Source organism: Triticum urartu, chromosome 3 (genome assembly GCF_003073215.2).
Source record: "Triticum urartu cultivar G1812 chromosome 3, Tu2.1, whole genome shotgun sequence".
Taxonomy (NCBI): domain Eukaryota; kingdom Viridiplantae; phylum Streptophyta; class Magnoliopsida; order Poales; family Poaceae; genus Triticum; species Triticum urartu.
In genome coordinates, this window is record NC_053024.1 from 717446533 (window position 1) to 717518621 (window position 72089).

General features: G+C 43.9%; 3 protein-coding genes across 4 annotated transcripts; 1 reads left to right on the forward strand and 2 right to left on the reverse strand.

Annotated features, from left to right (window-relative positions):
- Nucleotides 1-6546: 6546 nt before the first annotated feature.
- Nucleotides 6547-8107, reverse strand: LOC125547275 (protein DETOXIFICATION 40-like). The gene is made up of 5 exons (XM_048711217.1): nucleotides 8052-8107; nucleotides 7716-7951; nucleotides 7117-7238; nucleotides 6930-7014; nucleotides 6547-6632 (listed from the first exon to the last, which is right to left on the reverse strand). The coding sequence occupies exons 1-5, from the start codon at nucleotides 8105-8107 to the stop codon at nucleotides 6547-6549; spliced, it is 585 nt and encodes a 194-aa protein (XP_048567174.1).
- A 10747-nt stretch (nucleotides 8108-18854) lies between these two features.
- On the forward strand, nucleotides 18855-21645 carry LOC125546165 (eukaryotic translation initiation factor 3 subunit M-like). The gene is made up of 8 exons (XM_048710333.1): nucleotides 18855-19206; nucleotides 19287-19644; nucleotides 19766-19910; nucleotides 20435-20585; nucleotides 20662-20771; nucleotides 20848-20945; nucleotides 21034-21103; nucleotides 21290-21645. Exons 1-8 carry the CDS (start codon nucleotides 18978-18980, stop codon nucleotides 21377-21379), a joined length of 1251 nt encoding a protein of 416 aa, XP_048566290.1. The 5' UTR covers nucleotides 18855-18977; the 3' UTR covers nucleotides 21380-21645.
- A 16113-nt stretch (nucleotides 21646-37758) lies between these two features.
- On the reverse strand, nucleotides 37759-46799 carry LOC125546164 (protein DETOXIFICATION 40-like). 2 transcript variants are annotated; one of them, XM_048710332.1, is made up of 7 exons: nucleotides 46412-46799; nucleotides 39799-40430; nucleotides 39623-39679; nucleotides 39284-39522; nucleotides 38680-38798; nucleotides 38489-38575; nucleotides 37759-38190 (listed from the first exon to the last, which is right to left on the reverse strand). In XM_048710332.1, the coding sequence occupies exons 1-7, from the start codon at nucleotides 46673-46675 to the stop codon at nucleotides 38107-38109; spliced, it is 1482 nt and encodes a 493-aa protein (XP_048566289.1). In that variant the 5' UTR covers nucleotides 46676-46799; the 3' UTR covers nucleotides 37759-38106. The 2 variants fall into 2 exon arrangements, with proteins under 2 accessions (XP_048566289.1, XP_048566288.1); XM_048710331.1 differs by lacking the exon at nucleotides 46412-46799 and adding an exon at nucleotides 43238-43675.
- Nucleotides 46800-72089: the final 25290 nt, after the last annotated feature.

Genomic DNA, 72089 nt, shown 5'->3' on the forward strand with positions numbered 1-72089 from the left:
ACAAGTACTTAAGGCTCAAAAAGAATTGCTCAATGAAATGAATAGTAAGAAAAATGATTATGTTGTTAGAGTGGCTACTAGAACTGGTAGAATGACTCAGGAACCTTTGTATCCTGAAGGCCACCCTAAGAGAATCGAGCAAGATTCTCAGAGAAATAATATTGATGCACCTAGTTCTTCTAAAAAGAAGAAAAAGAAAAATGATAGAACTGTGCAAACTTCTAGTGAACCTATTGCTGAACCACCTGATAATCCAAATGATATTTCTATGTCTAATGCTGAAACACAATCTGGTAATGAACATGAACCTAGTAAAAATATTAATGATGATGTTCATGATGATGCTCAACCTAGTAATGATAATGATGTAGAAATTGAACCTGTTGTTGATCTTGATAACCCACAATCAAAGAATCAACGTTATGATAAAAGAGACTTTGTTGCTAGGAAACATGGGAAAGAAAGAGAACCTTGGGTTCAGAAACCCATGCCTTTTCCTCCGAAACCATCTAAGAAGAAGGATGATGAGGATTTTGAGCGCTTTGCTGAAATGATTAGGCCTATCTTTTTACGTATGCGATTGACTAATGTGCTCAAAACAAATCCTTATGCTAAATATATGAAGGATATCATTACTAATAAAAGAAAGATACCGGAAGCTGAAATTTCCACCATGCTTGCTAATTATACTTTTAAGGGTGGAATACCAAAGAAACTTGGAGATCCCGGAGTACCTACTATACCTTGCTCCATTAAAAGAAATTATATTAAAACTGCTTTATGTGATCTTGGAGCCGGTGTTAGTGTCATGCCTCTCTCTTTATATCATAGACTTGACTTGAATAAGCTGACACCTACTGAAATATCTTTGCAAATGGCTGATAAATCAACTGCTATACCTGTCGATATTTGTGAGGACGTGCCCGTTGTGGTTGAAAACGTTACCATTTTAACGGACTTCGTTATTCTTGATATTCCCGAGGATGATAATATGTCTATTATTCTTGGAAGACCTTTTCTTAATACTGCAGGGGCTGTTATTGATTGCAACAAAGGCAATGTCACTTTTCATGTTAATGGTAATGAGCATACGGTACACTTTCCGAGGAAACAACCTCAAGTTCATAGTATCAACTCTATTGGAAAAATTCCATCGATTATATTTGGAGGTTTTGAATTCCCTCTTCCTACTATCAAGAAGAAATATGATCTTCTTATTATTGGGGATGTGCATATCCCCGTTGAGGTAACTTAGTGTTATTCGAAATTTCTCCGGTTTCATGATTATCGGAATGAGTTTGTTAACAAGACTTGATCAACCTTGTTAGTGGATTCTTTTTTATAAGCATGAGATGGATGAAACTAGAAGCACAAACTTCTGTACCCTCTTTATATTTTCTGTAATTTAGTAGAAATAAAGTAAAAATAGTATTTTTCTGTCTGTTTCCTGACTTATCCGTGCAATATAAAAATATCCTGAAAATAAAGTCCTCAGAAAGCCATGCCAATTTAATATGATTTTTTCGGGAATATTTGAGGATTTACTGTGCAAAAATTACCACGGGAGGAGCTGCCACCTGGCCACGAGGGTGGTGGGCGCGCGCCCCTCCCTAGGGCGCGCCCCCTGCCTCGTGGGCCCACGGTGGCCCTCCTCCACTTATCCCAGCACCCATCTTCTTCCTCTGCCTCACACAAACCCGAAAAACCAACTCAAGCACGAGTTCCAGCCACTTTTGCTGTGATTTTCGATCTCCTTGCTCAAAGCACCTCTCGCAAAACTACTTGGGGAGATTGTTCCTTGGTATGTGACTCCTCCATTGGTCCAATTAATTTTTGTTCTAGTGCTCTATTCTTTGCAAATTTGTGCTGCATAGGTGACCATGTTCTTGAGCTTGCATGTCAAATTTATATGGTTCCAAGTAGTTCTAATGCTTGATATAGGCTCTAGGCACTTGTAGGAGTAGTTACTATCAATATTATTGAAGTTGGTTCACTTTTGTTTGAAGTTACTAAAAATTTCAGAATTTTTCAGAGAAAAACAATATGCTTAGGAAGATGTTCCAAGGTGGTTCCTCTAAGAAGCAAGGACCCAGGATTGCTATGCGCGATGCTGACGAGGATCCACCAAGAGACGCTCCAGTATGGCCTTGCGAATGGCCGTCGGAAAATTTTATGGACCGTGCGGGACTTAAAGAAGAATTCAAAGCATATTTGCGCAATGCCGGTCTTGAGGAATTTGAGGCCAACAAATGCCCCCAATATCATGATCTCACAAGTTCATTTGTGAGGAGGTTTGAGTATTCATCTTCGCGTAATTCTCCTTCAGTCATGTTTGATCTTTATGATAAATCTTATAGAATGGACTAAGAGGATTTCACTCTTGCGTGCAAACTTCCATCATGGGGCAGTATTAGGGATCCCCCTAAATCTGAATTTAGAAACTTTCTTGCTAGTATAACTGTGGGGGAATCTAGAGACATAACGCAGGCTACCATAGGGAGCATTCACCTTCCTGCTATACATTATTTTGCTCTCTTTATCGGTAGATGCATAAATGCTAAGGATGAAGCATGTCACATGTGTGTCCCTGTTCTTAGCATTCTTAGGAGTGCTGTGTTAGGAGACCAATCTTATCATATGGGAGCCATTGTAGCTCGTATGTTGCATCATAATAGACATAATGGAGATTTCTTTGGAGGAATTTACGCAACCCGCTTAGCTCATTTTCTTGAAATAGACATTCGTGAGGGTGATATGGAGTTACCTCTTGCATATTTAGATTATAACTCTATGGCTTCGCACCAGTTTGTCGAGAGGCCTGAATCACCTCTCTTATATCGCTTAATTTTTGATAAACGACGTGTTTTCCGTATTACTCTCCCTGCTCCTGCCTTCTTTGATTCACAGACAAAAGGAAGATATGTTATTACCAGAGAGGAGGCAGAAGAGTACGAGAGGAGAGCGGAAGCAGCTCGACTCCACGCTGCAGCTCAGCAGGCGATAACCGCTGCACAACAGTATGATCCCAACTATTCTTCCTCATCACAGTACGACCCCAACAACTATTATTATGGATATCCACGAGGCCAGCCGTGGCCATATACCAACTTAGGCCAAAAGCCTAAGCTTGGGGGAGTACGTATTTTTCACCGACATTACATTTATGTTCACACACACTCGTTGCTAGATGTCGGTGCTCATACTTTTTCACTGTAATATCCATGCTAGTTTATTTTCCTTTTCCTGCTTTCTTCTTGTGTGTTTGTTAAACCTTAAGGAAAAAAATTAGTAGTAATTTACTTTCCTGCTGTAGTAGTAATTAAAAAGAAAACCAAAAAATATATTTCCCGCTCTTCTTTTGCTTGTTGGGAGCTTTCCCGTGTAAATAGTTTTATTTTATTTTCTTTGGGGGTCAGTAGGAGAAGACCATAATTAAATTGTTGAAGTGGCTCTTATATGCATTATTGTTGATTTAACCAAGAGCCCATATTGCCTTGTCTCCCCCTGTTTATTGAATGCTCGCAGATTCCAGCTTAGTCCAATGCACGTGCACTCTTATTATTATTCACACCATTCGGTCGTGCAAGTGAAAGGAAATTATGATGATATATGATGGACTGACTGAGATGAGAAAAGCTAGTATGAAATCGACCTCTTTTGTTTTTGTAAATATGATGAGCCCGCCATTCTTGATTCAGCTTATTATGAATAAACATGTTTGCAATGACAATTAGAGATCATAGTTGCTTGTGCCATGCTTGATTAGCTATGAGTTATGATGATTTACCTCGTGTGCCAACATGCTATTGAGATGATTATGAGGTGGTATGATGGGGTGGTATCCTCCTTTGAATGATTTAAGTGACTTGACTTGGCACATGTTCACGCATGTAGTTGAAACAAAATCAACATAGCCTTCATGATATTTATGTTCATGGTGGATTATATCCTACTCATGCTTGCATCCAATGTTTATTAATTTTAATGCATGTACATGGCTGTTGTCGCTCTCTAGTTGGTCGCTTCCCAGCCTTTTGCTAGCCTTCACCTGTACTAAGCAGGAATACTGCTTGTGCATCCAATCCCTTAAACCCCAAAGTTATTCCAGATGAGTCCACTATCCCTTCCTATATGCGGTATTTCCCTGCCGTTCTATGTGCCAAACTCTAAACCTTCAAATAAACATTCTGTTTTGTATGCTCGAATAGCTCATGTATCAACAAAGGCTGTCCTTATCTTCCGTGTTAGGCGGGTTATTCTCAAGAGGAGTGGACTTCGCTCCTCACTCACGAGAAAATGGCTGGTCACCGGGATGCCCAGTCCCATGCTTTATGCAAACTAAATCAAAATTAATTGCAAACAAAACTCCCCCTGGGACCTAATGTATGTTGGAGGCACACGTTGTTTCAAGCAAGCCATGGATTGATGCTTGTTGGTGGAGGGGGGGTATAAACTTTACCATTCTGTTTGGGAACCGCCTATAATGTGTTTAGCATGGAAGATATCGCCATCTCTTAGTTGTTACGTTGACAATGAAAGTATACCGCTCAAAATGCAATTTATCTCTATTTCAAAACCGAGCTCTGGCACCTCTACAAATCCCTGCTTCCCTCTGCGAAGGGCCTATCCATTTACTTTTATGTTGAGTCATCACCCTCTTATTAAAGAGCACTATCTGGAGAGCACAGCTGTCATTTGCATTCATCACTATTAGTCTATGTTGGGTATGACTATGATTGGATCTCTTTTACCATGAATTACAATGTCTAGTCAGTCCTTGATCTTTAAAGGTGCTCTGCATTTATGTTTTGCGGTCTCAGAAAGGGCTAGCGAGATACCATCTTGTTATATCATATTATGATTGTTTTGAGAAAGTGTTGTCATCCGAGATTTATCATTATGACTTGCTAGTTGATTATGCTATTGATACGAGTAATTGTGAGACCTGAGAATTATTGCAATTGTGGTTAGTTATGATCTATGCTGAAAACTTGAATGTTGGCTTGACATAGTTACAACAACAAGAGCAAACAGAGTTTGTAAAAGTTTTTCTTTCTTTCTTTCAGTTTGTCAACTGAATTGCTTGAGGACAAGCAAGGGTTTAAGCTTGGGGGAGTTGATATGTCTCCGTTGTATCTACTTTTCCAAACACTTTTGCCCTTGTTTTGGACTCTAACTTGTATGATTTGAATGGAACTAACCTGGACTGACGCTGTTTTCAGCAGAATTACCTTGGTGTTGTTTTATGTGCAGAAAGCAAATATTCTCGGAAAGTCCTGAAACTCCACGGAATACCTTAGAAAAAATAATAAAAAATCCTCGCCAAATATGAAGACCAGGGGGCCCACACCCTTTCCACGAGGGTGGGGGGCGCCCCCCCCTAGGGCGCGCCCCCTACCTCGTGGGCCCCCTGTTAACACTCCGACGCCAACTCCAACTCTATATATTTGCTTTCGAAGAGAAAAAAATCAGAGAGAAGAAATCATCACGTTTTATGATACGGAGCCGCTGCCAAGCCCTAAAACCTCTCGGGAGGGCTGATCTGGAGTCCGTTCGGGGCTCCGGAGAGGGGGATTCGTCGCCGTCGTCATCATCAACCATCCTCCATCACCAATTTCATGATGCTCACCGCCGTGCGTGAGTAATTGCATCGTAGGCTTGCTGGACGGTGATGGGTTGGATGAGATTTATCATGTAATCGAGTTAGTTTTGTTAGGGTTTGATCCCTAGTATCCACTATGTTCTGAGATTGATGTTGCTATGACTTTTCTATGCTTAATGCTTGTCACTAGGGCCCGAGTGCCATGATTTCAGATCTGAACCTATTATGTTTTCATGAATATATGTGAGTTCTTGATCCTATCTTGCAAGTCTATAGTCACCTACTATGTGTTATGATCCGGCAACCCCGAAGTGACAATAATCGGGACCACTCCCGGTGATGACCATAGTTTGAGGAGTTCATGTATTCACTATGTGTTAATGCTTTGTTCCGGTTCTCTATTAATAGGAGGCCTTAATATCCCTTAGTTTCCAATAGGACCCCGCTGCCACGGGAGGGTAGGACAAAAGATGTCATGCAAGTTCTTTTCCATAAGCACGTATGACTATATACGGAATATATGCCTACATTACATTGACGAACTGGAGCTAGTTCTGTGTCACCCTATGTTATGACTGTTACATGATGAACCGCATCTGGCATAATTATCCATCACTGATCCGGTGCCTACGAGTTTTCCATATACTGGTTTACGCTTATTTACTTTCCCGCTTTTACTGTTACAATCACTACAAAATATCAAAAACATTACTTTTGCTGTCTTTACTTTTGTTCCCGCTACCACCACTATCATATTACCGTGCTACTAAACACTTTGCTGCAGATACTAAGTTTCCAGGTGTGGTTGAATTGACAACTCAGCTGCTAATACTTGAGAATATTCTTTGGCTCCCCTTGCGTCGAATAAATAAATTTGGGTTAAATACTCTACCCTTGAAAACTGTCGCGATCCCCTATACTTGTGGGTTATCAGACTGATCCACTTATTTGTCATTGTCCTTGAACCCTGCAAGGAGGGGCTCTTTCTTCTCGTTCCACTTATTCAACCTTTTCTGCGCCTCCTCTACCTAAAGAATGTAGAAAATACACAGTACCGTTAAGTAGTGCATCTTTTTCAACGCATATATTTGATCAGTTTGCATCAACCATATACTCTCAAGAAGGTTCTAAATCATGTGATGGAAGGAGGGATAATGAGCAAGCAACAGTCTGTATGCTACAATTAGACAACATATAAGGCGACAAGAAAGGTAGGCTGTATCCTCGGACATCAGGGAGTTAATTTGCTATTCATCATTTCAAATTTCTTTTAAAAGGACGGAAATGTAAATTCAACTTTTTGCTCTTGTAGTAATAAGGAATATCTCTTTGGTCCAGTCAGTTCTCATGGTGACCCACAGTAGAATGGTTATCTGCAAGGTCGTTCCCCCAATCAAGCCACCCCAAATGCCCTGCAAGTAGGCATGCGATTCCATCAACACAACTTAGAACACAAAACTTAAGACTGTGTGATCATTGAATATACATGAAAATTTCACAGACAAATCCATCACCTTTGCACCAAGATAGAAGAAAAACCCGAGAACAACACCAAGTGGAACGCCTACAATGTAGTAAGAGTCGACATTCACGTAAGCAACAAATTGTTGCCATCCACATCCAATGATGTTTCCACGCATGTTAGTAAATTTAAATCACCATGAATATGTTGTATCTCAAGAGAGAAAATATGCACCAGAAAACATGGTAGACTTGTTTCCCTCATTTGTACCTACACTTTTCTTCCCTAATGGCCTAAATCTTGTAGTAGCCTATTCTTTTCTTGTACTTGACTACAAAAACTAATCAAATCATGGTACGGAAACCTACTATATTCGTAAAATAACATGCTAGGCATAATAGTTTGTGCATGGCCGACAAGGTACGTTAGAGTTTAGTAACTATGAACAAAAAATATAGATTGAATTAAAAAACTAAAATTGCATAAGAAGTGTAATCTTAAACAAAACATAGATGGGCCAGGGATACACCTAGCTCCTGCTCTTTGAAAATTGCATCTGGCATGAACATTCTCTAGAAAGGTGTACTAATGGACCGGACAAGAATGAACATAGCACATTTCGTCATCCAAAAAGTTTATAAAAGTTACCAGTCAGTACGGATTGGATGCCGCCGAGAACGAGTGTGATGGCGAGCAACGGGTAGAGATCTTCCACCGCGTCCGAAATTGCTTCACCATCTGTGAACAAGTAGTTGATGTGGTTGTGGAGGCAGAGGATCACAACAGCAAGGATGGTAGAGATTGGTGCAGAGAGCCTGCTCATGACCCACATAGAGAAAAATGCAGACTTTGGGTTGCTGGTGCCAAGCTCATTGCTCACTCTTACACTAAAGTGAAAACGCATCAATTAGTTAGTTAGAGTACTTACCTAGTTGTCAGTAAGCAATGCTAATGTTTATCAAGGCCTTTGAGTATAGACTTGCGAACCTTGCAGCGGCATTGAACCCAACGGAGATCATGAACACCCAACCATAAATCGTCATGTTGCACACATGCATCACAAGTTAATTAGCACCCGCACATGCATTACAACTCAATTAGCACTAACTCTGCTGACATATTACTAGGAATAACAGAAAGGTTCAAAGTCCAATGATACTCTATATGGAGAAAAAAATTACTAGTAATTAAATAAAAAGTCAAAAAATTTGAATATATTTTTGAAATAAAGTTGACCTTCCATTGTATTTGTAAAAAAGTTCCACAAAAAGAAAACTCTTGTTGACATCTTGGAAAAAAGGGGCCAAAATAGTGTGAGTAGTGACTTGTAATAGTAATATTTTTGTTTTTTACCCTGAAGTCAACGGTTTGTTTTATACATGAAAATTATATACTAGTGCGAGAGAAAGTCAAGTTTATTCTAAAAATACTTCTAGACTTGTTTGACTTTTATTAAATCGCACTATATCAGGCATATATACACCCAGGAAGCAAAGGGCATTCCCTCCATTCTTCTCTCTATAAAGCTGAAAGAGGGGAGACAATAGTGATTAGGGCGTACAAAAGATAATGCAACATCCAACCCATGCATGTTTTCATGCTAATACATGATGACAAAAAGAGCAGAATGCAACATTTTACATGCCGATTGAATGAAGACTGGAAATGTTAACTAGTAAACAAGAGCTCAACAATGACGAATTTGGCTTCCATTAGTTTGTGTACATAAAGTATACTAGTTGTCACCTCTAGTAAATAAAACACATTCATGTTGAAGCCGATGCGACGGGGGCAGTTTCAGAAGCGAAGTCATACACTACTTTTGACCTTGGCACAAAGTTAATTGTTAGGGCATGTACTATGCGTAGCCTTAAACCTAGTGCCCCAGATGCCAGTTAGGTTCGGATGCCATGGTAGCTAAAAAAGTATAGCATGCATATGCCAAGTGAAACCTACAGAAGAGGTAGGTGAAGGAAATATGCCCTAGAGGCAATAATAAAGTTATCATTTATTTCCTTATATCATGATAAATGTTTATTATTCATGCTAGAATTGTATTAACCGGAAACTTAGTACATGCGTGAATACATAGACAAACTAAGTGTCACTAGTATGCCTCTACTTAACTAGCTCGTTAATCAAAGATGGTTAAGTTTTCTAGCCATGGACAAGAGTTGTCATTTGATGAACGGGATCACATCATTAGAGAATGATGTGATTGACTTGACCCATCCGTTAGCTTAGAACGATGATCGTTTAGTTTGTTGCTATTGCTTTCTTCATAACTTATACATGTTCCTATGACTATGAGATTATGCAACTCCCAGATACCGGAGGAACACTTTGCGTGCTACCAAACGTCACAATGTAACTGGGTAATTATAAAGGTGCTCTACAGGTGTCTCGGATGGTACTTGTTGAGTTGGAATAGATCGAGATTAGGATTTGTCACTCCGATTGTCGGAGAGATACCTCTGGGCCCTCTCGGTAATGCACATCACTATAAGCCTTGCAAGCAATGTGACTAATGAGTTAGTTGCAGGATGATGCATTACGGAACGAGTAAAGAGACTTGCCGGTAACGAGATTGAACTAGGTATTGAGATACCAACGATCGAATCTCGGGCAAGTAACATACCGATGACAAAGGGAACAACGTATGTTGTTATGCGGTTTGACCGATAAAGATCTTCGTAGAATATGTAGGAGCCAATATGAGCATCCAGGTTCCGCTATTGGTTATTGACCGGAAATGAGTCTCGGTCTTGTCTACATAGTTCTCGAACCCGTAGGGTCCGCACGCTTAACGTTCGGTGACGATCGGTATTATGAGTTTATGTGTTTTGATGTACCTAAGGTTGTTCGGAGTCCTGGATGAGATCAGGGACATGACGAGGAGTCTCGAAATGTTCGAGACGTAAAGATCGATATATTGGAAGGCTATATTCGGACATCGGAAAGGTTCTGAGTGGTTCGGGTATTTATCGGAGTACCGGAGAGTTACGGGAATTCGCCAGGGAGTATATGGGCCTTATTGGGCTTTAGGGGAAAGAGTGAGGGGAGGATGCGCGCCCCCCAAGGCCTAGTCCTAATTGGACTAGGGGGAGGGACGGCGCCCCCTCCTTCCTTCTCTTCTCTTTTCCCTTTCCTTCTCTCCTACTCCTACTACATGCATGGAAGGGGCCGGGGGGGAATCCTACTCCCGGTGGGAGTAGGACTCCCCAGGGCGTGCCATAGTAGAGGACCGGCCCTCCCCCTCCTCCACTCCTTTATATACGGGGGCACCCCATGGACACACAAGCTGATCAGTTGATCTTTTAGCCGTGTGCGGTGCCCCCCTCCATCATAATCCACCTCGGCCATATCGTAGCGGTGCTTAGGTGAAGCCCTGCGTCCGTAGCATCATCATCACCGTCATCACGCCGTCGTGCTGACGGAACTCTCCCTCGAAGCTCTGCTGGATCAGAGTTCGTGGGACGTCACCGAGCTGAACGTGTGCTGAACTCGGAGGTGTCGTACGTTCGGTATATGGATCGGTCGGATCGTGAAGACGTACGACTACATCAACCGTGTTCTCATAACGCTTCCGCTTACGGTCTACGAGGGTACATGGACGACACTCTCCCCTCTCGTTGCTATGCATCACCATGATCTTGCGTGTGCGTAGATTTTTTTTTTTGAAATTACTGCGTTCCCCAACAGTGGCATCAGTGCCAGGTCTATGCGTAGATGTTATATGCACGAGTAGAACACAAAGGAGTTGTGGGCGTGGGTATATACATATTGCTTGCCGTCACTAGTTGATTCTTGATTCGGTGGTATTGTTGGATGAAGCGGTTTAGACCGACATTACGCGTACGCTTACGCGAGACTGGTTCTACTGACGTGCTTCGCACACAGGTGGCTAGTGGGTGTCTGTTTCTCCAACTTTATTGAATCGAATTCAATGAACAGGGTTCTTTCTGAAGATCAAAAAGCAATCACTATACCGCGTTGTGGTTTTTGATACGTAGGTAAGAACGGTTCTTGCTCAGCCCGTAGCAGCCACGTAAAACTTGCAACAACAAAGTAGAGGACGTATAACTTGTTTTTGCAGGGCATGTTGTGATGTGATATGGTCAAGACATGATGAGATATAAATTGTTGTATGAGATGATCATGTTTTGTTAAAGTTATCGGCAACTGGCAGGAGCCTTATGGTTTTCTCTTCATTGCATAAGATGCAAGCGCTATATAATTGCTTTACTTTATCGCTATGCGATAGCAATAGTTGCAAAAGCAATAGTTGGTGAGACAACCATGTGACAACACGTTGACAGAGATCAAGATGCTGGAGATTATGGTGTCATGCCGGTGACGATAGAGATCATGACGATGTTTTGGAGATGGAGATCAAAGGCAAAGATGATGATGGCCATATCATGTCACATATTTTGATTGCATATGATGTTTATCCTTTATGTATCTTATTTTGCTTAGTTCGGTGGTAGCATTATAAGATGATCTCTCACTAAATTTCAAGGTATAAGTGTTCTCCCTGAGTATGCACCATTCCGACAGTTCGTCGTGCCGAGACACCACGTGATGATCGGGTGGGATAAGCTCTACATTCACATACAACAGGTGCAAGCCAGTTTTGCACACGCGGAATACTTGGGTTAAACTTGACGAGCCTAGCATATGCAGATATGGCCTCGAAACACTAGAGACCGAAAGGTCGAGCGTGAATCATATAGTAGATATGATCAACATAGTGATGTTCACCATTGAAAACTACTCCATCTCACGTGATGATCGAACATGGTTTAGTTGATTTGGATGACGTGATCATTTAGATGACTAGAGGGATGTCTATCTAAGTAGGAGTTCTTAAGTAATATGATTAATTGAACTTTAATTTATCATGAACGTAGTCCTAATAGTATTTGCATACTATGTTGTAGATCAATAGCTTGCGATGTAGCTCCCCGTTTATTTTTTTGATATGTTCCTAGAGAAAAATAAATTGAAAGATGATAGTAGCAATAATGCGGATTGGGTCCGTGATCTGAGGATTATCCTCATTGCTGCACAGAAAAATTATATCCTTGATGCACCGCTAGGTGACAGACCTATTGTAGGAGCAGATACACACGTTATGAACGTTTGACAAAGCTCGATATGATGACTACTTGATAGTTTAGTGCACCATGCTTTATGGCTTAGAACCGGGACTTCAAAAACGTTTTGAACGCCACGGAACATATAAGATGTTCCAAGAGCTAAAATTTGTATTTCAGACTCATGCCCGAGTCGAGAGGTATGAGACCTCTGACAAGTGTTTTGCCTACAAGATGGAGGAGAATAGCTCAACCAATGAGCATGTGCTCAGAATGTCTGAGTACTACAATCGCTTGAATCAAGTGGGAGTTAATCTTTCAGATAAGATAGTGATTGACAGAGTTCTCTAGTCACTATCGCCAAGTTACTGGAACTTCGTGATGAACTATAATATGTAAGGGATGACGAAAATGTTTCCCGAGCTCTTCACGAGATGCTGAAATCAGCGAAGGTAGAAATCAAGAAAAGCATCCAGTGTTGATGGTTGACAAGACCACTAGTTTCAAGTAAAAGGGCAAGGAAAAGAAAGGGAACTTCAAGAAGAATGGCAAGCAAGTTGCCACTCCCATGAAGAAGCCCAAAGCTAGACCCAAGCCTGAAACTGAGTACTTCTACTGCAAAGGAAATGGTCATTGGAAGTGGAACTGCCCTAGATACTTGGCGGATAAGAAGGATGACAAAGTGAACAAAGGTATATTTGATATACATGTTATTGATGTGTACTTTACTAGTGTTTATAGCAACCCCTCAGTATTTGATATTGGTTCAGTTGCTAAGAGTAGTAACTCGAAATGGGAGTTGCAAAATAAACAAAGACTAGTTGAGGACGAGGTGACGATGTGTGTTGGAAATGATTCCAAGGTTGATAAGATCACCATCGCACCACTCCCTTTACCTTCGGGATTAGTGTTGAACCTAAAATAAATATTATTTGGTGTTTGCGTTGAGCATAATATGATTGGATCATGTTTACTGCAATACGGTTATTCATTTAAGACAAAGAATAATTGTTATTCTGTTTACATGAATAAAACCTTCTGTGGTCATACACCCAAGGTGAATGGTTTATTGAATCTCGATCATAATGATACACATAATATTGAAGCTAAAAGATGCAAAGTTAATAATGATAGTGCAACCTATTTGTGGCACTGTCGTTAGGTCATATTGGTGTAAAGCCCATGAAGAAACTCCATGATGATGGACTTTTGGAATCACTTGATTATGAATCATTTGATGCTTGCGAACCATGCCTCGTCGGTAAGATGACTAAAACTCCGTTCTCCAGAACAATGGAGCAAGCAACTGCCTTATTGGAAATAATACATACTGATGTATGCAATCCGATGAGTGTTGAGGCTCGCGGCGGGTATCATTATTTTCTGACCTTCACAGATGATTTGAGCAGATATGGGTATATTTACTTGATGAAACATAAGTCTGAAACATTTGAAAAGTTCAAAGAATTCCAGAGTGAAGTAGAAACTCGTTGTAACAAGAAAATAAAAAAGTTTCTGCGATCTGATCATGGAGAAGAATATTTGAGTTACGAGTTTGGTCTTCATTTGAAACAATGCGGAATAATTTCGCAACTCACGCCACCTGGAACACCACGGCATAATGGTGTGTCCGAACGTCATAACCGTACTTTATTAGATATGGTGCGATCTATGATGTCTCTTACCGATTTATCACTATCGTTTTAGGGTTATGCATTAGAGACAGCCGCATTCACGTTAAATAGGGCACCATCTAAATCCGTTGAGATGACACCATATGAACTGTGGTTTAGCAAGAAACCTAAGCTGTCGTTTCTTAAAGTTTGGGGCTATGATGCTTATGTGAAAAAGTTTCAACCTGATAAGCTCAAACCCAAATCGGAGAAATGCGTCTTCATAGGATACCCAAAGGAAATAGTTGGGTACACTTTCTATCACAGATCCGAAGGCAAGATATTCATTGCTAAGAATGGATCCTTTCTAGAGAAGAAGTTTCTCTCGAAAGAAGTGAGTGGGAGGAATGTAGAACTTGATGAGGTAATTGTACCTTCTCTCGAATTGGAAAGTAGTTCATCACAGAAATCAGTTCCAGTGATTACTACACCAATTAGTGAGGAAGCTAATGATGATGATCACAAAACTTCAGATCAAGTTACTACCGAACCTCATAGGTCAATCAGAGTACGGTCCGCACCAGAGTTGTATGGTAATCCTGTTCTGGAAGTCATGTTACTAGACCATGATGAACCTACGAACTATGAGAAAGCGATGATGAGCCCAGATTCCGCAAAATGTCTTGAGGCCATGAAATCTGAGATGAGATCCATGTATTAGAACAAAGTATGGACTTTGATTGACTTGCCCGATGATCGGTGAGTCATTGAGAATAAATGGATCTTCAAGAGGAAGACAGACGCTGATAGTAGTGTTACTATCTACAAAGCTCGAATTGTCACAAAAATGTTTTCGACAAGATCAAGGTGTTGACTACGATGAGATTTTCTCACTCGTATCAATGCTTGAAAGTCTGTCCGAATCATGTTAGCAGTTGCCGCATTTTATGAAATCTGGCAAATGGATGTCAAAACTGCATTCCTTAATGGATTTCTTAAAGAAGAGTTGTATATGATGCAACCAGAAGGTTTTGTCAATCCTAAAGGTGCTAACAAAGTGAGCAAGCTCCAACGATCCATCTATGGACTGGTGCAAGCATCTCGAAGTTGGAATATATGCTTTGATAAAGTGATCAAAGCATATTGTTTTATACAGACTTGCAGTGAAGCCTATATTTACAAGAAAGTGAGTGGGAGCACTACAACATTTCTGATAAATATATGTGAATGACATATTGTTGATCGGAAATAATGTAGAATTTTCTGGAAAGCATAAAGGGATGTTTGAAAGGAATTTTTCAAAGAAAGACCTCGGTGAAGCTACTTACATATTGAGCATCAAGATCTATAGAGATAGATCAAGACGCTTGATATATTTTCAATGAGTACATACCTTGACAAGATTTTGAAGTAGTTCAAAATGGAACAGTCAAAGAAGGAGTTCTTGCCTGTGTTGCAAGGTGTGAAGTTGAGTAAAGACTCAAAACCCGACCACAACAGAAAATAGAAAGAGAATGAAAAGTCATTCCCTATGCCTCAGTCATAGGTTCTATAAAGTATGCTATGCTGTGTACCAGTCCTATTGTATACCTTAGCATGATTCTGACAAGGGAGTACAATAGTGATCTAGGAGTAGATCACTGGACAGCGGTCAAAATTATCCTTAGAGTACTAAGGAAATATTTCTCGGTTATGGAGGTGATAATAGAGTTCGTCGTAAAGAGTTACATCAATGCAAGCTTTTGACACCGATCTAGATGACTCTAAGTCTCGATCTAGATACATATTGAAAGTGGGAGCAATTAGTTAGAGTAGCTCTAAGCAAAGCATTGTAGACATAGAAAAATTGCAAAATACATACGGCTCTGAATGTGGCAGACCCTTTGACTAAATTTCTCTCACAAGTAAAACATGATCACTCTTTGAGTGTTAATCACATAGCGATGTGAACTAGATTATTGACTCTACTAACCCTTTGGGTGTTAGTCACATGGAGATATGAAGTAATCACATAAAGATGTGAACTATTGATATTAAATCACATGATGATGTGAACTAGATTATTGACTCTAGTGCAAGTGGGAGACTGAAGGAAATATGCCCTAGAGGCAATAATAAAGTTATTATTTATTTCCTTATATCATGATAAATGTTTATTATTCATGCTAGAATTGTATTAACATGAAACTTAGGCCCCGTTCGGCAGTCCTCCGTGGAGGGGAGCGCGCGGAGCGGGCCTTAACCAACTCTGCAAATTGTGGCCTTAATCTCCGGCACGGAGCCGCGGAGCGGAGGGAATCCGAACGGGGCCTTAGTACATGTGTGAATACATAGACAAACTAAGTGTCACTAGTATGCCTCTACTTGACTAGCTCGTTAATCAAAGATGGTTAAGTTTCCTAGCCATGGACAAGAGTTGTCATTTGATGAACGGGATCACATCATTAGAGAATGATATGATTGACTTGACCCAGCCGTTAGCTTAGCACGATGATCGTTTAGTTTGTTGCTATTGCTTTCTTCATAGCTTATACATGTTCCTATGACTATGATATTATGCAACTCCCGTTTGCCGGAGGAACACTTTGTGTGCTACCAAACGTCACAACGTAAATGGGTGATTATAAAGGAGCTCTACAGGTGTCTCCAAAGGTAAATGTTGGGTTGGCGTATTTCGACATTAGGATTTGTCACTCCGATTGTCGGAGAGGTATCTCTGGGCCCTCTCGGTAATGCACATCACTATAAGCCTTGCAAGCAATGTGACTAATGAGTTAGTTGCGGGATGATGCATTACGGAACAAGTAAAGAGACTTGCCGGTAACGAGATTGAACTAGGTATTGAGATACCGACGATCGAATCTCGGGCAAGTAACATACCGATGACAAAGGGAACAACGTATGTTGTTATGCGGTTTGACCGATAAAGATCTTCGTAGAATATGTAGGAGCCAATATGAGCATCCAGGTTCCGCTATTGGTTATTGACCGGAAATGAGTCTCGGTCTTGTCTACATAGTTCTCGAACCCGTAGGGTCCGCACGCTTAACGTTCGGTGACGATCGGTATTATGAGTTTATGTGTTTTGATGTACCTAAGGTTGTTCGGAGTCCTGGATGAGATCAGGGACATGACGAGGAGTCTCGAAATGTTCGAGACGTAAAGATCGATATATTGGAAGGCTATATTCGAACATCGGAAAGGTTCTGAGTGGTTCGGGTATTTATCGGAGTATCGGAGAGTTACAGGAATTCACCACGGAGTATATGGGCCTTATTGGGATTTAGGGAAAAAGAGAGAGAGGAGGCTGCGCACCCCCAAGGCCTAGTCCGAATTGGGCTAGGGAGAGGGGCGGTGCCCCTCCTTCCTTCTCTTCTCTTTTCCCTTTTCCTTCTCTCCTACTCCTACTACTTGGAAGGGGGGAGGCATCCTACTCCTGGTGGGAGTAGGACTCCCCAGGGCGCGCCATAGTAGAGGGCCGGCCCTCCCCCTCCTCCACTCCTTTATATACGGAGGAGGGGGCACCCCATGGACACACAAGTTGACCCGTTGATCTTTTTACCCGTGTGCGGTGCCCCCCTCGACCATAATCCACCTCGGTCATATCGTAGCGGTGCTTAGGCGAAGCCCTGCGTCGGTAGCATCATCATCACCGTCATCACACCGTCGTGCTGACGGAACTCTCCCTCGAAGCTCTGCTGGATCGGAATTCGTGGGACGTCACCGAGCTGAACGTGTGCTGAACTCAGAGGTGCTGTACGTTCGGTACTTGGATCGGTTGGATCATGAAGACGTGCGACTACATCAACCGCGTTCCCATAACGCTTCCGTTTACAGTCTACGAGGGTATGTGGATGACACTCTCCCCTCTCGTTGCTATGCATCACCATGATCTTGCGTGTGCGTGTGATTTTTTTTAAAATTACTGCGTTCCCCAACAGTAGACGCCTCATGGAAAAAGTAGAAAAAAAGCTAAGCCGAGTGATGAAATGTGAGGAGAGAGAGAATCTGTGTAGAGTCCATCCAATGGTAGCCTCATATCCCTCCATTAGGGAGAGAAAATTCAAACTAGTACCTCAGCCTTTTCTACTAGGTGGATGGCATGGCTGCTCCCATAAATCATGCCCTTATTATCCATAAAATAGTCCTCACAATCGATAAAGGACACCGAGCCATGCCATTGATGGTTTTGAGGGGAGAAGTGCTCGCGCTTCTATGTTGAATTATGTTATTATAACTCGGAAGATACATGTAAAGACGCTCGCTAAGTTGTTTGACATTCATATGAATTGTCTTACAAATTATTCCAAAACCTCAAAAAAAATAGTCACAGATCCAAAAAATGTCCGCTTTTCCAAATTTTGTTCCTAGTTTCGGAAATTATTTCCATTTTTCAAAAAATGTTTGCATTTTCTATTTTCGTTCAGAATTCTATGAAAATTTCTTGTTTTTCAAAAATCATTCGCAAATTTAAAAATGTTCGTGTTTCCAAAAATTGTTCAAAATGACGAAGAATTTTGCTGTTTTTCAAAAATCTGTTCACAGGTGAAAACAATGTTCAACTCTATAAATAACTATTCGCAAATTTGAATATATGCCCGTGTTTAGAAAAATATACAGGTTTTCAAAACAAATTGTGTTTGAACTTTCAAAAATGTTTAGACCTGTCGTGGCTTATAGGCCCTGTTTGGTTCAGCTGTGGATTTTTAAAAGCAGCTGTTAAAAATCTGATGTGAAAAGATGTAGGTCATTTGGCAAACCAGCTGATATAACTTTTTCAGATTTTGGCCCGTAACAAAATCAGATTTTTGGAAGCACGTCCTAGGTTGCTTCTGCTTTTGATTCAGATTTTGACAATGGATTTCTAAAATCGAATTCTGCTGAGTTTACCCTTTGGTTCAGATTCTACTACGCAGCAGGGGAATCCGTCAGATAAGAGCTGAACCGAACAGGGCATAGTACTTTCCTCGTTAGCTGCGTCATTTTACCGGAGAAGCTTTCGTGGTGCAATGGCTACAGAACTCGCTTTTTTTTGTAGAGCACGTTACAGAACTGTCGCTGCTAATGGGCCGGCCCACTAGATCGCCCCTGTGGGAATTTCTCTTTCCCAATCCCCATCCCCTCCCCGTCTTCCCTCTCCCACACCGGCGGCGGCGGCGGCGTACCCTAGCGAGGAGGAAGAGAGAAGAACCCGACCGACCATGGCGACGATAGTGAACACCACGGAGGAGGAGCCGATGCTGGCGGTGGTGCGCTCCACCGCGCAGCTCGCCTGGGCCGACGCGGGCCCGGAGGTCGCCGACCCTGAGGTGGCCCGCCTCTGCGCCGAGGCGCAGCAGCACCTCCTCGCCGCCCGCTGGCTCGACATGGCCACCCTCATGCTCGCCTCCGCCGACCTCCTCCTCCTCTCCCCCAGCGCCCCCGACAAAGGTACCTCTCTCCGTCTCCATCCCCACCGGCTTCTTGTCCAATCGCGCCTTGCTTATCCATCCTACACTCGCTGCTGTCAGATCTCGAGTGCACCCTGACCGTCACCTGCAACCTCGTCACCAAGGCCGGATCCGAGGACGAGGCCCTGGAGATCGCCAAGCTCATCTGCGCCAAGCTCACCCACCAGCCGGCCGACAAGACCACGCTGCGCATCAAAGTCCTCTTCAGCCTGTACAACCTGCTTCCGAGCCTCTCCGGCAAGGCCTTGGTCTACAGGAAGGCGCTCGAGCTCGCCGCCACCGCCGGGAAGGCCGCCGCCGACTGCGTCGTCCCCACTTTCAAGAACATCGATGCCTTTGTCGCCTACTGGGGCATCGGCAAGCCGGAGCAGAGGGAGCTGTTCCTTGCTGTCACCAGGATTCTTAAAGACCACAAGGGGTGCGGCCCTTTGCTTCCAAGTTCCTTGCATTTATTTTTTAGCCAGTGTGTAAGTAACATGGCGGCAAGATTGTTGTATACTGACACGATCCGTTCTTGTTATGATGATGATGATTGTCAGCATGACCAAGGACTACTTCAAGTTTCTGAACAAGTACCTGGCCACGTTCGATGGATCGGGTGATGATGCTGATGCAATCGGTGCGGCAAAGGAAGAAGCTGCTGCAGCAATTGTTGAGTTTGTCAAGTCATCTGACCTCTATCAGGTACTTTTATTACATCTCCGTCTTAGGGCTTGTGTTCGTGTCATAATGCATCGCTTTCTCCATACCAGAAACATGCCATTCTCCAATCATGTCACCAAATGTGAATTTGGTTATGACAGTCAAATATCACTATATTAGATGTAAGAAGACTAAAGTTATCTGCTCGCACTAGCCTGCAAATGTTAATCTTGTCAACCTTAAATATTTCTGGTTACTACCAGACCGAGCCAAGCCAAAATTGTGACAAGATGTCCCTTACAAGCTTTCTTCTTTTGGTTTGATGGATTATTGCTTCCACAAACTTGTGCCGCTATGCATTGCATTGCCCAATTCCTCTGCTACTGCTTTGTATGTCGTTGTGCCTTGTATGCCAACAGTAGGTTCTGAAATTCTTGAGGGATTTATTTAGCAAGTTTTAACCCTGGCAAACTATACATGTGGTTTAATGCCAGTTAAAAATCTAGCACTGGCTGCATACCTTACCTTATATGCTGTATGTATTGATGGAAATATGCTTATTGCAGTGTGACCTGCTCGATATGCCAGCTGTTGCACAGCTCGAGAAAGATGACAAGTATCAGCCAGTTTACGAGTTACTGAAGATATTCCTTACTCAGAGGCTCGAATCCTATTTAGCGTTTCAGACTGCTAACTCTACCTTGCTGCAAGGATATGGTATGTTCTGGTGAGCCAATGCTAGCAATACTACATTGCTTCAAGTTTTGGATATCTAATAGTGGACCATTTACAGGACTGGTTCATGAGGAGTGCATAACCAAAATGCGTCTCATGTCCCTGCTTGATCTGAGTGGCCATTGTTCTGGGGAAATTCCTTACTCTGCAATTACAAAAGCCCTTGAGGTAATCGGCTTACCTTGCCTTCCTATTGTTGTTCACTTGATTTAATGTTACATTGACTTTTTTAATTCTTTGTTAGATCAATGATGATGAGGTGGAATATTGGATTGTGAAAGCAATTTCATCAAAGATTTTGGACTGCAAAGTTGACCAGCTTAATCAATTGGTCATTGTCAGGTATTCATGTCCACTAGACTTTCTTGGTCCATATTACAGTGTTATCCTTTCCTTTTTCGTTAATACTTGTTCTGACATGTAATTTCAGCCGGCATACTGTGAGGGTCTTTGGGATGCCACAATGGCAGAGTCTACGTTCAAAGCTTGGAGTGTGGAGGGTAAGCCTCTCACAATTACCTCCTCTCAAATTTGCAGTAGAAAATTTCAGCTGCAAACTAGTTCAAACATGCATAGCTTTCCGATTTCCCGATGAATGTCAGATGTGTAACTCGTACAGTGACCTAGAGAACTTTTAGGTGCTTACCGAGCAACTAATACAGTTTCCTCTTAAAATTCTGCTACAGGGAAACATTGCAAATGCTATCAACACAATCCAAGCTAACAAGGTGACTGAAGATGGCGGGCAGGGGATGCAAGGATTGATGATCCGCTGATCGGAGGGGACTCCCCAAATTGAGACTATAGTCTATGAGATTAGATGAGCAATCTTATTGTATTAGACATCTTGTAATCCGAAATACTTCTACCACATGATCATGCTGGCTTTATCCTGGTTTGCAGCGGCGTGCTAAGCAATCTCATGTTGCATGAATTTTGTAGTCAAAAGCCATGCTTGAAGTCAGCTGTTACTCGTTTACACACATATTCCTGATTGTTCGTACTGGATGCCTGTTTATCATGATAATTGTTTCTTCTCCAAGTTTTGGCTTTGGAATTATGGAGAATTTGTATCTTGTTTTTTTATCAAGTAGCTGGTGTTTTATCTGGATGTGCTTTGCCATCCTAGAAAGCAAGCATGCAACCTGTCGGTGACGACGGACCTTGAGACAAGTGCAACTTTTGAATAGAAAATTCACACAAAAATAAATATGAACGACACCCAAAGAGGGTCGCTTAATATCGATACACAATTGTTGTCTAAACTCTAGAAAATAGCTTAGAGGTTGTTTGGATACGATTTAGTCTTATGACTAAAAGTAGTGGGACTAAAACTTGCTAGCATCATGCATGCTTGGATTCAAATACTAAAAAGACTAAAATCAAGTAAAAGAAAGGAGTTAAATGAGGAGAGAGTATTAATCCACATTTTAGTAGAGGTACCCCTAACAAAAAAATTTAGTCTCAAAACTAGTTTTAGCCCCTCTTTAGTCAGGGGTGCTTGGAACTTTAGCCTCTTAAAAAAACTATTTTTAATCAGACTAAAATAAGTACATTGTATCCAAGCACCCTCTTAATTCTTTTACATGGCCGGCCTGGCCTTTTATTGTGCACGCAGGCACAAGCAACGTGAGTTGAGATCCTAACCTGGAGATAACTACAGATTTATTACCTTAAACTAATTTTAATCGTGCCCATGAAGGGCTAACGAGGCGGCGTGTGGAGGTTGGGAGCGGCTATAGGTCAGTTGACTGACTTTTTTTTGTCAGTCAACTGACCCAAACTCGTTTCAGTCGAATGGCTACAGTTCAACATGCTCCTGTGATTGACTGACCCAAACTCGTTTCAGTCTACTGACTTTTTTGATTGACGTATTTACTGAATCCCAAGCCCAACATGCTCCTGCGCCAGTGGACTCCCTGACCCGTCTATTACCCTTGAGGAAGAAAGAATATTAAAAAAAACCTGAACATTGATAGTACCCTTTAAGAAGAAAGGCAATAAAAACCACGCAATGGTAAAATCTGCACGCAATTTACACAGAAATTGTTTTTTGTTATAATATGCAAAAATAAAGGTATTACCATTAAAGAAATAAAATAAAATAAAATTAAAATGAAAATGAAAAAATAATGATTTTTTCTAGGGAAGAATAAAACTCTTTAAGAAGAAAGATAATAAAAATCAAAAACAAAATAATGAAATTTTCTACGAAAGATTGAAACCCTTTAAGAAGAAAGAAAATAAAAAAACAAAAACAAAATAATGAAGTTTTCTAGGGAAGAATGAAACCCTTTAAGAAGAAAGAAGAAAAATGAAAACAAGTACAAAATAATGAAGTTTTCTATGAAAGAATGAAACCCTTAAAAAACAAATACAAAAACTAAACTAAAACAAAACAATAAAGTTTTCAATGTAATAATAAAACCCTTTAAGAAAACGAAAATATAAAAACAAAAACCAAAACAAGCTAATGAAGTTTTGGGAAATTAAACCCTTAGAAGAAACAATTTTTTAAAAAAAAAACTTGCACACAAGTATGCCCTCAAATTGCACTTTTCTAATATGCCAAAAATAAGCACATATAGTGCAATTTTTGCTTCTACTATAATTTACGCACATGGTGTATCATACCTACGAGTATACTTACTTACAAACACACCCAAAAATTATAAGAATAAATGAAGTTGTGGGGACCCCGACTCATAAGTCGTGATCACCGAATGCACGTGTACAGTGATCCCAGAGATCAATGCTCACTGAACACACAGAAGCTGAATAACAAGAGTCTTACATCCATACATACCGTATTACACAAGTAGGACCATTATGGTCAAGTCTTGAGTATCACATCGCAACGGAAATCTTCGTCGATAACTTGGACCCATGCCACCTGCCTTAACCCTACAGGCATTCTGACTAGGAAGCGTCCTAGCTCGCATGTTCGTCACCGAGGTACTCTTCTTCATATCATGTTCTTTCATGCCTGGCCAATAAAATAACCAGTGGCAAGCCAATGAGTACTTTGAATGTACTCGCAAGCAACCCATGTTTTGGTTCAAGGTACTACAATGCATGATATAGGTATTTTTTTGTTGTTGCGGAAAGCTAGTTTTTGAGTGCAATGACATGTTCAACAACTCGTAAGACATGCATCAGGAGAATTCAAGTAACCAAGAGGACAGGTTACAGATATCAACACAAAGGGAGTGGGCTCCAACCCAACTCATCCATGTCAAGTCCTTTGACTTGACCCAAGTAGTTCTTCCCACACACACTGGTTTGTAAACAAGTGGACGTAGCTCAAGAGCGGTTACCCAACTGTCCTTGACCGTGGACACGGCTATTCGAATAGTTTTACACTCTGCAGAGGTTGCACACTTTACCCACAAGATCCGGGGAACTTCCGTGTCATCCACGACCCGCGGTACCTCAAGTACCCGGGGTAAGCACCCGATCACTATCTTTCCCTAGACGACACTAACATGGAGTCCACTCGATTGGTAGTAACCCCCGTGCCCAACATTTCACAACTTAAAATTGTGGAGCCTCGCTCCCATATTCATCACATACCACTGGCACGGGGCACCAACGGTGTGTCCGGTGCCCCATAAAAATGTTCTTAGCCGCCCTACCTGGCACGACCCCGTCCCGAGAGAGAGCACCAACTCTCCCCCGTCACTAGTAATGCGGGCTCCAAGCTAGTATCGGCCTAGGTAATCAATAATGCCCTTTCCCATACAAGGGTAGAGTGGTTGCGCATGTAAGGTTGGAATAACGGTCGCAACTTAAACCAATCCGTTTTGAAAAACAACACACACACTTGCCTCAGTACACCACTTCGTCATCAAGTGGTTACCCAACTCATCATCTCCCCCGGGCATAAGTGGCACCCAATGGGGGTTTTCGAAAAGTCTTTTGAAAATACTTTGTCTCCATCACCATGCATATACCCGTCACTTTTGCGTAGCACTACTTAGCATCCTATCTACTCCCACCGGCATAACCCTCATAAGGAGGTAGGGTCATGCACAATGCAAGTATCAACGTGTTGGAAATATGCCCTAGAGGCAATAATAAAAGCATTATTATTATATTTCCTTGTTCATGATAATTGTCTTTATTCATGCTATAATTGTGTTATCCGGAAATCGTAATACATGTGTGAATAATAGACACCAACATGTCCCTAGTAAGCCTCTAGTTGACTAGCTCGTTGATCAACAGATAGTCATGGTTTCCTGACTATGAACATTGGATGTCATTGATAACGAGATCACATCATTAGGAGAATGATGTGATGGACAAGACCCAATCCTAAACATAGCATAAGATCGTATAGTTCGTTTGCTAGAGTTTCCAATGTCAAGTATCCTTTCCTTAGACCATGAGATCGTGTAACTCCCGGATACCGTAGGAGGCCTTTGGGTATACCAAACGTCACAACGTAACTGGGTGACTATAAAGGTATACTACGGGTATCTCCGAAAGTGTCTGTTGGGTTGACATGGATCAAGACTGGGATTTGTCACTCCGTATGACGGAGAGGTATCACTGGGCCCACTCGGTAATGCATCATCATAATGAGCTCAAAGTGACCAAGTGTCTGGTCACGGGATCATGCATTATGGTACGAGTAAAGTGACTTGCCGGTAACGAGATTGAACGAGGTATTGGGATACCGATGATCGAATCTCGGGCAAGTAACATACCGATTGACAAAGGGAATTGTATACGGGGTTGCTTGAATCCTCGACATCGTGGTTCATCCGATGAGATCATCGAGAAACATGTGGGAACCAACATGGGTATCCAGATCCCGCTGTTGGTTATTGACCGGAGATTCGTCTCGGTCATGTCTACATGTCTCCCGAACCCATAGGGTCTACACACTTAAGGTTCGGTGACGCTAGGGTTGTAGGGATATGTATATGCAGTAACCCGAATGTTGTTCGGAGTCCCGGATGAGATCCCGGACATCACGAGGAGTTCCGGAATGGTCCGGAGGTAAAGAATTATATATAGGAAGTACTATTTCGGGCATCGGGACAAGTTTCGGGGTCACCGGTATTGTACCGGGACCACCGGAAGGGTCCTGGGGGTCCACCGGGTGGGCACATGGGCTGTAGGGGGTGCGCCTTGGCCTACATGGGCCAAGGGCACCAGCCCCAAGAGGCCCATGCGCCTAGGGTTTCAAGGAGGGAAGAGTCCTAGGAGGGGAAGGCACCTCCTAGGTGCCTTGGGGAGGAGGGATTCCTCCCCTTGGCCGCACCCCCTAGGAGATTAGATCTCCTAGGGCCGGCGCCCCCCCCTTGGCCCTCCTATATATAGTGGGGAGATGGAGGACTTCTTACCTCTTGCCTTTGGTGCCTCCCTCTCCCTCTCCAACACCTCCTCCTCCTCCATAGTGCTTGGCGAAGCCCTGCCGGAGTACTGCAGCTCCATCAACACCACGCCGTCGTGCTGCTGCTGGAGCCATCTTCCTCAACCTCTCCTTCCCCCTTGCTGGATGAAGAAGAAGGAGACGTTACGCTGACCGTACGTGTGTTGAACGCGGAGGTGCCGTCCGTTCGGCACTAGGATCTCTGGTGATTTGGATCACGTCGAGTATGCCTTCCTCATCTCCGTTCTTTTAAACGCTTCCGCGTGTGATCTACAAAGGTATGTAGATGCAATCCAATCACTCGTTGCTAGATGAACTCCTAGATGGATCTTGGTGAAACCGTAGGAAATTTTTTGTTTTCTGCAACGTTCCCCAACAGTGGCATCATGAGCTAGGTCTATGCGTAGTTCTCTTGCACGAGTAGAACACAATTGGTTGTGGGCGTTGATGTTGTCAACTTTCTTGCCGCTACTAGTCTTATCTTGCTTCAATGGTATTGTGGGATGAAGCGGCCTGGACCAACCTTACACGTACGCTTACGTGAGACCGGTTCCACCGACTAACATGCACTAGTTGCATAAGGTGGCTGGCGGGTGTCTGTCTCTCCCACTTTAGTTGGAGCGGATTCGATGAAAAGGGTCCTTATGAAGGGTAAATAGAAGTTGACGAATCACGTTGTGGCTTTCACGTAGGTAAGAAAACGTTCTTGCTAGAACCCTACTTCAGCCACGTAAAACTTGCAACAACAATTAGAGGACGTCTAACTTGTTTTTGCAGCAAGTGCTTTGTGATATGATATGGCCAAAGTTGTGATGAATGATGAATGATCTATATGTGATGTATGAGATGTTCATGCTATTGTAATAGGAATCACGACTTGCATGTCGATGAGTATGACAACCGGCAGGAGCCATAGGAGTTGTCTTTATTTTTTGTATGACCTGCGTGTCATTGAGAAACGCCATGTAAATTACTTTACTTTATTGCTAAACGCGTTAGCCATAGTAGTAGAAGTAATAGTTGGCGAGCAACTTCATGGAGACACAATGATGGAGATCATGATGATGGAGATCATGGTGTCATGCCGGTGACAAGATGATCATGGAGCCCCAAGATGGAGATCAAAGGAGCTATGTGATATTGGCCATATCATGTCACTATTATTATTTGATTGCATGTGATGTTTATCATGTTTTTGCATCTTGTTTACTTAGAACGACGGTAGTAAATAAGATGATCCCTCATAATAATTTCAAGAAAGTGTTCCCCCTAACTGTGCACCGTTGCGACAGTTCGTTGTTTCGAAGCACCACGTGATGATCGGGTGTGATAGATTCTAACGTTCACATACAACGGGTGTAAGACAGATTTACACATGCAAACACTTAGGTTGACTTGACGAGCCTAGCATGTACAGACATGGCCTCGGAACACAGAAGACCGAAAGGTCGAGCATGAGTCGTATAGAAGATACGATCAACATGAAGATGTTCACCGACGTTGGCTAGTCCGTCTCACGTGATGATCGGACACGGCCTAGTTAACTCGGATCATGTTATACTTAGATTACAGGAGGGATGTTTATCTAAGTGGGAGTTCATTGAATAATTTGATTAGATGAACTTAATTATCATGAACTTAGTCTAAAATTTTACAATATGTCTTGTAGATCAAATGGCCAACGTAGTCGTCAACTTCAACGCGTTTCTAGAGAAAACCAAGCTGAAAGACGATGGCAGCAACTACACGGACTAGGTCCGGAACCTGAGGATCATCCTCATAGCTGCCAAGAAAGATTATGTCCTACAAGCACCGCTAGGTGACGCACTTGTTCTCCCTGCAGAACAAGCCGTTATGAACGCTTGGCAGGCACGTACCGATGACTACTCCCTCGTTCAGTGCGGCATGCTTTACAGCTTAGAGCCGGGGCTCCAAAAACGTTTTGAGAGACACGGAGCATATGAGATGTTCGAAGAGCTGAAAATGGTTTTCCAAGCTCATGCCCGGGTCGAGAGATATCAAGTCTCCGACAAGTTCTTCAGCTGTAAGATGGAGGAAAACAGTTCTGTCAGTGAGCACATACTCACTATGTATGGGTTGCATAACCGCTTGACTCAGCTGGGAGATAATCTCCCGGATGACGCGGTCATTGACAGAATCCTTCAGTCGCTTCCACCGAGCTACAAGAGCTTTGTGATGAACTTCAATATGCAGGGGATGGAAAAGACCATTCCTGAAGTATTTGCAATGCTGAAATCAGCAGAGGTAGAAGTCAAAAAGGAACATCAAGTGTTGATGGTGAATAAAACCACTAAGTTCAAGAAGGGCAAGAGTAAGAAAACCTTCAAGAAGGACGGCAAGGGAGTTGTCGCGCCCGGCAAGCAAGCTGCCGGGAAGAAGCCAAAGAATGGACCCAAGCCCGAGACTGAGTGCTTTTATTGCAAGGAAAGTGGTCACTGGAAGCGGAACTGCTCCAAATACTTAGCAGACAAGAAGGCCAGCAAAACGAAAGGTATATGTGATATACATGTAATTGATGTGTACCTTACCAGTACTCGTAGTAGCTCCTGGGTATTTGATACCGGTGCGGTTGCTCACATTTGTAACTCAAAACAGGAGCTGCGGAATAAGCGGAGACTGGCGAAGGACGAGGTGACGATGCGCGTCGGGAATGGTTCCAAGGTCGATGTGATCGCCGTCGGCACGCTGCCTCTTCATTTACCTACGGGATTAGTTTTAAACCTCAATAATTGTTATTTAGTGCCAAGTTTGAGCATGAACATTGTATCAGGATCTCGTTTAATTCGAGATGGCTACTCATTTAAATCCGAGAATAATGGTTGTTCTATTTATATGAGAGATATGTTTTATGGTCATGCTCCGATGGTGAATGATTTATTCTTAATGAATCTCGAGCGTAATGCTACACATATTCATAGTGTGAATACCAAAAGATGTAAGATTGATAATGATAGTCCCACATACTTGTGGCACTGCCGCCTTGGTCACATAGGTGTCAAACGCATGAAGAAGCTTCATACTGATGGACTTTTAGAGTCTCTTGATTATGAATCATTTGACACATGCGAACCATGCCTCATGGGTAAAATGACCAAGACTTCGTTCTCAGGAACAATGAGGCGAGCAACCAACTTGTTGGAAATCATACATACTGATGTGTGCGGTCCAATGAGTGTTGAGGCTCGCGGTGGCTATCGTTATGTTCTCACCCTCACTGATGACTTGAGTAGATATGGGTTTATCTATTTAATGAAACACAAGTCTGAGACCTTTGAAAAGTTCAAGAAATTTCAGAGTGAGGTTGAGAATCAACGTGACAGGAAAATCAAGTTCCTGCGATCAGATCGTGGAGGAGAATACTTGAGTCATGAGTTTGGCACACACTTAAGAAAATGTGGAATAGTTTCACAGCTCACGCCGCCTGGAACACCTCAGCGTAATGGTGTGTCCGAACGTCGTAATCGCACTCTATTAGATATGGTGCGATCTATGATGTCTCTTGCCGATTTACCGCTATCTTTTTGGGGGTATGCTTTAGAGACTGCCGCATTCACTTTAAATAGGGCTCCGTCGAAATCCGTTGAGACGACACCGTATGAATTATGGTTTGGGAAGAAACCTAAGCTGTCGTTTCTAAAAGTTTGGGGATGCGATGCTTATGTCAAGAAACTTCAACCTGAAAAGCTCGAACCCAAATCGGAAAAATGCGTCTTCATAGGATACCCTAAAGAAACTATTGGGTATACCTTCTACCTCAGATCCGAAGGCAAGATCTTTGTTGCCAAGAATGGATCCTTTCTAGAGAAGGAGTTTCTCTCGAAAGAAGTAAGTGGGAGGAAAGTAGAACTTGATGAAGTATTACCTCTTGAACCGGAAAATGGCACAACTCAAGAAAATGTTCCTGAGGTGCCTGCACCGACTAGAGAGGAAGTTAATGATGATGATCAAGATACTTCTGATCAAGCTCCTACTGAAATTCGAAGGTCCACAAGGACACGTTCCGCACCAGAGTGGTACGGCAACCCTGTCTTGGAAATCATGTTGTTAGACAACGGTGAACCTTCGAACTATGAAGAAGCGATGGCGGGCCCAGATTCCGACAAATGGCTAGAAGCCATGAAATCCAAGATAGGATCCATGTATGAAAACGAAGTATGGACTTTGACTGACTTGCCCGTAGAGCGGCGAGCCATAGAAAATAAATGGATCTTTAAGAAGAAGACAGACGCGGATGGTAATGTGACCATCTATAAAGCTCGGCTTGTCGCTAAGGGTTATCGACAAGTTCAAGGGGTTGACTACGATGAGACTTTCTCACTGGTAGCGGAGCTAAAGTCCGTCCGAATCATGTTAGCTATTGCCGCATTCTACGATTATGAGATATGGCAAATGGAAGTCAAAATAGCATTCCTTAATGGTTTCCTTAAGGAAGAATTGTATATGATGCAGCCGGAAGGTTTTGTCGATCCTAAGAATGCTGACAAGGTGTGCAAGCTCCAACGCTCGATTTATGGGCTGGTGCAAGCATCTCGGAGTTGGAACATTCGCTTTGATGAGATGATCAAAGCGTTTGGGTTTACACAGACTTATGGATAAGCCTGTGTTTACAAGAAAGTGAGTGGGAGCTCTGTAGCATTTCTCATATTATATGTAGATGACATACTTTTGATGGGAAATGATATAGAACTCTTGGACAGCATAAAGGCCTACTTGAATAAGGGTTTTTCAATGAAGGACCTTGGAGAAGCTGCTTATATATTAGGCATCAAGATCTATAGAGATAGATCAAGAAGCCTCATAGGTCTTTCACAAAGCACATACCTTGATAAGATATTGAAGAAGTTCAATATGGATCAGTCTAAGAAGGGGTTCTTGCTTGTGTTGCAAGGTGTGAAATTGAGCTCAGCTCAATGTCCGACCACGGCAGAAGATATAGAAGAGATGAGTGTCATCCCCTATGCCTCAGCCATAGGTTCTATTATGTATGCCATGCTGTGTACCAGACCTGATGTAAACCTTGCCGTAAGTTTGGTAGGAAGGTACCAAAGTAATCCCGGCAAGGAACACTGGACAACGGTCAAGAATATCCTGAAGTACCTGAAAAGGACCAAGGAAATGTTTCTCGTTTATGGAGGTGACGAAGAGCTCGTCGTAAAGGGTTACGTCGACACTAGCTTCGACACAGATCTGGATGACTCTAAGTCACAAACCGGATACGTGTATATTTTGAATGGTGGGGCAGTAAGCTGGTGCAGTTGCAAGCAGAGCATCGTGGCGGGATCTACATGTGAAGCGGAGTACATGGCAGCCTCGGAGGCAGCGCATGAAGCAATTTGGGTGAAGGAGTTCATCACTGACCTAGGAGTCATACCCAATGCGTCGGGGCCGATCAAGCTCTTCTGTGACAACACTGGAGCTATTGCTCTTGCCAAGGAGCCCAGGTTTCACAAGAAGACAAGGCACATCAAGCGTCGCTTCAACTCCATTCGTGAAAATGTTCAAGATGGAGACATAGATATTTGTAAAGTGCACATGGACCTGAATGTAGCAGATCCGTTGACTAAACCTCTCCCTAGAGCAAAACATGGGTGTTCGATTCATCACAATGTAACTAGATTATTGACTCTAGTGCAAGTGGTAGACTGTTGGAAATATGCCCTAGAGGCAATAATAAAAGCATTATTATTATATTTCCTTGTTCATGATAATTGTCTTTATTCATGCTATAATTGTGTTATCCGGAAATCGTAATACATGTGTGAATAATAGACACCAACATGTCCCTAGTAAGCCTCTAGTTGACTAGCTCGTTGATCAACAGATAGTCATGGTTTCCTGACTATGAACATTGGATGTCATTGATGACGAGATCACATCATTAGGAGAATGATGTGATGGACAATACCCAATCCTAAACATAGCATAAGATCGTATAGTTCGTTTGCTAGAGTTTTCCAATGTCAAGTATCCTTTCCTTAGACCATGAGATCGTGTAACTCCCGGATACCGTAGGAGGCCTTTGGGTATACCAAACGTCATAACGTAACTGGGTGACTATAAAGGTATACTACGGGTATCTCCGAAAGTGTCTGTTGGGTTGACATGGATCAAGACTGGGATTTGTCACTCCGTATGACGGAGAGGTATCACTGGGCCCACTCGGTAATGCATCATCATAATGAGCTCAAAGTGACCAAGTGTCTGGTCACGGGATCATGCATTATGGTACGAGTAAAGTGACTTGCCGGTAACGAGATTGAACGAGGTATTGGGATACCGACGATCGAATCTCGGGCAAGTAACATACCGATTGACAAAGGGAATTGTATACGGGGTTGCTTGAATCCTCGACATCGTGGTTCATCCGATGAGATCATCGAGAAACATGTGGGAACCAACATGGGTATCCAGATCCCGCTGTTGGTTATTGACCGGAGATTCTTCTCGGTCATGTCTACATGTCTCCCGAACCCATAGGGTCTACACACTTAAGGTTCGGTGACGCTAGGGTTGTAGGGATATGTATATGCAGTAACCCGAATGTTGTTCGGAGTCCCGGATGAGATCCCGGACGTCACGAGGAGTTCCGGAATGGTCCGGAGATAAAGAATTATATATAGGAAGTACTATTTCGGGCATCGGGACAAGTTTCGGGGTCACCGGTATTGTAACGGGACCACCGGAAGGGTCCCGGGGGTCCACCGGGTGGGGCCACCTGTCCCGGGGGGCCACATGGGCTGTAGGGGGTGCGCCTTGGCCTACATGGGCCAAGGGCACCAGCCCCAAGAGGCCCATGCGCCTAGGGTTTCAAGGAGGGAAGAGTCCTAGGAGGGGAAAGCACCTCCTAGGTGCCTTGGGGAGGAGGGATTCCTCCCCTTGGCCGCACCCCCCTAGGAGATTAGATCTCCTAGGGCCGGCGCCCCCCCCTTGGCCCTCCAATATATAGTGGGGAGATGGAGGACTTCTTACCTCTTGCATTTGGTGCCTCCCTCTCCCTCTCCAACACCTCCTCCTCCATAGTGCTTGGCGAAGCCCTGCCGGAGTACTGCAGCTCCATCAACACCACGCCGTCGTGCTGCTGCTGGAGCCATCTTCCTCAACCTCTCCTTCCCCCTTACTGGATCAAGAAGAAGGAGACGTTACGCTGACCGTACGTGTGTTGAACGCGGAGGTGCCGTCCGTTCGGCACTAGAATCTCCGGTGATTTGGATCACGTCGAGTACGCCTTCCTCATCCCCGTTCTTTTGAACGCTTCTGCGCGTGATCTACAAAGGTATGTAGATGCAATCCGATCACTCGTCAGCCCACGGCCCTCCTCGCGCGCGTCCGAAAAGTTGTCCCAAACCCGACCCGGACTGTCGCCACATTTGTGTCCGGATCATCCCCAAACGTCTACAAAACGTCTCCATTTTTTTATTTGGGCTCCCTAGCTATTTTATTCGCGATCGTCCGATTGTGATCGGAGGGACGAGATAGTCTCTACCCTAATCCTTTGTAATATAAATAGTGGGCAACCCTAGAAATTAGGGATCTTGTCCCACCCATTCCGTGTCCACCGCCACCACTATCTTCTTGGGGATCCGCGCTGCCCAATCTCTAGCCGCCACCCACACTCCCTCGAATCCTCCATCGAGCCAACCCCGGCTCCTCTGAGATCCATCCAGCCGCCCGACCCTCGTCGGAGATGAGTCCTGACAGCCCTGCTCCTTTCCCCTCTTGCTTCTCTTTCTCTCTCGTCTCACATCTCCTCTCTCTCTCAGGAACCTTTTCTTCGATCCATCGCCATGAAGTGCCACAGGAGCTCCGCCGCAAGTCCCAAGCCGCGCATCGCCACCAGGGATCCGCCGGACATGGCCTCTGCCCTAGGACCCGTGCCCGTGCCTCGGATCAGCCGCGCCGCCCTGGGTCCCCGTCAGCGTCGGCCCTCTTGTTCCTGCGCCGGACAGAGGAGCTCGACCCCTTCTTCCCGCTACGTCCTCTGCTTCTTCCTCGAGCCCGCAAGGGAGACGACCACCCCTGCACCCCGCCGCCTGCAGGGACTGCAGCCATGTCGGCCTCTCGCCGGAGTCCTTCTCCTCGCCGCTGCCTCCCTGCAAGCACCGCCGCATCGCTTCCCTGCTTCCTCTTCGCGCTCGTGGCCCATGCCTTCGCCTTGCCGTCGTCCAGCCGTGCCGACGCGCCCCTGCCTCCTTGTTTCCGAAGACAAGTGCTGCCGTTCTCCTGCATTGACCGGCGCCAAGTTTTCCCTGCGCCTGGAACCGCTCGGATCCGTCGATGCCTCGACCTGCCGCCTCGGATCTCGGCGACCACAGTTCGCCGTTGCCGCGCCGAGACCCGCTGCCGCCTCCATCGCCTGCTCGTCGACGTTCTGCTTCACGCCGCGCCGCCGTCCCGTTCGTCCCTGACGAACTGCAGCTGCCGCTCGGGTCAACGGTCGTGCGCACTCGACCGCACGCGCCCGATCTACCTCCAAGCCAGGCCTTGGGCCGCCTTCCCACACCGGTCTGCTCCACGCCTCTGGCCGCGTGGGCTATTTCCCCTCCAACGGCCCGTTTTGGCCCATGGTGAGCGCCCCAGCGCCCAACAGTTTCGGGCCGAGCGCCTGTTTTTTTTTCCGCGACCGAATTTGCTAATTAACCAGGGTTTGGCAGATTTGCAGAAAAACCCTCCATGTTCGTGCATTTAATAACTCATCATCCGTGCACCGGATTAAAAAACTTTATATATGAAACTTGCTTAGAATTTCATCTAGTTTAATAATATCCAACTTTCATCTATGTTTAAAATGTTTAAAATGCTGTTTGTTTAAATTTGTTTAAATAACTTGCTAAAATGCTTTAATTCATAACTAAATAACCGTAACTCGGAATTTAATAAGCTATATGTAAATGGGGTGGAAAAATGCTTAGTTTAACATGATGGCTTTACTTTGCGTGTTTAACAACTCTAAAATAATGTTTAGGGCAGAACAGTACCAAATCTATAATATGCTCATGAGGAGTTTCCGGAATTGTTATTCGTTGCTTCCGGCCTCATTTAAACTTGACTAGATAGGTAGTTTACTTTGCTTCACCCTTGCCATGTTAAGAACATTTAATATTGTTGGGGTACATAAACGAGAGAGAACTAAATAATTGATGTGGTGTTCCGTCAATATGCAACCTGTTGCATATTGAACTCCACTTAACTTGTAGTGTTGTTTGTGCACTTTGCCATGCCATGCATATTTAAACCGGACATGCATCATACTTGGTTGTGCATCATGCCATGTTTATGTGATGGTTGTTTACTATGTTGTTTGCTTCTTTCCGGTGTTGCTTCTTCGGGTTGGTTCCGATAACGTCGCGTTTGTGAGGATCCGTTCGACTACGCCCGTTTGTCTTCTTCATGGACTCGTTCTTCTTCCTTGCGGGATCTCAGGCAAGATGATCATACCCTCGAAATCACTTCTATCTTTGCTTGCTAGTTGCTCGCTCTTTTGCTATGCCTATGCTACGATGCCTACCACTTGCTTATCATGCCTCCCATATTGTTGAACCAAACCTCTAACCCACCTTGTCCTAGCAAACCGTTCATTGGCCATGTTACCGCTTTGCTCAGCCCCTCTTATAGCGTTGTTAGTTGCAGGTGAAGATTAAAGTTTGTTCCTTGTTGGAACATGGAGATGTTGTTCCTTGTTGGGACATGTTTACTTGTTGGGATATCACAATATCTCTTATTTAATTAATGCATCTATATACTTGGTAAAGGGTGGAAGGCTTGGCCTTTTGCCTAGTGTTTTGTTCCACTCTTGCTGCCCTAGTTTCCGTCATATTGGTGTTATGTTCCCGGATTTTGCGTTCCTTACGCGGTTGGGTAATAATGGGAACCCCTTGACAGTTCGCCTTGAATAAAACTCTTCCAGCAATGCCCAACTTTGGTTTTACCATTCGCCACCTAGCCTCTTTTTACCTTGGGTTTCGCGGACTCAAGGGTCATCTTTATTTAAACCCCGGGCCAATGCTCCTCTGAGTGTTGGTCCAACCTGTCAGCTGCCGGTGGCCACCAGGGGCAACTCTGGGCTGGCCTACCCGTACCTTGGACAATCCGGTGTGCCCTGAGAACGAGATATGTGCAGCTCCTATCAGGATTTGTCGGCACATCCGGGCGATGTTGCTGGATTTGTTTTACCTTGTCGAAGTTGTCTTGTAGAACCGGAATACCGAGTCTGATCGAAATGTCTCGGGAGAAGGTTTATCGTTCGTTGACCGTCAGAGCTTGTGATGGGCTAAGTTGGGACTTCCCTGTAGGGATTTGAACTTTCGAAAGCCGTGCCCGCGGTTATGGGCAAATGGGAATTTGTTAATGTCCGGTTGTAGAAAACCTAAAGTTGATCTTAATTAAAATACATCAACCGCGTGTGTAGCCGTGATGGTCTCTTCTCGGCGGGGTCCGGGAAGTGAACACGACGTTGGAGTTATGCTTGACGTAGGTTGTTCTAGGATCACTTCTGGATCATAGTTTCTCGTCCGTGCTTTGCCTTCTCTTCTTGCTCTCATTTGCATATGTTACCCACCAAATATGCTAGTCGCTTGCTGCAGCTCCACCTCATACTTTTACCCTTCCTATAAGCTTAAATAGTCTTGATCGCGAGGGTGTGAGATTGCTGAGTCCCCGTAACTCACAATTACTTCTAAAACCAGTTTGCAGGTGCCGATGTTACCGAGCAGGTGACGCAACCAAGCTCAAGAAGGAGCTCGATGAAGATCTCGTTCTGTGTGTTGTTCTGTTTCCAGTTGATCAGTAGTGGAGCCCAGTCGGGACGATCGGGGATCTGTGTAGCATTTGGGGTAGTCTTCTTTTATTTTGGGTTCCGTAGTCGGACCTTGATTGTATCTGGTTGATGTAATGCTTTATTCATGTATTTGTGTGAAGTGGCGATTGTAAGCCAACTATGTATCTTTTCCCTTATTGTATTACATGGATTGTTTGCGAAGATTACCTCACTTGCGACATTGCTTTCAATGCGGTTATGCCTCTAAGTCGTGCTTCGACACGTGGGAGATATAGCCGCATCGAGGGCGTTACACCTGTCTACCTATAGGATTTTTCTAGTAGTGGAAGAACGTGAGAGAGTAGAAGCCACATAACTATTGGTATGGACCCGTGGTCCACGGATGACTACTCACATGGTCATTGGTGCAGCAAGGTTGATAAAACAAGCTCAATGATGACATTAGGTGTTGTATATGTTAGCATATTTTTCTACGAGCTTAGTCAAACTTAAAGGAGTTGGACTTAGCACAAACCTTGTTGCACCTTGGGTTTCATGTGTGCATGTGGAGAGGATATTCTACTTAAAAATATCTCCTAACTTAAAAAAGAAACACTAAAGTCCTGTCCTGCAGTTCTCTTTCGTCTAACTTAGTAAATTCCACACTCCCTCTTTCTGTTTTGATATTTTTTCCTTCCATCTCCGCTTTTTCCATTGCTACAAACCGCCTCAATTGTCACACCAATTATTGACTTATCAAATAAAATTGTGTTTTATGTGATAAGTCAATAAAGTTACCAAATGAGTGTTTATCAAATAAAATTCTACTTTTTAACGCAGTCACAATAATATGGGCAGGTAAATCATATGCTAAATACTATAATATTTATAACACGTCGCAATGCAGGGTAACCATTTACTAGTCCCTCTTATCCAAACTAAATGTGGTTCTTTTAGTTCAAATTTGAACTAAAACTACAACACTTATTCCGGTCTCCTATCCAAAACTTCACACCCTTTTCTTTACCTGATTCAGCATCATGCCAAGCTAATTACAAATGTATTACAAAGTCGCCAAATAATGGCCTTCCAAGAAAGACGGGAAAACCAATAACTTAAAGACAATTCAACAAAAGAAAGATGTAACATGCTAACCAAGACTACAGTATGTATTAACAAGCCCATCACTGGCGTGTCATCCAAAAAATTGAGGCATAAACTCATAGATATCTACGCGAAAATAAAGAGACCTGAATTCAGCCCCTCCCACCCACGCCGACGGCGAGTCTCATAGCCAGTACACTTCTGACTCGGATAACTGGAAACACAAAACTAGACTGGTCCACTTATTTGTTATTGTCCTTGAACCCTGCAAGGAGAGGCTCTTTCTTCTCGTCCCAATTGTTCAACCTTTTCTGTGCCTCCTCTACCTGAGGAATGTAGAAAAAACACAATACAGTTAAATAGTGCATCTTTTTCAACGCATATATTTGATAAGTTTGCATCAAGCATATACTCTCAAGAAGGTTCTAAATCATGTGATGGAAGGAACGACAATGAGCAGGCAACAGTTTGTATGTTACACTTCTGACAACATATATGGCGACAAGAAAGATAGGCTGTGTCCTCGGACATCAGGGAGTTAATTTGCTATTCATCATTTCAAATTTCGTTTAAAAGAACGGAAATGTAAATTCAACTTTCTGCTCTTGTAGTAATAAGGGATACCTCTTTGGTCCAGTCTGTTCTTATGGTGACCCATAGCAGAATGGCTGTCTGCAAGGCCGTTCCCCCAATCAAGCCACCCCAAATACCCTGCAAGTAGGCATGCGATTCCATCAAAACAAGTTAGAACACAGAATTGAAGACTGTATCATCACTGAATATATATATGAAAATTTCATAGACAGATCCATCACCTTTGCGCCAAGATTGAAGAAAAAACCGAGAACAACACCAAGTGGAACGCCTACAACGTAGTAAGAGCCGACGTTCACGTAAGCAACAAATTGTTGCCATCCACACCCAACGGCAACACCTGATGTTTCCATGGATGTTAGTAAATTTAAATCAACATGAATATGTGGTATCTCAAGAGAGAACATATGCATCAGAAAACATGGTAGACTTGTTTCCCTAATTTGTACCTTCACTTTTCTTCCCTAAGGGTCTACATCTTGTAGTAGCCTATTCTTTTCTTGTATTTGAATACAAAAACTAATCAAATCATGGTACGGAAACCTACTATATCCTTAAAATAACAGGATAGGCATAATAGTTTGTGCATGGCCGACAGGGTACATTGGAATTCAGTAACTATGAACAAAAAATATAGATTGAATTAAAAAACTGAAATTGCATAGGAATTGTAACGTTAAACAAAATGTAGATGGGGTAGTGATACTACCAGCTACTTATGTTTGAAAATTGCACCTGCCATGAACACTCTAGAAAGTTGTACTAATGGGCCAGACAAGAATGAAGATAGCACATTTCGTCATGCAGAAAGTTTCTAAAAGTTACCTGTCAGTACAGGTTGGATGCCACCGAGAACGAGGGTTACGGCGAGCAACGGGCAGAGATCTGCCACCGCGTCCGAAACTGCTTCACCATCTGTGAACAAGTAGCTGATGTGGTTGCGGAGGCAGAGGATCACAACAGCAAGGATGGTAGAGATTGTTGCAGAGAGCCCGGTCACGACCCACACAGAGAAAAATGCAGACTTGGGGTTGCCGGCGCCAAGCTCATTGCTCACTCGTACACTGAAGAGAAAACGTATCAATTAGTTAGTTAGAGTACTTACCTAGTTGTCACTACGCAATGCTAATGTTTATCAAGGCCTTTGAATATAGACTTGCGAACCTTGCAGCGGCATTGAACCCAACGGAGATCATGAACACCCAACCATAAATCGTCATGCTGCACACACGCATCACAAGTTAATTAGCACCCACAGATGCCTCACAAGCCAATTAGCACCAATTTTGCAGACTTATTACTAGGAATAACATCAAGATTCAAAGTCCAATGATACTCACCACACAGACAGGGAATCCAGGGCAATCTCAGGGTTGGGGAGCAATCCAGCAATGATCACGAGCACCTGAAAGTACCATGTCTCAAGGCACAGCATCACGGCAGACGCGGCGGAGAGTTTGAAGAAACTTGGCAAACCGGAGAAGGCCTGCCAACTGAATCCCGTCCACGTGTGCCGGCACGTCGGGCTCACGACAATGTACACAAATTGCGCTCCGACGATAATCCACCAGCTCACACTCAGCACCAGTGAGGCACCGAGCAGCCCAAGGCCGACCTTGTACATGAGCACCCAACTCAGCATCACATGTAGAACGAGTGTTGCCGTTGAGATGTAAGCACTCGGCAGGACGATGCTCTGGGCCTGCAGGAACTTCTGAATGGGGAAGTTGACGGCGTACGCGAAGATCTGAGGAATCAGGCCGTAAACGAAGATCGATGCGGCGCGGGCTATCTCCGGTGACTGTCCCATCAATAAGAGGAGTGGCTCCGAGAAAGCGTACATCACAGCAAGTGGTATGCCGGTTAAGCCCAACAGAATGACGGAGCGCTGTAGGTAGATTCCGAGCATGTCGTATTTGTGTGCACCGTAGGCCTGCCCGCAGAGGGTCTCCACTGCACTTCCCATGCCCAGCTGCAAAAACAAAAGCGTAATGTCTTAATTGTTAGGACTGCCACGAATTGCATTCTAGCAAATTTGTAGTTTAGATTCATCATCATGAGTTACTTTCATATTGCTCCCTCCATTGTCATCTATTCTTTTTCTTCTTACATACTAACTTGCAAAACATTTTTGCATTTTCTTAGAAAACAACATCTACTTGTGTTTTCAATAAACAAGGAAAGAGGTTCAAATTTGTTGATTGATTGCTGGATTTGTTTTGGAAATTAAACAATGAAGATAAACTGATGATCAACTAAAAACAACAGCCAAGGCAACTAGTAATCAATCTCAAGAAGCACATTGAGAATCCAAAGACTCTAAAGTATAATACTACGTGTCATGCATCATTACTGAGTAGGTGCATCTGGTGGATGAGTCCAGATTTTCCATTAATGTGCAGCCTCCTTCGACAGCTGAGGGAAGATATCACATGATACCATGTTTTAAAACAGAATTTTTGATGTTTCAAAAAAAATCATGAATATGCACAAGACATGTTCACACAATCCCTAAAAATCCACAGGTGAATAGTAACATTTGTGTTTTGTCTTTTTGTGACACTATTGATGCTGAATTTGTCTTTTTTATTTCTCAATGTGTATTTTGAATTTGAATCTGATTTTTTTAGGGCTAGTAGACATAGTCTTGTGAACATGCACAATTTTTCTGGAATTTTTTGAAGCATGTAAATTTGATTTTTGTGACATGGTATCACGGTATGATGGTATCATGTGATAGTTGACACCACAGGATATTTCCCCGGAGAGCTGGCAGCTACACCACCATGATTGGTACGACTAAGTGGGGTCGAAACAGCATTTAGACTTAAGATTAGAAGACAGACATTCCAAATGACATATGGGGCGAGGTGTAGTTGCCGACGAGCCATACCAATCCATCAACCTCCCACCGATAAACAAATTACTAGTACCTCTCACCCATAAACAAACGAGCTTGGCTCTTGTCGGACGCTATCAATTTTTGATTGATTGGTTGATTGAGAGGGGAGAATATATCAATCCGTCGACAACAGTCCAAGACTGATGGGACAGGTCACGTCATTTGTCAAGGAAGGCAAGCATACTTTGCTTACACATTGGCAATACGATTTTTTAGCAGTAATAAAATATGATCACCCCACAGTGTGCTCTGCTTAGAGATTTGTAACTTTTCTTCTTCTTTTTGTGTGGTGAAGATTACCACAGTATTTTATGTAGCACTGAAAAATCTGTAAGCCGTGATGTCAGGGTAAACATGGAGCACAAGCTGCCTTGACTTAAGCAGACACACTGCGCACTTATTGAGGTGGTCACACCGTTATCTTTTGAAGGACCACATATAGTCCATAATGGGAACGGTCCAAGCACTTGAAGATGCCCAAAAAGGGAAGGGAAGAGAGTGGGGAGGATCTAGAGCTTCTGGGTCTACTCAGTAATGATGCAAGAATGGAAGTCCTGTATGATGTGGAAGTGTACAAATTAAGCACCATGTGGCGTGTGATTGACAAGGGAAGAAGCCAAGAAACCGAGTGAGAGAGATAGAGGACATCATGTGTGTGGATCTAGATGAAAGATGACACATAGTAGATGGAGAGTGGGAGGTGGCATCTCGCTTTCGACCGTGCATGGAAAACACGCCATGCATGTATGGGTGGCCCTACTTGTGCATGCCAAATAGGCGTTGCCAACCCTAGACCTGTCGCGCGCAATCTAGTCTAATCTACCAGTGGTAGAGTACGTACGTAAGAAATATGAGTGCCACGCTCCGTCTGCTTAGCAGGGGGTGGGTGGGTTGGGGACTTGTGGGCATCATCTAGCCGTGGATGCTACCCATTGATCGAGAAAGGAGAATATATAAATGCGACGATAACAGTCCAAAACTTTTAGTATTTTATTTTATTTTCTGCGAGGAGAGAGACAAGAGTCCACAACTGATAGGATTCTGATTAAATTAAGCTGAAGATAAGCCTGCTATCAAGGGACTGTTAGGCACTAGTAGGACCCAGACACACTGCATACATTTAACGTGGTCACTATGCATATCCCGACAGACATTACCTCCCTCCATGCCTCTTTCCAACCACCTTCTAGGGCAACAGATCTCCTAGATGGGGGAATGGATGGAGCTCGAAGCAGGCAGGTGGCACGCGGACACGTTGCTTTCGACCACGTGGACGGTTCAGAGACGGCCAGCAAGAAAGTGAAGAGGCAGAAGAGGACGGAATGAATCACTGGCTTGTGCCAAGTCGCCATGGAGGCAGTACCAAGTCGCCATGAATCACTGGCTTGTGCCAAATGGGCCTGCCATTTGCCATGCCATGCATAGACCTCTCGCCAAGGCCACTCCATGCCTCTAGTACTAGTACTAGTACTCCCACTAATCCAATCCACCTCTACTAATAAGCACACGACGTCATAGGCTAATCCACTCCAGGGTTGCCAGAATCTAATCCACTACGTACTTACTGTAACAGGAAACAGTACTTGTTCTAAGCTGTACGTGGGTGGGTTTGTGGCCATCATCTTGCCAAGCCACAAGGGGCCTGCCTGCAAGATCCATACCCGTCGGAGAGCATGTGCTAGCTCTGTCAACTCTCGAAGATCTACCCCAACATTTCCATCTACCCGAAGATCATGTGCTCTCAGCTCTCAATGAGCATGGGCTCCAACTACGCCGGCCAGAGAAACACAAACGCACCAAACATTTCGATCTACCCCATCGAAGCATTGCGGCTACGTATAGAGAATTAGAGATGAGAGGACAGACTCCGTGCGTACCATGAGGCCGTAGGCGAAGGTCTGGACGCCGGTGTTGCCGAGCGAGGCGGCGGCCAGCTCCAGGGTCCCCAGGTGGCCGCACAGGATCTGCGTCGACATGGACATGACGAAGTTGATCATGTACACCACCACCGCCGGCGCCGCCAGCCGCGCCAGCAGCCGGAGCTCCACCGACGCCGCCAACCACGCGCGCTCCGCCATCGGCGCCGACGTGTCCGTCAGGATGCTCTCCAGCCGGCACGACGCGCCATGCTCATGCTCCTCCCCGCCAGCCATGATGCTCGTGAGATTTGGTAGCTAGGACAAGAGAGAGGCTATGGAGCTAGGGGCTATAGCTAGCTCGCCTCGTATATGCGCGTGTTGTGTCTGTGCCCTCTTGGCGTTGACGCTCCGGCTAAATAGTGGATTGGCTTGGCTCTTTCCAGATTGAGATTGGTTTCTTCATCACTCACCCCCACTGACGGCATCGTCAATAACAGGCCTGGATTCCCGCTGACGGCACTGCCGACGGTGGGACTCACCACGCTCTGGCTGTCTGGCCAGACCACGGCCTGCCTGCCTTCCAAGTCGCCGTCCACGCAAGCCCACGAGGTACACGCGCCCGCTGTCGCTGGTCCACTGGCTGACAATGGTAGCTGGTGGTGGCTGGGTTGCCACCGGCGCGACCCCTTTCAAGGCGATGGGCAGTCCGGTCCAGACCTAGCTAGTCCGGTGGCTCTCCTTCATCACCCGAACCTTGGGGGAGTGGGTAGGTATGGACACCATGTGCGGCGATGATGCCCATACACATGGGAGCATGAGCATCATTTGAGCCAGCTTGGTGTTCAGAAACGTAGTTTCCATAGCAAAATTATGTTTCTATTGCAATTATGGCTGGACATACATTGCATCAAAAACAATGATTAAGCGCCAGGATCCATCTTATCTTAAGTTTCTATATCACTAGAATCTTTCTTTGTTAAGGACGTACTGCAGTGCTCTGCTCATCATCCTATTAGTTGTTGTATGTAAATTTCCAAAAATGCTAGACCTACGAATGATTTGTACGTAAACTTGCGAAGGATCCGGCTCCTCTGACATACAAAAGGAAAGGCAGAGAAGCACAATACTTCTTTGTGTAGAACAAAGAAGGCAAGTCAGAGAGGTGGTGCAGGCACCATAGATAATGTGATGTATAATGTGAGTAATTACTGTAGTTAAACACTGAGCCACCTTGCTTTAGTGCGGCTGTGGCGAAGCAAAGTCAGCGAACTGTAGCTCTACCTAACTTCCCTTGCAATACCAGAGGATCTCGTTTCACTTAAAAAGTCCTCCTATCCCACTAATCAAACCTCCCCCTGAATTTCAGGGTGGGCCCGAGCGTCACTTATCCCTAATTAAAACCTGCGAAATCACCCCGTAACCCCCCCCCCCCCCTCTGCACACAAGGACACATTGGTGTAGCATAGCTTGTAATTTCAATAGTTCGTTTCTTAGAGAAAAAAATGAATGGTTCATCATGCCATTGATCGCATCATCATGATATTACATGCTTAATGTAGCTCATCTATAGATGGGTTGTTGTTTGTTGCATTTGTTTGTGTTGTGCATGAGTGGGAAATACACTTTGGTTCCTGGTTGTATATGCACCCTATATGGGGATTTTTTTTAATATTTTAATAAAAAGTCAAAATAGGTAACTATTTTGACAAAACACTTGACTTACTTTTGCACTGATATATAAATGTCGACGAAAAAAAAACAAAAGTTGACCTCACAGCAAAAAAGACAAAATTTATTTGCTATTATAGGTCACTATTCACACTATTTTAGCCAAAAAATTGTCTTTTTTGAAAAGAAGTCAAAAGGATATATTTTTTTGTGGATTTTATTTCTCACGAGTACAATAGAAGGTCAAGTTTATTTCAAAAATATTTTCATGAATTGTTGACTTTTTGTTGATTTACTAATTTTTTTCCCATATAAGGTGCATATGTCCCCACAGATCAAAAGCTCCCCTCCGTGCATGAGTGCCGTAGACAGGAACCAACATATACTAGATGTCATTTGTGGATGCCCTACGCTTTCCAGTATTATATTCCATGTTCCCTTCGACCTCATGTCAACAAAATAAATATTTTCTTCTCTTCCCTTTATCTGATTTATTCTCTTACTTTTTTCTCCTGAAAATATAAAACTGCTAAGATATAGGTCTACATTGGTTTAAGATGAACACCCAATGATGGTTGTAATCTTGAGGTGTTCTAATTTTATTGGAATGGATATTATACTTGGTGGCTTTCAGTGCTCGATGATCATACTTTTAGGCCCTACAAGGGGTTAGAATGTACTCGAGTCACTCCTAGGGGTAGCTCGGGTGCTCTACCCCCCTGCCCCGGCGCGTTCTCCACTTCCTGACATGTTCTCCTTGCCATCCTCGGATAAAGCGGCCCGGTGACGGCAAGGGCCATACTTGCTTGCAGTTTGGGGATCGACACAACCCGATCTGGTGTATGGGCACCGGCCCCGGATTGCGATTTACGGCACGGCCCATCCATCCATAGCAGGAGCAGCGACGGTTGATGACTTGAGGCGGTGAGCTGTGCAGCTTTGAGGCTCCTCTCTTTGGATGCCGCCACAACGATGGCGTGGTAGCGCCAAAAAGTGAAGTGGCCGCGTTTTTCTCTCTGGGTGGGGAGATATGTGTGAGGAGGTGGATGGTACGTCGACGATTAATTGACGGGTGTTCTTTGGTTGAAGACTCATGATTTGGCGCTATGAGTAGATCAAAACAATGTCGAAGTCTGTTTGTCGTTTTGCAATCCATCAACTTCTCATATCCATAAACAAATGGAACCCATGACACACGAGCTTGACTCTTGGCAATGGCAATTAACAAAAGTGAAACATTACGTGGAGCCGGACGACACTCCATACGCCCAGTAATACACCACACAGTCATAATCTAAGAGAAATTTTCACGCTTCTTCTAAGCTGTGGGTTTTGCCAGATAGAGCGTGTGCTGGAACGAAGTATGCCCCATGCTTAATTACCGGGAGTGTTTACTACTAAACTGAAAAACGTCTCACTACATTATAAGTTACATAAGTACGACGGAGTGTCATCAAGGGACGCGCGCAGATCGGCATGCACGGAGTGATTTAGAGATGACTGGAGTGCAGAGTCGTGACGTACCATGAGGCCGTAGGCGAAGGTCTGGACGCCGGTGTTGCCGAGCGAGGCGGCGGCGAGCTCCAGGTTCCCCAGGTGGCCGGAGAAGATCTGCGTCGACATGGACATGACGTAGTTGATCATGTACACCACCACCGCCGGCGCCGCCAGCCTTGCCAGCAGCCGGAGCTCGACCGCCCCCGCCGCCCACGCGCGCTCCGCCAGCGGCGCCGTCGTGTCCGTGAGGATGCTCTCCAGCCGGCTCGGGACGTCCCCGTCGCCACCCATGCCCTGTGGCTACCTTGGTAGAAGTACAAGAGTCAAGAGACGTGCTCGGTCGATTGGCTACTATAGCTAAGCTAGCGCAGCGAGCGAGGAGCTCCGATCCTGTTGCTGCTGCTGCTGCTTGATGGCCTTCCGGGTCGTCGGCGATCCATACTTATAGAGAGTCTCATGCATAAAATAATGGATAGCCCGCGCGCCCACGTGCTTGGGCGTGGGAGACTTGAGATTTGTTTTTGCTCCTTCAACGCGACTGCTACCGCGTTCGTTCGCTCGCGGCTGCTCCACACGGCGCCGCTTGGTCGGCACAGTGATATGATGACGGGACCCGCCCCGTTGCTTCCCGGTCGTCCTCGCGCTGCACGCGCGCTGATAAGGCATGGCCTACGCGGGCACCACACCCACCCATTGGCCATTGCCTCCGCGAAGGCACGGGCCAGTGATGCGGCCGGTAGCTGCACCCATCACCTTTCCAACCACAACCCTGGTCCAAACTAGATTATCATCTCCTTGAATCCTTTGCATTTTCACCTGCTTTGTTTACATGCCAGCCTGGAGCATTATATTGCCCGTAGAAGATTACTAGAAACACGTAGAAGCGCCACCTCTATCTCTTTTTCCTCTCCCCTCTCTCTCATGCATTGACGCATAATTGTCCAGCGTGGAGCACTGTCCGTGCCTTTAGTTGTTGTCAGGTGCCACTCGCGCGACGCCTTTCACGGCGATGCTGGCATTGTCCAAGCGTAGGCAGGTTCAAATAGCCGTTGATTAATTTGTTTGCCCGATCGTCCCCCGATCCGTGTACACAACGATCGTCATCAATTTCACGGCGACGCATGTTCCATAACCAGTATAGTTGGACATACATTGCACTAGAACACACACATTAAGTGCAAGAAACACACGGTTTGGTGTAGTAATAACTGCCTAAATCTTGCTGGCCTGGCAAGATAACTGGGACTCCAACTGACAGTAGGACCTAGCCAGCGCCGGCCATACCGGGTATCCAGCTCATAGGATATTGCAATGACTTATGCTGCATCGGATCTATCACCTAATAAGAGCAACTCTAGGAGAGTCTCAATATGCGGTATATGGAGGTTGTTGAGGTGATGCGGAAACTCAGACTCCAGGTCGACTTGTCAACGGGAAATATTTTTTTTCCCCAAATCTCCCTGTCATCCCATATGAGACGGGGATCACGTGAAGTTTCCTTCACGTCACATGCAACTGCCGCTTGGAGTGCGCTTCAAAAGTTGGCCTCAAGACGGCAAATAGGGAGCCTGGAAGGCCAAATATGTTGGACACGTCATAAATTATGGCAAATTTCATAGATATGTTGACTATGCTAGAGTGCCTTTTTTTGGCAGAAAGTCAAGAAGTTCGTGCATGAGGCCACTGCGCTCAAGAAGTTAGTGGATCGCATCAAAAGCCATCCCGGTAACACCGACTACGTGGTCGTGGAAGGTGAAGATGAACGAGGCAGTGAGCGAGGAAGAAGACGTCGAGGGAACGCAGTGGGGGAACAACGAGAGAGGAACGTATTGGTTGTCAATCTACTGCTCATAGGGTGTGTGCTGCTGCTGGCGAGGATGTGTACAACTGAATGAGAACAGGGGGTAAGGGGAACCGAAAAAGATGACCCAGCTGAGAGGTGGGTTACACGTTCATCTCAATGAAACATGCATACGAGTTGCCACCTCAGCACTTACGGATGGACCTCACATATTGGAAAAGTAATTAAAATGCCCTAAGTCACCGATCGGTGGTTTATGCAAAAAAAAAAGATCACCGCATACATGGTGTTTTGGCAACAAAATTGTAAAAGGTTGTTCCATGCAAACCAAGCCTTTAATGTGATTGTTTCATGGATTTATCTCGCTTAATTCTTCTTAAGTATTTGCTTGGATGTTCCTGGTGATTTTGTGTTATTTTTTTTACTATAATAAGTAACTATCTTGAACAATAGAAAGTACTACTCTCTTCGATCCATAATAATTCACGCACACTTAGTACAACTTTATATTAAAATTATACTAAGTATGCATCAATTAATTTGAATCAGAGGAAGTAATATGTTTTTGCCCCAATCGATTGTTTCTAGTGCGGGTAACTCCATAGGATTTCCCTTCAGTTCACCAGCTCACTTTCTCCTCCTATCTCCTTATAATGAACTGATATTTTCCTTAAGATATTATTCGAAAGGTGGTTTGCCGATTTTGAAAGCGACAACAGTAACCAACAAGGTCACTATAGTTGGGTTCGTAGAGGCTTCTGCCCTTTCTTGCACATTAGGTGTGTTGTGGCCTTGCCTTGGCTTTGCTATAGGAATTAGATGTCCGTGCACTTTTCTGCAGAGGCAGGGCCGGTCCTGATATTTCGGGGGCCCAGGGCGAAATTACAACCCGGGGCCCCTACTTAAAGATCAAAATAATAATCTCATTTCTTTTTAGATTCATTCCTTTACCTAACTTATTATTGTCTATTGTTCTAAAATAAAACGAAAATTGTAAATAGTGTATTCCTTTACTTAATTAGACAAATCGAATACCTGATAGAGGGCAAACATCAATATGAAAGGTTTAAAGTTTAAAAAGGTTCATTGGAAATAATAGAAGATCATTTACGTACCCGACGGCTACGGGAGTCTGAGTGGCTTTATTATATAACCATGTTTGGATTGAAGTTATGTGTGTATAGCTGAGACCTTCTTCCATTTTTAAGTTAAATTTGCAGTCATGATAATTTGGAGAGGGAATGCAAAGAACGACAATCGAACACATAGCAGGCAACTTTTTCAATAGATAAGGCGATTGGTGTTGTGTCGACAAAGTCCAGATTGAAGTAAGAAATAGAGCAACGGGCACACGAAATTAAAATTTTATACTGCATCATATGCGAGACCTTCTAAGATCTGACTGCTGCTGCACCATATGAACGTGACCAACTAGAAAGAGGAGGTTAGGGATTACCTTATAAGTGGGGTGGCTTCGTCTTGCACATGAGAGGCATCTTACGAACGGGGGATAACACAACGGGACCGGGGACCTGGAGGAAGACCAGCCGGCCGCATGGCGGAGAGCGATCTACATCAGCATCGCGACTCGCGATCGGGGCCCTCGGGGGAATAGGATCGTCGCGAAGCGGCGAACTCGCGATGGGAAGAAGGAAAACAGGGATTTTTCTGTGCGTCTAGGTCGATGCCTCCTTATGGTCTGGGCCATGGGCTCCTTGCGAACCCTGGAGGGGGCCCCTAGATTTCAGGGCCCTCGGCGGCCGCCCCCCTACCACCCCCTCAGGGCCGGCCCTGTGCAGAGGTGGTAATTAATCACATCATTCATTTTGGTATAGTCTGTCTTCGAGTGACAAAAACCAAAGGACAACCAAACATCAAACTTTTCTTTTGTAAAAGTCGACTTTTCATCGTGAAGTTTTCAGCTGAACCTGTCTACTTCTACTAGAAACCTCTCTGTTTTCCTCCTTTGTGGACACAAGTAATAATCAAAGCCACATGCAAATTCATGAATCGATGATCCAACTCACAGATCTTAAAATATTTTTATATCAAGTTTTATTCTAGTTAAGCTGATGATGTTATGCATTGGTTTTCTGTCTGATAACTCTGAAAGTCAAGTATCTGCACATTTCAGACTTTGTATACGTCTAGACTGACTAGATATTATTATTTCGCATAAGCCAACTTAATTTAAAAGAAATATTAGTAGTTTGTCATATATTCATAGGTAGCCGACATATATTTTTGTAAGAAAGGTTTTCTGAGTACCACGTTACAAATAGGGTGGCGTTTTCACTTTCAGGAGCATTTGCTCCTGGATGAACAGTAATATAAAAAGAGTAAATGTTTTTAAAAAAATCTTTTTTTTGTAGATGTTTGTGTTAGTGTCACAAGCATGCTTGAATTTTCGTGCGAAACGGAGCAGCAATGTTTCGTCGGTGAAAAAAAAGCAAATTTGGGGTGACATTTGGGGGTAACATTTGGTGTTTAATTTGTTTTTTTGTACAGGCTGAAATGCTTAACCTTTTTGCCTAAATGTTTTCAGATAGTATTCGGATGTGACTATGAACATATAGGAATATTGTTGGGATTTTTCTGACATTTCAAATTTTATTTCCGCGCGCAGGAGCACGTGCACCCGGGAGCCGAATTGGATTTCTGGTTACAAAACACTTTTTCTTTATCAAAAAAGTCATGCTTTGTGCAAACTTTGCTGAGTTCAAATAGAATGAACTTGTTTGGTTGCTTCCCTGGAGCAAACATGCCTGACCAGGCACTTCCCTAATATGTGCATCCACTTTGTTTTGTTTGTGCCCTGGATAATCTGGCGATAGCCTGGCCTGAAAACCTGAGAACGTTATCAGTAAAAAAAAAAGGAAACCGGAGAGCATCATTAGCTTAGTCCATGTGACCGAGAGTGGGCGCTTGAGTGCATCCTAGGATTGCCAGAATAAAAAGGAAACATAGTAGCAGTGGTCTGATATGACATACTCAACTCGAATTGGCCAAGCATGATGTCCAGGGCAGCAATTAAACAGGCCACACAATACACATGCATGCAAGGTCATCCCCCATATGTTCTGAGTGCTTTTTCATGGCAAAGAAAAAGGAGCTACACCATTAAATATTTTTTTCTTCAAAGATGTACTGGTTATAGACTTCCACACATTCCACGAACAGGATGGTTTTTAATTTATGAATAACTCCAAGTTGTACCATATCAATTAACATCAATGAAGAGGCCGCGTGCAAAGCATCCAATGAACTTAATTACCTCATGCATGACACCAACATGAGCAGCAAAGGATAAGTAGGTTTATTTTTTAATGAGAAAGCGGTCGAAGGGAGTGCCTACTTTTGGAGGCTAGGCTACAATGATCCCAGAATTTGAAAGTCGTGCAAAAGAAAAGGTTATTTCAAAGTTTGAAAAAAATCCAAACTTTTCACAAATTACATATACAATATCAGTACATATTTTTAAAGTTTTATTAATTAGTACGATGATTTGGAGGCCACACAAAAAAGATAGAATTCCGGCCCAAATACAACAAGAAGGTAGCCAGTTTTTAATATGGATCTGTCCTTTTTTGTACGCACCAGATATGAAAACAATATTTTTGATAAAATTTTGTATATAGACTTCTTTATATACATGTAACAATAACTTTTTTATCCCTCGAAAAAATAACTTTTTTATGATGGAAAAAGTGTTATCTAGAGTCCGGTATCCAAATGGTATTTTCGGATAGAAGGTTAATCGGTCAAATGCCTTTTTCGGATGGAAGGTTGCTATGTGGCGCACGTGAGGTGTGCGAATCCCATGCCTTTTGGGGAGTATGACGCATGCATGGAGAGTCGGAAATGGTCAATACTTGCATGCACGTAAGTGTTAGTTATTCCCACGAGAGACAAGACCTACTTTCTCCGTTCCAAATTACTCGTCAGAAATGAATGTACCATACAATCGACACACATACTGGTCTATTACCTACTCCTATAGCTTGTTCACAACATATACAGTACTCCATTACTGCTTTAACAAATAACAATAAACACCGTGTATGCCGTATATATTACTATATGTCTGTATCTGTATGCATGCATACACGGCGACATAGTAGAGTGTTTGGCGGAAATTTTGAAACAGTAGTAGAGTGTTTCGTCACAAGCCCGCCAATAATGCATGTGATGTTTCACACTTTCACTTTCTTGTTGCGTGCATGCATGACAAGGACGTGCGGACGGTTTGGGTACAACGCTGCTATACACACGACGCACAGCGAACGATCTGTGCCCGACAGAGCATATCAGTGCGTCCATGCAAATCATGAAAATGCAGCAGACGGCTTGATTAGCAGTCGTGCAACTATCGTCCAGACTCCATCGTCCACACATCAGTTTCGTTCGTAGTATAGGCATCCTAAACTAGGAATAATGACATCACTCTGTTGTCATTTTGCTTAATAATTTGGCTGACTCATTCGCTTCTTAGCAAATTGGTATCTACTGGATACAATTAATTAATTAGTACTAGTGACTAAAAAATTAGTATTACGTAAGGAAAATATACACATGTTTCATTATTAAAATAATAAAGAAATTGTTTCTGTATTTACTTCAGTAATTCTATGAATGACTAAATTTAAAAAAACTGTTTACCATTTGACTGGGACAAAGATGAGTTGAGATATGTTTCACCATAAAATATAAGAAAATATTCTGTGTATGTATGTACTTCACAAAATTGTCAGTCGCTGGTGTATTTCATGATAGCCAGAAGCCCGGAGAGGAAAAATGGTAACTTTGGAAGAATATAAATGTCCAATGCATTGCATGCATTATATCAGCACCGTAAGAGTGATAGAAATATGAATTCCACTGCATAACATGCACGAACGATGAAACATACGAAAGGAGTACAATGATTTTGTAGTACTGACACTTAGTGTTGAATTAAGCAATAGATGTCAATTAAAGTAAAAATAGGGTTAGCTCAAACTTATTACGATTGGTCTATGGTCCCGCATGGTGTTTTCTACCGCAATAGCACTCGACTTGCGTTGCCACAGACCAAAATGGTCATGAGCAACTTAGGAAAAGAAAGATTTCTACCAAATTCCAGACTTATGATGTTGTCAATAGACATTTAGATGGCCATGTACTGCCAATTAAGAAGCGCGCCTGACTATGAGCAAACAGCCAAGTGAGAAATTAATCCAAATACACTGAAACATAATAAATCTAGCCGCGCAAATGCACGGGTCACCTTGCTAGTTTAACATAAAACAGGAGGGGTTCTCCTTCAGGGAAACAAAGGGTGCAGTTGCGGTTGATGGAATAACATGTACTGGTTTTGCTTGAAAGCAAAGATAGTGTACCTTATGTGTTGTTGGAGGTCTGGCCATTGGCACTTCAATAAGAGATTGTACCTTTTTAAAGAATACAGGTAATACACAAACAACCCTCACCGGTTGTGTGCTCGTTATCTCCGCTGATAGGTTACTGCATCCCTGGAAGCAAAGATATGCTTGATATGTTAGAAATGTGCGGTATTTCAATGGAAATGATAAGAATTTACACAAATATTTTGAGATATGCAACACCAATGTTAAATTTCATAAACAATGAAAGACATGAATATTTGGTAGTAGCGAAACAAATTGTCCAGTCCTTTCGTGGTGATAAGTTAGTAGCATCCATCTTGTTGACTCAGCTAGTTATCTATATTTACTAGCTAATGCCCATGCGGTTGCTATATATGGAGCAACAAAATATATAAAGACATTGGTTAAAGGATTATTTTCATCGCATTGCGAAAAACACTAAAGCTTTGCCCCTCCGAGTTGGAGTTTACTTCTTAGCACCGTGGGTGGCTAATACCAACAAAACTAGAAAATATTTCATTAAATTATTAATATTCACTGTTCACTTGCAGCAATATACGAACCCATATTACATTTGAGGTGACACATAGGATTTTTTTTATGCTAACATGTGTTACTCCTGTTCATGCCTCTATGACACTCATCCGATCTACTGTGATCATTCCTTGCCCGAGGGTTCTATTCCTAATCCTCTATTATGTAAATGTACAATAAATTTCCTTTCATCTCCATTTCTCTCCGCCAGCTTCTCGCATCCACTATCGTTGTCACTGCTTCACTTTATCCTCCCGTTGCAATCTCAGATACACTGGCACATTAATTGTAGTTGCATTTTCCAATAAAAACATATATAAGCGCATTACTTGAGTCACCCAAGATGGTTAACTGAAAATAAAAAGGTCAAATATCTATTTAACATTCATTTTTACAAGTCTTCAAAATCAATTTTACAAGTTCGTATTAAAGAAATCAACACCATAATTCTTGGCCGATACACCTGGTAACCCATCACACAAGTTTACTGCCCTAAATGAGTGTTATACAGGAAAATTTTAATAACAACCCGTTTTTGCGCCAACGAAATTATCAAGAAACAAATACGACATACTACAACTTTTGTTGTTAGCCCCCTCGTCCACCACATCAGTGCAAGGGATCATGTAAACATGGGAACATGGGAAATGTTAGATAATCTAAGGCGCAGTTGATCTACTAAGGAGCAAACAATCAGACGAGGCATGATACCGAGGTTTATTAGCGAGGTTCACCGAACATCGCTATATCCCTAGGGCATGACTACGGGCGCTCCTCCCCGTGACACCGTCACAATACCACACACCGGCCACCTTGCGCCAGCACACGTCGCCGGCTCCCTATGCCTGCATTACTATGCTGGCATTGGTTACATCGTGTGTTAACCCCATATTATATAAGAGGCCTAGGATACAAGTGTCCTATAGGGCATGACTCCATATCCTATTTACACAACATACAACTCACGGTCCAATGTAACCTACCTTGTACATAATATTCGACACAGCTCCAATAGGAAAACACAAGAGTGACAACTATTGCACATGGTACTATTAGGGCATGTACAATGGTGCCATATTAGGAGTGACACATAGGATAAAAGATGGGGTGGATGAGAGAGAAACTATAAGAAAAGGCTTGCCTTCTCTACATTAATAGATGATCTCTTAGCAATAATTGCCTCACCATATATTTAGGGATATCTTGTTGTTAGAGATAGGGCTAAGACATCACCCATTGTGCATCTTTTTTTGTCTTCACTAGATTACATGATGGGCTTAAGATAAGACTGGCTCATCAACCATTGTACATGCCCTAATACGTGGAAAGACTCATGTTGGATTGAAATTAAAGTGATTAAAATAATTTTTTCTTTCTATTTCTTGCCATATAAGGAGACCTGGAACAAATTCTTTGCCATCACAAAGAGGCTACCATATCTTGTGGCAACGCTAAGAAAACAGAGGAAACAACAAGGGGGATTAGATGATTTGCCACACTTTATCAAGGGTTTGATGATTTTCCCCAGGATTGTGTCAATGGCTAGTGGACCCGTCCCCACCCATCAGTCTCAAGGGGGGGGGGGATGATCAAAGTGAAAAGTAAAGCGTGGGTTAAGATCTCTCGAAACTAAAGTTGCAAGGGACAAGAACACCATTAGGTCTAGCTTGGGAAAAATTGAAAAGTAACCCGAACTTTAGTGCTAGGATAGCGAGGTTGGAAGAACGTACCATGAAAACGACATACCATTTTGTGGGTGAGCTGGAGACGTACCATCATTCCTTTCTTTTACAGTGACTAGGTACATGCCCGCGCGTTGCCACGAGAACAAATAGTATGTGCCTGTGCATTGTAACATGGCTAAATAGTCATGTGCCCGTGATTGATCTACTTTATTGGGTTACCAAATATAAGAGATTAACTACTACTATTTATTTGTTTACGGTGGTGAATTTCTTACGGAAGGTGGGACGTGGACGTGGTCCTCTTGGAAGGAAAGGGAACCTTAGGTTCTTTTTAGATAGTGGAGATTTGTGCAACAATAGGTTATTAGTTGAGCTTGGTTACAACGGTTGGAAAACACAAGTGGTACTTTTAGGAATAGACCGTTTTCAATTTTGCTGACAAGTAATATGGTGAAGTTATTTAAAAAGTATTAAATTTAGGAATAAAGAGTATTATAATAATATGAGTTTCATGGTGGTAATAAATATACGCACCCACCAAAAGTAATACAGGTGGTAGAAAAATAGGAAGTATCATTAAAAAAATAAATAGGCGGGTCTGTACCAAAATGGTGGGAACATTAGTAATATATTTTTGTATTTACTAGATGGTAGATCAGTAGTTTCACAACTACGGATATGATCTTCCCACATCCCCATTGATGCGGAGCATCCTACGGACATCACATGTACACCTTCATAGCACATCAAGCTCCAAGTGGACCTGCCAGACTTAAGGTGAACCCGCTCCTCTTCAAGATTTACATGAATATCTATTGGACTTGGTCGCTACCTCACCATGGATCATTGTGCATCACTAGGTACGAGGACGACCGCCACCAAGCAGTTGGGGAGCATCCCAGAGGCCAAGGAGAAGGACCCCAAGGCCACAAGGAGGAAGAAGGAGTGCAACAAGACCAACTCTGCACCTCCCAGGCGACCCCGTGCCCACGGGCCTCGAAGACCCCGTGCGCACGGACTACACAGGGAGCTGGCGCTAGAGCACCCCGTGTGCATGGGCTTGTACCGTGCCCACGGGACCCCCGTGCGCATGGGCCCAACTTACCTCGTGCGCACGGGCCCTACAGGATGGACGACCGTGATTGCTGTTTGGGCCTCCTCTTCATCCACCTCGTCCCTCACCTCCAGCCACCTATATATTACGTACCTAGACCATTTGTTAGGGATAGCAAAGTATATGAGATGATTATGTGAGCTTTGCTCCTTGTACCCACTCCTCTAGGAGATCATGGCCTCCTAAGGGAGAAGATCCACTTGTGGATATCAAGACCCCACATGTGGGAAGGATCCCCATCATAGGATCATCAAGACCTCTCTCCTCATAGGAGTGGGATGAACTAGTATCTTGTATCTTTCCTTTGCTGTTCTTGGATCATAGTGAACTCTTGTGTGTTCTTGGATCTAGTATATGTGTGATTGGATCTAGTCAATTGAGTGTTCCTCTTGTTTTCCCTCTTGTGTTCTTCTTGTTCTTGGGGGATCCGCCCTCCAATTCATGAAAGATCCCCACTTAGGGTTCCACCCTACAACATCTTGGTATCAGAGCCAGGTTGATCACGAAATTGGAGCCCCCCTCTTTGTTTTCTAGCCTAGTTTTGTTGATTTTGTCCCACTTTCGAAAATTCCCCATCAAAAATAGCCCCAAATTTTTTTAGATTTGTTGGTTTGATGAGGTTTTGTTGGATTTGATCCATGGATTTGCTTGGCTTCAAGTGGATCTAGATTTCCTCCAGCTTCCCCTACCTTCCATCCTTCGATTTTGACCTCAGATTCGAAATTACCCACGGATCCAGAGCAGTTCGTCCGCTCACAGAACACCCCGTGCACACGGGCCATCGGGACCCCATGCACACGAGCCAGACAGACCCCGTGCACACGGACCTTCTAGTGTGCTTCGGCCACTTGGTTTCCGCCCACCCCCACCCTCCCATACCACGCCCATACCACCTAGCCAAATGACAGCAACAAGATCCATCCATTTGGAGCCTAGATGGCGAAGAACTCCGCCAAACCCGCGTGTCCTAGGTGACCCCGTGCCCTCAGTGTGTGTACCATGCGCACGGGACCCCGTGCCCATGAGCCCTAGACCCCGTGCGCACGACCCCCCTACAGCAGTCGCGTGCACTTCACAGTTTCGGCCATAACTTTCACATCCGGAGTCTGATTTTCGCATTCTTTAGCTCGTTGAGTAGCTATTGAAAACCCCCATCCACCTAGATAGGTCCCATCACCATTTGACTCCATAAATTTTTTAACATTTTGGCATCTTTGCCTAGGCCCTCCACCATATCATCCGCAAAACCACCATAGCCTTCCGCAACCTAACCCTTTTTGCTCTATATAGCTTTTGTGGTTGTTTGAGTGGTGACTTGAGTCTCCTAAGGTGTTTCGGCTACTTAGGGACGGTTGCTTCTTCGTCAACCACCACTACCACTTCCGCATTGCCATCTGCGATTCCACCATTTGACATTTTTCGTATGAGATTTTGAGTTTGCGGTTTTTACCGTTTCCTAAGGTGCTTCGGCTACTTAGGGGTGGGTCTACATCATCTTGGTATCTACACCAAGACCACCGCCACTCATCTTCGCCATGAGGTCATCATCGACATCGACCACTTCACCATTTTGACAACCTAACTGTAAGCAAGAACGATAACCTCTATATCATCTTGGTATCGTGGTATCCCATCATTGTACATCCCTGCCATTACATTGTTAACCCCTTAGCCCATTTTGCGTCACTTGCCTATCGAGACTAGCCATTTGAGTATTGTAGGCAACGTTCCTTGTGCACATTAGTGATCCATACCTTCCATTGCATACATACCATATCATATTGGTATCATCTTGGCATCATATCATCTCTTGTGTCACAAGATTGTTCCCGCATATACAAAATAGCTATCTTGGTTTGTGCATTTCGCATAGTGGCCATATCAAAAAAGAAGAAGAAGAGAGAATAAGCTTTTAAGCAAAAGAAAAGAGAGCAAAGAAGCTTGTAAGCAAGAGCCATAGCATCGCCACATTGCATACCATACTACCATATTGATCATCTTGGATCATCGTATGCGAAACACCGGAACATCATACACATAGCATACTTAGGATAGAAAGCTCATAAATTTTTCTTCTTATAGGTTGTGCACAAGTGTCGTATCCGCCTATTGAGCAATCGTGCTAGCGTCTCTCTTGAGTTGTGCAACACGAGCGTTTTCCATGGATTTCACATTTTGTGCTCATTCCTTGGTTGCACGACCCCATTTATCTATCCGTGTGTGTGTTTCCATGTGCCACATATTGCTATTGGTCTACTTGTTTCACTTGCAAATTTGTGAATCTTTTCCAATATTATTGACTCTTGCTAACATTTTTGCATCAAATTTTTGTGCCACTATCCTCACCGAGCTCCACCATAAGCCTTACTTGTGTAGGTGTGAGAATTGACAATATCCGGTACCAATTGTGCTATTTCCTTGTTACATTATTGAGTGGTCATTGATCCATCTTCAACATTGGATAAGGTACATTGGTCTAGTTCTTTCCTTTCTTCCACTCACATTTGCTCGAGTATTGTGATGGATAGACAAGGCATTTCATCTCCGGTCTTCCACGACAATGACGGCGCGAACAACTACATCACCAAAACGCCCATCTTCGGACTACAACGAGCAATGCGAAGCATTGAGCGACTCACCGTCGACATTCATCAATGTGAAGCACGGACAATGGACTACATCGACACCAAGTTGGACACACAATTGGATGACATCCGACACGTGTGGGCCAACTACAAGTCTTCTTCCTCTTCGTCATCTTCACGGTGGAGACGCTCAATTCGCAAGTCTTCGTTACGGCCACGCGATGCAAGTACCACGTGGCACCGTCATCATCTTCGAGGCGACCACCAAGACCATGAAGAGCGACCTTCGGGACGAGAGTTGGCTTCTCTGCCACCCCCGTGCACACGGGCCTTGGACCCCCATGCACACGGGACCCGTGCCCATGGCCTCCTGCACCCCCGTGCGCACGGGCTCTACATAACAGCACCATCGACCCCAAGGTTGCGGCTTCGACAACAACTTTGGCATCTTCGCCAAGTGACATCAAGGCATCTTCGCCTTTGGACATACGGCATCTTCGCCTACTTCCCACGAGTACGCCTACTTCGACATCATCAAGTCCAAGGCGATCACCTACGAGCGAGGGCGACACTTCCATCTTCGGAAGCCCCTCAAGGGAGATGGTTGAGCATGGGATTTTCCCTTCAACCACGGCGACATATGATGACTTCAGTGACTTGTGCCACCATATTGAGAGTGAGAGTGACTTCACCACTAGACCCATATATGATAAGTTTTCACAACTCCCATGTGAGGAGAGCCACAAACCCCACCACTTGAGTGAGATGAGTGACTCCACCATATGTGAGTTTGAGTGCACCTACCTTGAGGGAGTGAGTGAACCACCACATAGAGAGAGTGAGATAGTTGATAGGTCATGTGAGGCCACTTTCAACTCTAACGACTTGACGTCTACCTCTATTGTGTCTTCTCATTTGGTGCTAGGTCCCATTTATGATGATGCGCCGATCCTCGACGACTTTGTCCTTCCTATGGACAAGATGATGGCCATGGTGGAATACGATGCACCCCCCACATGGTTCCATCATGATGAAGATGACCACGACTCAGTCTTCGACACCTCACCTACACCACATGAGCGGAGCTCCAAAGGTAACATAGGTAATGGTGCTTCTCTTGTCCCACTAGTGGACTATCTTGCAAATGATTGCTTGCATGATGATGATCACCCTATGGATTCATCACATACTATGTCTAGTTTCGATATGCCACCCATTCATGATGAATATGATGATGAGCATGTTGAATTGCCTACTTGTGATGCTATGCTCCATAGGATACCATGTGAAAATTCTTTTGGTCACATCATGTTTGACAATCCTTTGAACTTGTCATATGCTATGAGTGAGATATCCCATATTGCATCATTTCAATCTCAACATAGTAACTATGCTTGCCCCATTAAAATAAATCCTATTTTCACATATGGCATAGATGACGAGATGATGGTCATTGGCTTTTGTTTCTCTTGCGATGATATTTCTATGATTCCTTTGCAAAATTTGTGCAATTCATCTCATATGATATGCCATGAAAATTATTGTGTTTCACATGATTACATCCCTTGTGTGCACCACATGCATACCATTCCTCACAATGCTCTAGATATTGCGAATGATTCATTAAATCCTTTGAGTCTCCATTATGCTATACATAATAACAAACCTCTCATGATGGATGCCATGTTTCTATATCATGCAACTCATTTATTTGAGCATTGGATATTTTGTGCTAACCAACACAAGCACGTGCGCATCATGATGGATGATGTGTACATCTACCACGCACACACAATTTTCCCTTTGTTTTTGTTGTGTGTAGGTACTCATGTATACTCGTCAACCTCTCAATCCCAAGAGTTGACGAAACGAGCTCTTGAGAGCAACGACGATTTGGGATCCCGTGGATTGTCCTTCCTACCATTCTCTTCGCGCAACGACTACGCGCATCTCTTCTACTTGGCTCTCACAAGGCTATGGGCTATATATCACTTGTTACTTTATGACCATTGTATCTTGTTCACTTTTCATGCTATTCCTCTTTACATGATTTTGCCATGCAATCGTGACCCTTCCTTGCATCTATCCATGATTGATCCTCGTTGCTATTGCCATGTTTATCATGTGCCTCATGCTATTGTTGATTCTTGTGTTGGGAGAGTCATGATGTTCCATTGCTATTTACCTAGGACTTCTTGCCAATACAATGATGATACCCTCCTCATATCTTCCTTTCATGGTTGTGAAATGTCATGTGAATTATTCATGCCCACTATTTGTTCACATGACATGCTTGCCATGATTCCTTCTAGTATGTTGCATCTTCGCACTACTAGCTTGCACTACTTGATCACTATGATTGCCTCGCACATGATGAACAATTTCTCTTTCTATTGTGTTGAGTGCCACTCTATATTCACTACACCCCGCGCACATTATGCTTGGATTGTCTTGCACTTGCCTCATGTGTTTAGACATCTCATTATATTTGGTGTTGTGAATGCTTCATATGCATACCATAGACCATTTGTTGAGCGCCTTATGCATGCTTTCTATGAGTTTGAGGTAGATGCTTATTCTCTTGACACACATATTTGCATCTCTACCTCACATCTACATGCTTGTTTCCATGATGTCCTTGATTTCGCTCAATTTATGTGCTTTCATGCCATGTCACAATCCTTTGTTACACCATATGCTATGCATGATGACGACACTTGTTCGGTGAATCACCACTTGAATGCTTGGTTTTGCACCAATGCTAACCACATTTGTTTTTCCAAGTGTTTGTTGTTCGTGCTCCTTTTGAAGGAATCACAAGATGGTGCGACATTGGAGAGTGCACACTTGGAACTACAAGATGACGAATGCTTGGTGACCGTCCACTTCTACACGACGCCATCATCTCTTTACCATGGTGATTTGGATTTCGATCCGAGGTCGGATCTTTCCCAAGGGGGAGGGGATGATGCGGAGCATCCTACGGACATCACCATGTACACCTTCATAGCACATCAAGCTCCAAGTGGACCTACCGGACTTAAGGTGAACCCGCTCCTCTTCAAGATTTACATGAATATCTATTGGACTTGGTCGCTACCTCACCATGGATCATTGTGCATCACTAGGTACGAGGACGTCCGCCACCAAGCAGTTGGGGAGCATCCCGGAGGCCAAGGAGAAGGACCCCAAGGCCACAAGGAGGAAGAAGGAGTGCAACAAGACCAACTCTGCACCTCCCAGGCGACCCCGTGTGCACGGACTACACAGGGAGCTGGCACTGGAGCACCCTGTGCACACGGGCTTGTACCGTGCCCACGGGACCCCCGTGCGCACGGGCCCAACTTACCCCGTGCGCACGGGCCCAACTTACCCCGTGCGCACGGGCCCTACAGGATGGACGGCTGTGATTGCTGTTTGGGCCTCCTCTTCATCCACCTCGTCCCTCACCTCCAGCCACCTATATATTCCGTACCTAGACCATTTGTTAGGGATAGCAAAGTATATGAGATGATTATGTGAGCTTTGCCCCTTGTACCCACTCCTCTAGGAGATCATGGCCTCCTAAGGAAGAAGATCCACTTGTGGATATCAAGACCCCACATGTGGGAAGGATCCCCATCATAGGATCATCAAGACCTCTCTCCTCATAGGATTGGGATGAACTAGTATCTTGTATCTTTCCTTTGTTGTTCTTGGATCATTGTGAACTCTTGTGTGTTCTTGGATTTAGCATATGTGTGATTGGATCTAGTCAATTGAGTGTTCCTCTTGTTTTCCCTCTTGTGTTCTTCTTGTTCTTGGGGGACCCCCCTCCAATTCGTGAAAGTCCCCACTTAGGGTTCCACCCTACAACACTCGTTATGACCATTTTCTTAGCCTTACCCACCGGGCCGATCTTGACATTCTTACATTCCATATGCTCAAGATGTATAATGTGATCCATATCCTCACGATCTTCCTTGAACCTTCATTCCATGTCCTCGTTTTCTTGCTTCAACTATTGATACATGTTATAACGCTTGCTTCAACTTTTAGTCCATGGTTTCATGCGCTTGAGCTTAATTTCCATGTCCACCTGGTGAACCAGCACCTTACGCTCCATGTCATCACATTTTGTTTAACCATCCAGCCCATGTCCACATGCTCCTGATGCTAATTATCTTACATGTACTCGAGTGCCATATGTGCATACTTTTCCATCTTTGGATGGTCATAATGCTCCTTTGGATCCAAGGTCCATGCAGCAAAACACAAATTGGTGCTAGTTTTGGTACAAAGGCCAACTTAAATATATGAGTTTACTAACCTAGTTGTTGTGGGAGTTAAAGAACAATATCAGAAACCATTTAACACAATAAATAAATTAAGAAGCAGCTTGTGAAACACCCGTTTAAAAATAGAATGGAAAAATATTAGGTTAAATGATTTTTTATCGTTCTTAGCTCCCACAACAACAACTAGGTTAGTATAACATTGAAATAGGTCTTTGTCCCAAACGCCCAAATCTAAAACAAGTTATTTGTGGTTTTCTACAACGACCATGGATTAAAAGGTGCATCAAAACCATGCGGATGTGAACAAGTATGTGCATCTAACCCATGGGGCATGGACTAGAAGGTGCAACAGGAGCATGAGGAGATGAACAATAAAGTTAAGCAAGAACGTGATGATATGAAGCATAAGGTGTTGATCCACCGGGTGGACATGGACATCTATCAAGGAAAAGTGTGTAGTCATGGACAAAATTGAATTAGGAGTATGAGAGAATAGATCATAAGTTTAATTAGGAGTGTGAGGAAATGGGCCGAAAGTCTAAAAAGGATCGTGATGGCATGGATTGCATTACACATCTCGAGCGTTCCCATGAAGTAAGGAACAACCGGGTGGAGGGGGGAGTAAGGAGCTCGTCCGAGGGAAGGAAGGAGCTCGCCAATGAAGCCCCTGGGTCTATTTTAGGGTGGTATGCAACCCAGGCATCTATCTTAGGGTGGAAGGCGACCCCATTATCTATCTTAGTGGTGTGGGGGTGCTGCAAGTTCGTTGAAGAAAACTCTTCATCACCGAGGTTAGAGGGATTGTCGGGGGTGCCACAAGCACGGCGGTGGGTGGCGGTTGGGGGGGGGGGCGAGCGGCCGGCCGGTGGTAGCAGGTGGTGGGAGGAAGAATGGTTGGAGGATGAAGACGTGAGCAGAACCATTCATTCTATATCCAGTGGCTCAAATAGACCGTGGAAAATCGACTGACCTGATTTTACTTTTCAGGCGACTTGAGGTTAGCCAGTCCTCTTAGTTTTGCTCTTTTTGTTCTTTCACCCACAAATACCATCACAATCTTATAACCATTGCATGCTTTGACCTAGTAGGTACAATTCTACACTCCTTCACAAGTGTAGGAATAATTTTTCAGAAACTCTCGCCGGATAAGTATATGGCACTGATGTGATGCACATCCAAAATAATGTAGATCAATGCTACCTCTTGAGCATGCGTTGGTTTTCCCTTGAAGAGGAAATGGTGATGCAGCAAAGCAGCGTAAGTATTTCCCTCAGTTTTTGGGAACCAAGGTATCAATCCAGTAGGAGACCACGCGCGAGTCACCTCGTACCTACACAAACAAATAAGAACCTCGCAACCAATGCGACAAAGGGGTTATCAATCCCTTCACGGCCACTTGCAAGAGTGAGATCTGATAGAGATAATAATAATAATATAAATATTTTTGGTATTTTTATGATATAGATTGAAAGTAAAGATTGCAAAATGAAATAGATTGGAGACTTGTATGATGGAGAATAGACCCAGGGGCCATAGGTTTCACTAGTGGCTTCTCTCAAGATAGCATAAGTATTACGGTGGGTGAACAAATTACTGTTGAGCAATTGATAGAAAAGCGAACAATTATGAATATCTAGGTATGATCATGTATATAGGCATCTCATCTGTGACAAGTAGATCGACTCCTGCCTGCATCTACTACTATTACTCCACACATCGACCGCTATCCAGCATGCATCTAGAGTATTAAGTTCAGAAGAATGGGGTAACGCCTTAAGCAAGATGACATGATGTAGAGGGATAAACTCATGCAATATGATGTAAACCGCATCTTTTTATCCTCGATGGCAACAATACAACACGTGTCGTTTCCCTTTCTGTCACTGGGATCGAGCACCGCAAGAATGAACCCAAAGCTAAGCACTTCTCCCATTCCAAGAAAGATCAATCTAGTAGGTCAAACCAAACTGATAATTCGAAGATACTTGCAAAGATAACCAATCATACATAAAAGAATTCAGAGAAGATTCAAAAATTGTTCATAGATAATCTTGATCATAAACCCACAATTCATTGGATCTTGACAAACACACCGCAAAAGAAGATCACATCGAATATATCTCCAAGAGAATCGAGGAGAACTTTGTATTGAGATCCAAAGAGAGAGAAGAAGCCATCTAGCTAATAACTATGGACCCGAAGGTCTGAGGTAAACTACTCACACATCATCGGAGGGGCCATGGAGTTGATGTAGAGGCCCTCCGTGATCAATGCCCCCTCCGGCGGAGCTCCGGAAAAGGCCCCAAGATGGGATCTCTTGGGTACAGAAGGTTGCGGCGGTGGAAATAGGGTTTCGTGGTGCTCCTAGATGTATTCGAGGTATATGAATATATATAGGAGGAAGAAGTAGGTCGGTGGAGCAACGAGGTCCCCACGAGTATGGAGGGTGCGCCTAGGGGGGTAGGCGCGCCCCCCTGCCTCGTGGCCTCCTCGATTGTTTCTTGACGTCCACTCCAAGTCCCCTGTATCACGTTTGTTCCAAAAATCATGCTCCCGAAGGTTTCATTCCGTTTGATATCCTTTTCTGCGAAACACTGAAATAGGAAAAAAACAACAATTTGGGTTGGGCCTCCGGTTAATAGGTTAGTCCCAAAAATAATATAAAAGTGTAAAATAACGCCCATTAACATCCAAAACAGATAATATAATAGCATGGAACAATCAAAAATTATAGATACGTTGGAGACGTATCGATCAAATATAATTACAAAGTGAATACTGATTTGTGTGGCCTTGAGACCAAGGGTGAACCACGAGATGAATTGGTCTTGATGTCAGGTCAAGAAGATGCAGATCAAATGATGCATGCTCGAGAGGGGAGAAAAATAATGTGACATACGCATTGTCAAGAATCGTCCAACCGCAAGTGATAGTCATGATGGCTAAACTGAATTTGGTGTTTGTAAAAATTCGATAATGCTTTGGGTTACATCATGTCTAAGTTGATCTTCATATTCTTCTATGGTTTTGGGGTTGAAACGAAACAATAATTCAGGTGTTCCACCAACATGATCTTGCGAACTAATTTTTTTGTTTTAGCAATTGTTTCCTACCTACCACATTGTCAAGAATTTCGTACATTTGGTAGTAACAATCAGCATATTTATGCATGGACTAAAGTGGTGTGTTTTTTGATAAAAAACTAGAAAGGAGACCGATGTTTGATCACATGAGATGAATGATAAACCTTTTCTGTATGCTCACTTGTGTGCCATTATCAGTTTATTAGGTAGGCATCTACAAAAGGAAAATGAGAGAATATATCATTACTAATGTTTTATGCAGTTTACCATTATAATGCTTGGTTACTTGTTTATAAAAATGGTCACGTACTGAATGACCTATTTCTGAACTAAATGCTACTATACGTGTGTGAAGCGTCCTTAGTTACTCTGTTAATTAATTTATAATTATGTGTTAGAAAAATGTAATGATAACGAAAGGGTTCACTCAGCGTTCACGTTTATACTTTGAAAAAATAGGACAAGACAAGTGTGTGGGACCCATTGACTATTATGCTACTCCCCACTGGACACAATTTTTCTTCGATATTACGTCCCATTTTTTATTCGATACATGCTCACATGACCACGTCGCCCCCGGCCGCCATTGCATGGAATAGATTTTTCATATGGCTTGTACTCACCTCATAGTGACCTCTCATACAGTTTCAATAACTTAGGCACTAATTTATATTTATTAATTAGTTCTCTATATATAACAAATTAAACTTTGCATAAATCAAACTAAGAGAATCACATATGACATCATTGCATTTGTTTGGGGATCTAAAATGGGCCTTGTTGGTCAAGAAACTACTTGTTTGGGGATCTAAAATGGGCCTTGTTAGGTATCGCCAAGTTTTTCCCTGAAACCCTAAAACCCCCTGGCGGCGATTAGGGTTAGGTGGACGGGAAGGTGCCCACGGATCTCATCTGCGGGGTGCTTCAACACACGCGGGGTCGATGGCAACACCGTCCGCCAGCAAGGGCTGGAAGCACAGCAACAACCTCTATCCCCGCTCCGCGCGAGCGCAGATGGAGGAAGCGCTGGGCATGCTGGACATCACCGAAGAGGAGGCGACACCCCTGGTGATCGACGACGCAAACGATGGTGCTCCGACGAAGTGGCTGCTAGTGGGGAAGGTTCTACACTGCAATCTGCTCCATATTCAGACAATCAGCAATGCTCTCTACCTAGCCTGGGGAAACCCTAGAGGTCTATATTTTCGGCCCTTCGGGGGAAATACTTTTGCAGCAGAATTCGAGTCCAAGCGCGATCTTGATGGCGTCTGGGAAGGAGCACCTTGGCATATTAGCAAGAACGTAGTGATTTTGGAGGTGTTCGAAGCCCACATGCAACCTTCTGAACTAATGTTTACAAGCTACCAGTTTGGGTTATGGTAGTCAATCTACCCTACAATTTGAGGAACGACAAGAGGGGTTTGGTGATAGCGCAACAAATCGATAAGCACGCTTCTGTCGTCCAAATTGATCCCGTGGGAGGCTTTCTGAGGGCACGAGTAACCATCGACATGCTCAAACCTCTACGTAGATGAATAGTCATTGAATCGACCAAGATGGACAAAGTGGACTGCTATGATATTCAATATGAACAGATCCCGCACTTCTGTTTCTTGTGTGGTCGCCTAGGTCATTCTGATCTGTTCTGCCCTACACCAGGGACACGGGATGCAAACGGTGAGCTTCCTTTCAAAGCGAGTCTTCGAGCGCCTGAGGAACGAAAGAAGAACTTCTCTGGGGAGAACTCGATGAAGGAGAAACAAAATACACAGAATAGTACAAAGGAATCTAGATCATCTAGTTCCAAACAGCACAAGCGTGTTGAGTTGACGTCTCCTGTCAAGAATCCCATTACGAATAAGAGAAAAGGAGGGCCGCAAACACAGGTATACCGGCAAGTGGTGCCAGCTCCACTCGCTATCATAGAGAAGGGAGAGGTGGCTATGACTTCTGAGGGGGGGGGGCGAGACCTATCTATTGCAGCAGATATGGAAAATCCAGGGGATGTCTTTGTTGAAAAGAATCCTAAGAAGAAGAAACCGACCCCCCCCATCTTCTAAAACTTCGGCAGCGTCTGCTAGTCAGCGCTGCTAGTCGCAATGAGCACCATCAGCTGGAACTGTCGAGGGCTTGGGAACCCTCAGACAGTTCGCGAGCTTCGCAAGATTGTGAAGCAGTAAAGTCCCGCCCTTTTGTTCATCATGGAAACAAAAATAAACGGCAAGAGAGTGGAGGATATGAAATTTTCATTGGGTTTTTCGAGTTGCTTTGCCATCGATAGCGATGGCCTTAGCGGTGGTATTGGCCTCTTCTAGTCAAAAGATGTGGATGTCAAATTGGAGAACTATAGCTGTTCACATATTGATGTTTCTGTTAAGCAGAATAATAAAACTTGGAGTTTTACTAGTTTCTACGGAGAGCCCAGGGTGGAGAACCGACATCACAGATGGCGCTTCCTTCGTATTTTGTATGCTATTCCACATGATGCATGGATCTGCATGGAAGACTTCAATGAAACTTTGCAGGCGGATGAGCATTTTAGTGTCAACCCACGACCGCAATACTAGATGAGGGCATTTCGGGATGTGCTGTCAGATTGTTCTCTCCAGGATCTCGGATGGAGAGGAATTCCCTACACATGCGATAATAGGCAGGCATGTGCAGCAAACATGAAGGCGTTCCTTGATCGTGCCCTTGCCAATGAACGTTTTCTGAATCATTTTCAGTTTACGGTGGTAAAACATGTAAGCAGCATCGAGTCGGATCACTATTTTTTCAAAGCAGAATTCAGATCTAATGCAGACAATATGTGGCCACGAGCTCGACGAACTTTCAGATATGAGAATGTGTGGCAGTCTCACGGTCAATATGATCAGCTTGTACGTGATTTGTGGCATGCAGGCGCGGGCCGAGGAGGACTGCAAGGCATAGTTGACGCACTAACAATTGTCCAAAAGGACTTGGGCGCTTGGGGTGACCGCGAGTTCGGAAACCTTTCGAAGAAAGTGCGCAAACTCCAGAAGCGTTTGGAACATTTGAGGGGTGCCTCGATGAGTAGAGGACCGTCACAGGAGGAATTAACGGTTGCATCGCAACTGCGAGAGGCCTTGAGGCAGGAGGAAATATGGCTTAAGTAGAGATCGCGGGTGCTCTGGCTACGAGAGGGTGACCTCAACACTGGGTACTTTCAGGCTCAGGCTACTCACCACAAAAGAATCAATTGTATCACGTCTTCGGAGAATGCACAAGGACATATCTTACAGGATCGAGAGGAGGTGAAGAAGGAAATTACGGACTTCTATCATGACTTGTACAACACGCAAGGCTACAAGCCAATGGAAGAGCTGTTAAACTGTGTCCAACCCACTGTCACCGAGCAAATGAATGGTTTTGTTAACAAACCGTACGATGCAGAGGAGGTGAAGAGGGCACTTTTCGATATGGTACCATCGAAGGCCCCGGGAGTGGATGGGTTCATGACGGGTTTTTACCGACGGCACTCGGATGTTATTGGAGATGACATCACATCGGCTGTCCTGGACTTATTGAAGGGGTGTGAGTTGCCATTGGGACTAAACGACACATCGATCACACTAATCCCAAAGGTACGGCACCCGCAGAAGATTTCTCAATTCCGCCCTATTGCTCTATGCCTTGTCCTTTATAAGATTGCTGTCAAAGCAATTGCTAACAGAGTTCAGGGGATTCTGGATGAATTTATAGGAGAGGAGCAGAGTGCTTTTGTCCCGGGACGACTAATAACGGACAATGTACTTGTTGCATATGAGAGTACACGCTATAAAACGGCGGAAGAAGGGCAAGAATGCTTGCTGTGCAATCAATTTAGATATGCTCAAAGTCTACGATAGAGTGGAATGGCACTATCTCGAAGCCATGTTAACAAGGTTGGGCTTCGGATAAAATTTTGTTCGCCTGATCATGAAGTGTGTGACTTCGGTATGGTTCACAATCAGGATGAACGGAGAGTTGCTACCTTTTTTCAGTCCGTTCAGGGGGCTTCGGCAGGGGTGCCCCATGTCGCCGTATCTATTTTTGCTATGCGCACAGGGCCTCACATCACTACTAAATAATTTTGGTGGCGCATACATCGACAGAGGCATCAGAGTGAGTTCTCATGCACCTGGGTCAATCATTTGTTATTCGCTGACGGTAGTTTGATCTTTCTCAGTGTCAACACCCAATGTACAGAGAGGCTCAACGAGGTTCTCCGGATTTATGCTGACTGCTCAGGGCTGGCAGTGAACCGGCAGAAGAGTTCCATCTACTTCAGTGGCAACACAACACAGCCCCTACGATAGCTGCTTAAGTTGTCTCTCGGGATCAATGTGGAAGTGTTTTCAAAATGCTATTTGCGGCTACCGACAACTATTGGTAGAATAACTAGCGGGACATTTGAACACTTAGTGGAAAGGTGTCGTGGTAAAATGCAAGGATGGTCAGAGAGAAATATGGCGTGTGCAGCAAGAGAAGTTTTGCTAAAACGGTAATCCAGGACATCCCTACATTTACTATGAGTTGTTTTCTCCTGACAAAGAAGGTTTGCAAGAGTATTACATCACCCATGGCGAAGTACTAGTGGGGGAGTTCAATCTATAAACACTCTCTTCATTGGCTCTCGTGGGAAAATCTTGCAAAACCAAAGGTAAAGGGTGGCATGGGCTTCTGAGATCTACACCGATTCAATCTTGCGATGCTCGAAAAACATGGCTGGCGCCTTCTTACCAAACCGGACTCCTTATGTGCTCGGGTGTTGAAGAGGAAATATATCCCTCACACAGATTTCCTCAATGCCACAGCCCCGGCTCGATCTTCAGCGACCTGGAAGACTATCATTGCGGGGCAGGATGCCCTAAATGTTGGTCTTATTCGCCGAGTGGGTGACGGACAATCCATAGCTACCTGGACGGACAGTTGGATACCCAACACTCCGACGCTAAAGCCCAAGGGGCGCATTGGAACTACGCCACTTCCTACTATCTCAGAGCTCATAAATGATTACACTGGTAACTGGAATGAGCAACTGACTCGTCAAAATTTCATGCAACCGGACGTGGAGGCTATCCTGAATATACCACTAAACCCGACAGGCGGCGAAGATACTTTGGCTTGGGCCTTGGAGAAATCTGGCATCTACTCTGTAAAATCAGCATATCGTACCCTTGTGACTCACAACGACCTCAGCTCTTTAGAGGAAGGGACGATTACTGAAGCTTCATCGGCA

Excerpts from the sequence above, each read along its gene's own strand:
- LOC125547275 (XM_048711217.1), bottom strand. The coding sequence starts at position 8,107 with ATGACGATTTATGGTTGGGTGTTCATGATCTCCGTTGGGTTCAATGCC. Across the intron at positions 7,015-7,116 it reads TCTTCTATCTTGGTGCAAAG|GGCATTTGGGGTGGCTTGAT; the intron begins GTGATGGATTTG and ends GCCTACTTGCAG. Across the intron at positions 6,633-6,929 it reads GAGAACTGACTGGACCAAAG|AGGTAGAGGAGGCGCAGAAA; the intron begins AGATATTCCTTA and ends TCTACATTCTTT.
- LOC125546165 (XM_048710333.1), top strand. The coding sequence starts at position 18,978 with ATGGCGACGATAGTGAACACCACGGAGGAGGAGCCGATGCTGGCGGTG. Across the intron at positions 20,946-21,033 it reads AATCAATTGGTCATTGTCAG|CCGGCATACTGTGAGGGTCT; the intron begins GTATTCATGTCC and ends ATGTAATTTCAG. Across the intron at positions 21,104-21,289 it reads CAAAGCTTGGAGTGTGGAGG|GGAAACATTGCAAATGCTAT; the intron begins GTAAGCCTCTCA and ends ATTCTGCTACAG.
- LOC125546164 (XM_048710331.1), bottom strand. The coding sequence starts at position 43,513 with ATGGCTGGCGGGGAGGAGCATGAGCATGGCGCGTCGTGCCGGCTGGAG. Across the intron at positions 40,431-43,237 it reads CCTTCGCCTACGGCCTCATG|CTGGGCATGGGAAGTGCAGT; the intron begins GTACGCACGGAG and ends TTGTTTTTGCAG. Across the intron at positions 38,191-38,488 it reads GAACAGACTGGACCAAAGAG|GTAGAGGAGGCACAGAAAAG; the intron begins GTATCCCTTATT and ends TACATTCCTCAG.